Here is a 72,089-nt window from a genome sequence, read left to right as displayed (position 1 = left end):
TCTGGTATCATTGCCCACGTGGAGAATCTCTTTGTTTGGCCAGCCGGCAATAGTGCATTTTCGAATTTGTGATATACCAGGGTACCCCCCTTATACTTTTCTGACTAACTCCTACGGGTCTAGGGCATAAGAGCTATGGGCCATTTTAGGGCCAATACCGACCTCTACCTCTGGTATAATGGTCGATGTGGAGAATCTCTTAGTTTGGCCAGCCGGCAATAGTTCAGTTCGAATTCGTTGTATCCGGGATACCATATCCCCCCTTTGAACCCTCTACTGACAAACTCGTACGGATCTAGGGTATAAGTGCTATGGGCCATTTTAGAGGCAATAAGTATCTCTTCCTCTGGTATCATTGCCCACGTGGAGAATCTCTCCGTTTGGCCAGCCGGCAATAGTTCATTTTCGAATTTGTGATATACCAGGGTACCCCCCTTATCCTTTTCTGACTAACTCGTACGGGTCTAGGGCATAAGTTCTCTGGGCCATTTTAGAGGCAATACCAACCTCTACCTCTGGTATAATGGTCGATGAGTTTGGGCAGCCGGCAATAGTTCAGTTCGAATTCGTTGTATCCGGGATACCATATCCCCCCTTTGAACCCTCTACTGACAAACTCGTACGAGTCTAGGGTATAAGTACTATGGGCCATTTTAAAGGCAATAAGTATCTCTTCCTCTGGTATCATTGCCCACGTGGAGAATCTCTTCGTTTGGCCAGCCGGCAATAGTTCATTTTCGAATTTGTGATATACCAGGGTACCCCCTTTATCCTTTTCTGACTAACTCGTACGGGTCTAGGGCATAAGTGCTATGGGCCATTTTAGAGGCAATACCAACCTCTACCTCTGGTATAATGGTCGATGTGGAGAATCTCTTAGTTTGGCCAGCCGGCAATAGTTCAGTTCGAATTCGTTGTATTCGGGATACCATAACCCCCCTTTGAACCCTCTACTGACAAACTCGTACGGGTCTAGGGTATAAGTGCTATGGACCATTTTAAAGGCAATAAGTACATCTTCCTCTGGTATCATTGCCCACGTGGAGAATCTCTTCGTTTGGCCAGCCGGCAATAGTTCATTTTCGAATTTGTGATATACCAGGGTACCCCCCTTATCCTTTTCTGACTAACTCGTACGGGTCTAGGGCATAAGTGCTATGGGCCATTTTAGAGGCAATACCAACCTCTACCTCTGGTATAATGGTCGATGTCGAGAATCTCTTAGTTTGGCCAGCCGGCAATAGTTCAGTTCGAATTCGTTGTATCCGGGATACCATATCCCCCCTTTGAACCCTCTACTGACAAAATCGTACGGGTCTAGGGTATAAGTGCTATGGGCCATTTTAAAGGCAATAAGTATCTCTTCCTCTGGTATCATTGCCCACGTGGAGAATCTCTTCGTTTGGCCAGCCGGCAATAGTTCATTTTCGAATTTGTGATATACCAGGGTACCCCCCTTATCCTTTTCTGACTAACTCGTACGGGTCTAGGGCATAAGTGCTCTGGGCCATTTTAGAGGCAATACCAACCTCTACCTCTGGTATAATGGTCGATGTGGAGAATCTCTTAGTTTGGCCAGTCGGCAATAGTTCAGTTCGAATTCGTTGTATCCGGGATACCATATCCCCCCTTTGAACCCTCTACTGACAAACTCGTACGGGTCTAGGGTATAAGTGCTATGGGCCATTTTAAAGGCAATAAGTATCTCTTCCTCTGGTATCATTGCCCACGTGGAAAATCTCTTCGTTTGGCCAGCCGGCAATAGTTCATTTTCGAATTTGTGATATACCAGGGTACCCCCCCCCTTATCCTTTTCTGACAAACTCGTACGGGTCTAGGGTACAAGTGCTATGGGCCATTTTAAAGGCAATAAGTACCTCTTCCTCTGGTATAATTGCCCACGTGGAGAATCTCTTTGTTTGGCCAGCCGGCAATAGTTCATTTTCGAATTTGTGATATACCAGGGTACCCCCCTTATCCTTTCCTGACTAACTCGTACGGGTCTAGGGCATAAGTGCTATGGGCCATTTTAGAGGCAAGTCGATGTGGAGAATCTCTTAGTTTGGCCAGCCGGCAATAGTTCAGTTCGAATTCGTTGTATCCGGGATACCATATCCCCCTTTTGAACCCTCTACTGACAAACTCGTACGGGTCTAGGGTATAAGTGCTATGGGCCATTTTTAAGGCAATAAGTATCTCTTCCTCTGGTATCATTGCCCACGTGGAGAATCTCTTCGTTTGGCCAGCCGGCAATAGTTCATTTTCGAATTTGTGATATACCAGGGTACCCCCTTTATCCTTTTCTGACTAACTCGTACGGGTCTAGGGCATAAGTGCTATGGACCATTTTAGAGGCAATACCAACCTCTACCTCTGGTATAATGGTCGATCTGGAGAATCTCTTAGTTTGGCCAGCCGGCAATAGTTCAGTTCGAATTCCTTGTATCCGGGATACCATATCCCCCCTTTGAACCCTCTACTGACAAACTCGTACGGGTCTAGGGTATAAGTGCTATGGGCCATTTTAAAGGCAATAAGTATCTCTTCCTCTGGTATCATTGCCCACGTGGAGAATCTCTTCGTTTGGCCAGCCGGCAATAGTTCATTTTCGAATTTGTGATATACCAAGGTACCCCCCTTATCCTTTTCTGACTAACTCGTACGGGTCTAGGGCATAGGTGCTATGGGCCATTTTAGAGGCAATACCAATCTCTACCTCTGGTATAATGGTCGATGTCGAGAATCTCTTAGTTTGGCCAGCCGGCAATAGTTCAGTTCGAATTCGTTGTATCCGGGATACCATATCCCCCCTTTGAACCCTCTACTGACAAAATCGTACGGGTCTAGGGTATAAGTGCTATGGGCCATTTTAAAGGCAATAAGTATCTCTTCCTCTGGTATCATTGCCCACGTGGAGAATCTCTTCGTTTGGCCAGCCGGCAATAGTTCATTTTCGAATTTGTGATATACAAGGGTACCCCCCTTATCCTTTTCTGACTTACTCGTACGGGTCTAGGGCATAAGTGCTATGGACCATTTTAGAGGCAATACCAACCTCTACCTCTGGTATAATGGTCGATGTGGAGAATCTCTTAGTTTGGCCAGCCGGCAATAGTTCAGTTCGAATTCGTTGTATCCGGGATACCATATCCCCCCTTTGAACCCTCTACTGACAAACTCGTACGGGTCTAGGGTATAAGTGCTATGGGCCATTTTAAAGGCAATAAGTATCTCTTCCTCTGGTATCATTGCCCACGTGGAGAATCTCTTCGTTTGGCCAGCCGGCAATAGTTCATTTTCGAATTTGTGATATACCAAGGTACCCCCCTTATCCTTTTCTGACTAACTCGTACGGGTCTAGGGCATAGGTGCTATGGGCCATTTTAGAGGCAATACCAACCTCTACCTCTGGTATAATGGTCGATGTCGAGAATCTCTTAGTTTGGCCAGCCGGCAATAGTTCAGTTCGAATTCGTTGTATCCGGGATACCATATCCCCCCTTTGAACCCTCTACTGACAAAATCGTACGGGTCTAGGGTATAAGTGCTATGGGCCATTTTAAAGGCAATAAGTATCTCTTCCTCTGGTATCATTGCCCACGTGGAGAATCTCTTCGTTTGGCCAGCCGGCAATAGTTCATTTTCGAATTTGTGATATACCAGGGTACCCCCCTTATCCTTTTCTGACTTACTCGTACGGGTCTAGGGCATAAGTGCTATGGACCATTTTAGAGGCAATACCAACCTCTACCTCTGGTATAATGGTCGATCTGGAGAATCTCTTAGTTTGGCCAGCCGGCAATAGTTCAGTTCGAATTCGTTGTATCCGGGATACCATATCCCCCTTTGAACCCTCTACTGACAAACTCGTACGGGTCTAGGGTATAAGTGCTATGGGCCATTTTAAAGGCAATAAGTATCTCTTCCTCTGGTATCATTGCCCACGTGGAAAATCTCTTCGTTTGGCCAGCCGGCAATAGTTCATTTTCGAATTTGTGATATACCAGGGTACCCCCCCCCTCCCCTTATCCTTTTCTGACAAACTCGTACGGGTCTAGGGTACAAGTGCTATGGGCTATTTTAAAGGCAATAAGTACCTCTTCCTCTGGTATAATTGCCCACGTGGAGAATCTCTTTGTTTGGCCAGCCGCCAATAGTTCATTTTCGAATTTGTGATATACCAGGGTACCCCCCTTATCCTTTCCTGACTAACTCGTACGGGTCTAGGGCATAAGTGCTATGGGCCATTTTAGAGGCAAGTCGATGTGGAGAATCTCTTAGTTTGGCCAGCCGGCAATAGTTCAGTTCGAATTCGTTGTATCCGGGATACCATATCCCCCCTTTGAACCCTCTACTGACAAACTCGTACGGGTCTAGGGTATAAGTGCTATGGGCCATTTTAAAGGCAATAAGTATCTCTTCCTCTGGTATCATTGCCCACGTGGAGAATCTCTTCGTTTGGCCAGCCGGCAATAGTTCATTTTCGAATTTGTGATATACCAGGGTACCCCCCTTATCCTTTTCTGACTAACTCGTACGGGTCTAGGGCATAAGTGCTCTGGGCCATTTTAGAGGCAATACCAACCTCTACCTCTGGTATAATGGTCGATGTGGAGAATCTCTTAGTTTGGCCAGTCGGCAATAGTTCAGTTCGAATTCGTTGTATCCGGGATACCATATCCCCCCTTTGAACCCTCTACTGACAAACTCGTACGGGTCTAGGGTATAAGTGCTATGGGCCATTTTAAAGGCAATAAGTATTTCTTCCTCTGGTATCATTGCCCACGTGGAAAATCTCTTCGTTTGGCCAGCCGGCAATAGTTCATTTTCGAATTTGTGATATACCAGGGTACCCCCCCCCCCTTATCCTTTTCTGACAAACTCGTACGGGTCTAGTGTACAAGTGCTATGGGCCATTTTAAAGGCAATAAGTACCTCTTCCTCTGGTATAATTGCCCACGTGGAGAATCTCTTTGTTTGGCCAGCCGGCAATAGTTCATTTTCGAATTTGTGATATACCAGGGTACCCCCTTATCCTTTCCTGACTAACTCGTACGGGTCTAGGGCATAAGTGCTATGGGCCATTTTAGAGGCAAGTCGATGTGGAGAATCTCTTAGTTTGGCCAGCCGGCAATAGTTCAGTTCGAATTCGTTGTATCCGGGATACCATATCCCCCCTTTGAACCCTCTACTGACAAACTCGTACGGGTCTAGGGTATAAGTGCTATGGGCCATTTTAAAGGCAATAAGTATCTCTTCCTCTGGTATCATTGCCCACGTGGAGAATCTCTTCGTTTGGCCAGCCGGCAATAGTTCATTTTCGAATTGGTGATATACCAGGGTACCCCCTTTATCCTTTTCTGACTAACTCGTACGGGTCTAGGGCATAAGTGATATGGGCCATTTTAGAGGCAATACCAACCTCTACCTCTGGTATAATGGTCGATGTGGAGAATCTCTTAGTTTGGCCAGCCGGCAATAGTTCAGTTCGAATTCGTTGTATTCGGGATACCATATCCCCCCTTTGAACCCTCTACTGACAAACTCGTACGGGTCTAGGGTATAAGTGCTATGGACCATTTTAAAGGCAATAAGTACATCTTCCTCTGGTATCATTGCCCACGTGGAGAATCTCTTCGTTTGGCCAGCCGGCAATAGTTCATTTTCGAATTTGTGATATACCAGGGTACCCCCCTTATCCTTTTCTGACTAACTCGTACGGGTCTAGGGCATAAGTGCTATGGGCCATTTTAGAGGCAATACCAACCTCTACCTCTGGTATAATGGTCGATGTCGAGAATCTCTAAGTTTGGCCAGCCGGCAATAGTTCAGTTCGAATTCGTTGTATCCGGGATACCATATCCCCCCTTTGAACCCTCTACTGACAAAATCGTACGGGTCTAGGGTATAAGTGCTATGGGCCATTTTAAAGGCAATAAGTATCTCTTCCTCTGGTATCATTGCCCACGTGGAGAATCTCTTCGTTTGGCCAGCCGGCAATAGTGCATTTTCGAATTTGTGATATACCAGGGTAACCCCCTTATCCTTTTCTGACTAACTCGTACGGGTCTAGGGCATAAGTGCTATGGGCCATTTTAGAGGCAATACCAACCTCTACCTCTGGTATAATGGTCGATGTGGAGAATCTCTTAGTTTGGCCAGCCGGCAATAGTTCAGTTCGAATTCGTTGTATCCGGGATACCATATCCCCCTTTTAACCCTCTACTGACAAACTCGTACGGGTCTAGGGTATAAGTGCTATGGGCCATTTTAAAGGCAATAAGTATCTCTTCCTCTGGTATCATTGCCCACGTGGAGAATCTCTTCGTTTGGCCAGCCGGCAATAGTTCATTTTCGAATTTGTGATATACCAGGGTACCCCCCCTCCCCTTATCCTTTTCTGACAAACTCGTACGGGTCTAGTGTACAAGTGCTATGGGCCATTTTAAAGGCAATAAGTACCTCTTCCTCTGGTATAATTGCCCACGTGGAGAATCTCTTTGTTTGGCCAGCCGCCAATAGTTCATTTTCGAATTTGTGATATACCAGGGTACCCCCCTTATCCTTTCCTGACTAACTCGTACGGGTCTAGGGCATAAGTGCTATGGGCCATTTTAGAGGCAAGTCGATGTGGAGAATCTCTTAGTTTGGCCAGCCGGCAATAGTTCAGTTCGAATTCGTTGTATCCGGGATACCATATCCCCCCTTTGAACCCTCTACTGACAAACTCGTACGGGTCTAGGGTATAAGTGCTATGGGCCATTTTAAAGGCAATAAGTATCTCTTCCTCTGGTATCATTGCCCACGTGGAGAATCTCTTCGTTTGGCCAGCCGGCAATAGTTCATTTTCGAATTTGTGATATACCAGGGTACCCCCCCCCCCCTTATCCTTGTCTGACTAACTCGTACGGGTCTAGGGCATAAGTGCTATGGGCCATTTTAGAGGCAATTAAATGGACTGGTAATGTTGAGATTAAAGACTCTTATTGATCTCCGAAATTGTGAAGAATTATGTCATTGAAATAGTAATTGACAGTTTCTATTTTTCTGTTTATTATATTCCTTCAATAAACTATGTTTCTTGTTTTTCTGATCTTTTTAATTGTGTGATACTATCGTATGTATTGTATATTTTAGTTTTAGAATTGGACTATATTTGTAGACAACGAACAGATTATGGAATGCCCATATGACAATTAATTCCATTTAATTACCCTATATTTAATCATCTTGTTTTAATTACTATAGTTTACATTGATTCAATAATAACAACAATTTAATGTTCATAATTGTTTTGTGTTGTGTGAGTCAATGCAATTAAACTTTTCATTTACTTTCATTTTAAATGACGCGGACCTTGCAGAAGACACCTATTGGCTTACTATTTCCTAATTACTTTATATTGCTATAAATAGCATAACCATAATGGATATTAAGGGGTCATCCATAATTGTCAACCATTTTCCAAAGTGTACAAAACGTACACTTTTTCAGACCCCCCACCCTCCCTCAAAAAGTGTACATCAACGTGTATGTGTGGGACTCTAAATAACTCCAAACAAGTATCAGCAGCTATTACATCATGTATTAGGAGGATATGATCCAGAATATATACATATATATGAGGATAAGATTTACAAATCTTTAAAGTGTGAATATTGTACAAATGTACAAAATTGTCACTTACAATGAGCAGAATGTCTTACTTACTATAATATTCAAAGACGTGTACCAAAGTTTCCAGCTATAATTTTTCCAGACGTTTAAGGTCAAATTCAATTCTATTTGTATCTTTCAGTACTCATTCATAATCTTAATTGGACACATGACAAACATATTGCTGTTGTATGTGTGTACTTTTAATCAGACAGTAGCCTGAAATTAAAATTTATTTAATGTGCTTAAGGGAGTTTATTAATGTTTATCAAAATTTTATGTTTTTGTAATGAAAGGAAAGGATTTAGTGTTTACCAATCATTTGTCAATTTTTTATTCTACAAAGACTTTATCACAAAGCAACAACTCTCACCTCACTGCAAGGCCACCACAATTAATTGAATTCATTTATTATTATAATATTGCTTTTAAAGTAGATGTATTTTCTTTTCATACGATATATACATGTCTATGTTTCGTTTTACCTTGTTAACAATAATGCCCTTACCATAATTCTAATAACACTACATTGTGTTTTTGGTCAGAATTCTGATATACATTACATGTCAATATTATTCATGTCCTTCTGAATTCTGATAAGAAGCTAATATAGTAGCAATGAAACCTTAAAAGAATTCTGATAAGACTAACATCTGATAACAATAACCTTCTTAACAGAATTTTGATAAGACAGTCGCATCTCAAGCAATAACCTTCTTAACAGAATTCTGATAAGAATCATCGAATATAGTACCAATGAAACCCTTAACAGAATTCTGATAATACTTACATCTGATAACAATAACCTTCTTAACAGAATTTTGATAAGACAGTCGCATCTCAAGCAATAACCTTCTTAACAGAATTCTGATAAGACTTACATCTGATAACAATAGCCTTCTTAATAGAATTCTGATAAGAATCGAATATATAGAACCAATGAAACCCTTAACAGAATTCTGATAAGACAGTCGCATCTCATTACAATAGCCTTCTTAACAGAATTCTGATACGAATCGAATATATAGAACCAATGAAACCCTTAACACAATTCTGATAAGACAGTCGCATCTCATAACAATAGCCTTCTTAACAGAATTCTGATAAGACAGTCGCATCTCATAATAATAGCCTTCTTAACAGAATTCTGATAAGAATCATCGAATATAGTACCAATGAAACCCTTAACAGAATTCTGATAAGACTTACATCTGATAACAATAGCCTTCTTAACAGAATTCTGATAAGACAGTCGCATCTCAAGCAATAACCTTCTTATCAGAATTCTGATAAGAATCATCGAATATAGTACCAATGAAACCCTTAACAGAATTCTGATAAGACTTACATCACAAAACAATAGCCTTCTTAACAGAATTCTGATAAGACAGTCGCATCTCAAAGCAATAGCCGTCTTAACAGAATTCTGATAAGTTAGTAGTATCTTGTATCGATGGCTTTCTAAACAAAATTCTTATTTGTCTGTAGCATCTAAGCTGGTCTCTTATGGGATATTGTTCTTCTGATAAGATGATTGTTTCTGAAATACATATTTTGACTCTATCAGAGTTCTGTTAAAGCCTCTTAAAGTTTAATTTGGGTAAGATATCTAGTGATCTTAGCAAAATTTGGAAACAGTTTACAGCTTATAACAAGTGTTAAAGTATGTAAAACTGATATGCAAGTAGTGAAATAGATCCAAGGAGTACGTTACACAGTAAGATACATATCATGTGGCAATTCTTCTTTGAAAATTAACGTTCTTATAGTTGCTAGTTAGAAATTGTCTCTTTCTTAACTTGCCAGACCCAGAATTTGATCATTTGGAAATAATCAATTGCAAATGGAAGCTGTTGGAATCAATCATTCTTAATAAAAAGAAGATCCTGTTTATTATATTTTAGTTTAATATAGAAATTTGCATTGAAAACAAACTAAAACATATCTGACTGTTTTATTTGATGACATCTATCTGTGATGCTTGTGTTTTGTTAGAATAAAGAGTTCAAAGATTAGTGTTTCCCCTATCACACAGTTGGAACTCCAATGAAAAAGAGCACTTAGAGCATGCAAAAGATTAACAAAAGGGCACATAAACTATGCTAAGAATCAAAGAAAGGGAAATGCATGGTTATATTGCATTGGTAAAGTATGGATTGACAGTTGTTGATGGAATCAGAGCTTAAGACAGCATTCAATAAAAGTGTAATGTTTTAAAACATTTTAAGTTTTTAAATTTCCCACCTGTATTTCTATTCAAAAGGTCCCTGTTAATATGCCATTCATGCACTATTATCGTTTATGTATATATACTGTAACGTGTACATATGCATATATTGGATAATTTTTAAGGTTGAGGTTAAACTTCATATGGAGGTGCTCCAAATTAAAGGAGGCTTATACTAAGAAAAATAAGTTTACTTCCGGTTTACTGGTTTACTGTTTTGGAATACATTACAAGGATATTAATCGAAGGACCAGTTTAAAATCTTTTCACAAAATGGCGTCTTGTCAATATAAACATTCAAAGAATTTAGTGTTTCCATCAGTTTTGTTTATTAAACAGAGTGAAACGATAACGATCTATAATAAAGCAGGTGAAATTGACAATAGGGGGTACTGAGAAATGCTTGAAAACTTTTTGTTTAAAATATTTTACAAGTTTACATTTTTGAAAGATTTAGTTTTCATATGATTTGATCTTTTAATCGTTCAATCCGGATTGAGGAGAATTATGATATCGAAATAAATATCATCAAGGGAAAATAATGAAGAAGAAATAAGAAGAGAAACACACCCAAGCCAATTCTCGATTTTATACATCGACCTTCCCTACGGAAACGAAATAAATTCTGGAAATAAAAAAAAAGCGTACGGTAAAAATGTTGATTTTTTAACCCCCTCCCCCAAGTGTACGTTTTGTACACTTTGGAAAATGGTTGACAATTATGGATGACCCCTAACAGCAAAAGTTATTTTATTGTCACAATCTAATAACTACCCAAAACATTTCATCGAACGCGGTTTTGATCTCATGAATATTATTGACGGCTAGCCTCATGAATATTAACGCCGGCTAGATCCACACTAGTGTATGTAAGAGGTGATTTTGTTAGTCGTATTTATGTTTTGATGTGATGAATCAAGCCCTTTTCGTTGTATTTGGACAGTTTGTTCTTGTTGTGTGCGTTAAATACACTTTGTTACGTTAGAGCAAGACTAAGCCGTAGACATGTTTAAACAATCCAATTATGTATGTTCCAGTCAAAAATACAGACTGAGCCTGGATTAAAACTGCTACCGTTTGTTCGTTTATATTATATGTGTGTGTAGTTTGTGGTATTACGCATGACCCGGGCCGTAAGTTTTCTAGTTTTTTATGTTTTACATTTACATTTTTATAACACTTATAACATGTATAATAACGTTATTTTGTCAGCATAAAATGCAGAACTGAGTTTGCTAAATATTTGAAACATTGCGGTAATCGTTGTCGCTTACATCTACGTGATTTGTCCTTGGGTAGATAGGTGTCTCATTGCCAATTATATCTCTTCTCCTTATTTTGTATGCAATTGAATGCCCTCAATCAAAATTGTTGTTAATGGTCGACATTTGCCGAAAAATTAAAAGCAATGTATGGGCATCGTAATTTTTTTTTTTACATAAATGAATGACAAACCGATAGAGAGGTCAATAAAACTCCATAAATTCCATACAAACGGACACCATTGAAGCCAAATTAAAACAAATACAAACAACGCATTACACAGCAATGCATTGAGTATTACGAACCCAATCGAATCCTAGCTGATTTGAGTCGCTCAAGCAGTTATCAAATTCATTCTAAATGTTTACAATCGTGAAAACGCGTTATTTGTAACATATCAATTATCAACTGTGATACAATTATTTGATAACGGTATTCAAGTCATGTTGTGAAGTAACATTTAGCTCTTGAATTTATGTAAAATTTGTCTGTCACTCATGCTCACACTCACTATATGATATCCATAGAGTCAATACGGAAAAAAATCTCGAGATGTTTTCCAAAACTTCCAAAATTTTGACGAAACCATAGAAAAAGTTGTTTTAACAATTATAAAACTTGCAATAATAAATGCATGTTGTTAAAATGTTGAAACTAAGTCTCTTAGCTGAAACATAAATCAATCATTTATTTATTTTAGTTCAAAGTTATCATAAACTGGTTATACTTTCATTTTATTTAACCAGATCAAAGTACTGTGTCTTTATAAAACATATAGCGTGTGTAATTTACATTATAAAAGGTATTGCAAGAACCAACGTTTTACTTGCGCTTCCTGGATCGACAGTGGAAATGAAATGCATGTACACAGCAAATGCAGGATTAGCGCAAAGGCTCCTATGGCTAAAAGGTTCGACAATTTTGTCTGAAAACACACTTTTAGGAAATACAGATGTCAGAGAGAGATTAAAAATTACTGGTAATCACAGTATAGGAGAATACCACTTGAATATGTTAGACATTAGACAGAGTGATCAAGCAACATATTTGCGTTCAATTTCAAAAACTACAAAAGTGCATTCACAGCAACTTATAGTTATTGGTGAGTATCGAAAGTGTAACACTAATATAGTTATTCATGTTATAACTTCACTTTTTTGCTTTAAGGTGTAATATCACCAATGAGTTTCCCCTGTTACAAACCTGGTCGTGGATTTTTAATTGTTATTCAACGCAAAATAATTATTTAAGATACATGGGACGATCCCATTTCAAATAGGATTTCTTTTGTTTACTTATTGTACCTCGAACTTATTAACCCGGTGTAGGTCTTTAAGTTGCAGGTTCAATTTACTAAAAGTTAATTGTAAATTCAAGGGGTCCATAATAGGAAAGAAAAAAAAAAATACCTTCAAAGTGCCTTTGGTTGATTTTGAAATATCCTCGGTCAATAATCAGTCGGTATTTGAGTGGAAACACACACCTGTCCGAAACAGGAAAATGCTGGCTGCAATAGGAATTTATTTACAAAATTGGTCCATATTCATTAAATTTTAGTGGGCTTTATTGATCGTAAATTCATGTCGTTTTGTTTTTGGCGTGCGTCTTCCGTGAAGAAAAAAAAAAGGGGGGGGGGGCTAATAGCTTAACTTACGGTTTTAATCATATTTCAACTTTATTCTAGTACAGCATACGTTTTACCTCTAGCTACATATGTAACTCTTTATATTAGTTATGTGTCAATCATTTGCTTCAGGTCGATCCACTTTGCATATGCGTGATATATTTGCCACTGGACATTACGGGAGCAATTAATATATCAGCTTCATTTAGTGATGAATAATCATTAGTTCTCAGTTGATAATTGTCTAAAAAACGGTTTTCCATTTTTTGTGTATTTAATTTTTATTTCTATTTGATTTTTTAAGCGTAAATTTTAGAATTTCTTTCCGCATTTTTCTCTTTGAATTTATTTTGTTGTTAACATTTAGTAACCGGCGTAGTCCACATCAGGAGTTACATTGTATCCAGCCAAACTAGGAGGAGGGGGTCAGAACAGAAAAAATCTCCTTTGAGTACATACAATAACTCATATATTGAAACGTAAAACAACGGCAGTCTCGCGATCGTATAGGTGGCAAAATTTGCTGTGTCAATTTTTTTTATATATATATCTGGTATAGTCATAAAAGCAAAATCGGATGAAAAAAGGATGGCAACAATTTATAATAAGATTCAACTTATTTTGGCCGTTTCGTTTATTCTTTAGTTATTGTCTTATTGGTCGGTTTTGGTTTTTTTTTTATGTATAATTGACCTTGCAAAAGGCGCAAAAGATGTTTTAACATCACCCATGCCACTTTTTTGAAGATCCAGGTGACCTTTGTTGGTTTTTTTTAGAAATTTCAATCGTAGATCGTATTTCCCTCTCAACGATTTATTCAGGTGGTTCTTTAACGTATAGATAGCGTGACACTCTCACTACATCAGGCATCGAATATACGACATTTTTATTTCGACCAAACGAGGCTGCATATTTTTTACATCCGAACAGCTAAACGGCCGCACCCAATTTTAGCAAAGATATACTGTCGGAAGGGATCCAGAGATGTCAATATTTCTATACCCAATCAATCCTTTGGTTTTGAAAACGCTTATAAAGTTATACATCAATAGACAGCAACCCAACGACACGCATAAATCAAAACAGTAAGAATCAACGTACAGACTTTTGTAATAGCAAGAAGAATATACATGCTATACAGAACAAAAAAGCCCAAAACCGCAACATGACTAAATAATACGGAGTTGAGTTTTTAGACAAGTGTTTGGTTGAAAATTTTTACATGTCCCTTTTTAATTTCGATCGGTGGAAATTATAGAAGGTGTAATATAAATCCGTAGAAGAAAAACACTTCACTGTATAGTAATGGTAAAATAAATAATGATTATGGATGATGTCCAGTGGCAAATTAAATGAATTTTCAGGACAAAAACATGGAATGGAAATATAATATGAAAATTAGCCCTGCTTTGTACTAGACCGACATACTGAGACGGAATTTTTAACGTGAAAGTTCACAAACTATCAGTTTAGAGGGAAATAAGTCACCCATCGTTTGACCCGGTCGGGATTCGGACCAAAGTCCTCCCGCTCTCGATGCGAACATACTCTCACGAGACCAACCAGGAGAGCAGTCGCAAAGAATATCACACCAAAACCTCCAGCATAATAAACAATACAGTTTCAGCGAATTCTCATGGTTACTAATGCGAGCTAAAAGTATTTAACTTAAATTAGATGATATCGGAAACTACACGTAAATAATGATGGCCCACATCAGAGGAGATTTAGAGGATCATCGCTCTCTGCAAATTAAAATCTCTTGCTTTAATTTTTTAAGGGGTACCACTGTGGCGAGCTGTTGCGAGGCTAAATGTCGATCCTTTTAAATCTACCCTCATTTTCCAGTGGTATTACAAGTTTACGTCCAACCTTGCTGTCGACCGACTATTGCAAGTCCTACCTATTGTATTTAAAATTAATGTGTTCTCGTCATGAACATGAATTAAATATTTGCCACTGGACGTGATGCAAACAACAATGAATCAACTTCAAAAATGATTCCATGTGAATAGTACACGAAGACACGATCTTGTTAAATGCTGTAATATCCATTTAAATCACTGAATAATAGTTGAAACATTTTTATGTTATTTTGTGCAATTTACCACAAGACTGAACAATTATGTTTCTTTTAAATACTGTAACGCCGCCTCCCTGGTGCTAGAGTCGGCCACCAGAGAACACAGGGTCACAAAGAAAATGAGAGTAAAAGGATCTATAAAGTATAAGGTTCGACGTCCACTGTTTACCGTCGGACCAAACACGTTACAGAAAGGGAAATCGTATACTTGTGTTTATATAATTCTCCGTTATGAAATAAAATATCTGAATAAAATAAAGTTTCATATTTTTATTAATATCAAAAATAATCCACGCCGGAGATAATGGGTCTTGCAGGTTCCGTCACTGGTCTGGTCAGGTCCCCGGTAAAGGTTGATCTTACGTAGACACACAAAACTAGTACATGTATATAATTCAACAGTCAAGTAACAAGATTGTTACTTATTTTGTATCTTTCTATAATCTCAATTAAAGGATGATAACACCCTTCTACATTATAGAACTATGAAGACAACAACTTAGTATAACACATTAAATGACATATTAATCATGTCAAAACCGCCAACATATCTATTAATGTGCACCTTCAATAGCACCGTCACCGGCACCGTATTTGTCAACGTCACCCGTATTCAGCACCGTCACCCGCAACCGTATTAATTTAGCACCGTCACCGTCTTCCGTATTTAGCACCGTCACCGTGACCGGTGACTGTATTTGTCACACTGTATTTGTCACCGTCACCGGCACCGACAATGTTAAATTAAAACAAAGTTAACTTTCAACGCTTGTCTGTATTTCTCAGACATATTCCAGCTTCTATTTAAGTTTGTCACTACCCATTCATTGTCAACCCAACACTCCATCGTTTCTGTTGTTGCTTTTGTATACTTTCGACTGACCAATGGCAGAGCTTGTTACATATTGTTTACCAATCGGAAACCATGGATCACACAAGGGAAATTCCCGTAATGTTGATATTGTTTGTAAACATGAATTGATCTTCATCAATAAAGATGGGTTTTGACTTTATATTTATTAAAAGATCATTAGAACAGTTTTATTTAAGTTTAGAGTATAATTAACTACCGCGAAAATACGGAATCAGTACGTGAAATAAAACTTCTTAACAAACTAACATACACAAATCTGTCGTATCATGGAAAAAACAGCCAAAATAGCAAATTACAAGTCTTACATTGCTTGCAACATTAAACATCTCAAAAACAAATATTGTTTATTCTCAATAATTTCAAGAAACTATACAGACATAGGTTTACATATAAAAAGGGGGGAATGCCGGCATTACATTGCCCCCACCTTTAAAGATTTGGTCCCCAAATACATTCGTCCGTAGCATTTAATTCAACAGGAAACAATTTATTATTATTAATTTTCTTAAGCAGACGAACATACTAACAGAATTTCACGAGTAAATTCATTAATGTTAACCACCTACACTTACAGAACTTTTGTACTTTGATTTCTGTAAACTCTGGTTTCAGGTTTTTTCATTCATTCTGATATTTGAGCTTGTAAACATTGAAAAATGCTTCTCCAGCAAACTCGTTTGATCATTCTTTGCTCCATAAACACTGACCAGTAATTAGGTCACTCATGTGTCTATCTCTATTGAACAAATCTGTCGTTTCTATCTATTCCTAAATAATTATTACTTTTTTTTTCTTAGTTTCCTTTACAGCCCTGTTTTGTATTACATATACTTATTTCATTTATTATACATTCTGGCTTGCAAATATTGTAAAGATATTTAAGCAAACCCGCTTTTTACAGGCTAAGCTTTACTCCATAAACGTCGACCAATAATCTGGTCAGTCGTGTTTACTCTATTGAGCAAATTTCTCTTTCTATCAATTTATTATTCTTTACTACTTATTCTTCCAGTTTTGACAACATTATTTGACATTGCCTGGAATTTTCTCTCTTTTATACATGTACTAATAATCGGGCTTGCAAACATTGTAAAATGCTTCTGCAGCAATCCCGTTCTTGTCAAGCTTTTCTCCATAGACACTGACCATAAATTAGGTCAAACCTGTGTCTATCTCTTTTGAGCAATCAGTCACAACTTTTATTTACTATCCGATCTGAGAAATATTTGAAGTACACGCAGCCTTTCTTACGGAAGGTGCCTCGTTGTGTACCTCTCGTTATCTTCGGATCAAATAACTTCTACATTCTTACTGCTCAAGTCTCAAGAATCATACCTTCAAGGTATATATTTGACTGGCCAAGCCAAAATATTTACATTTCAGTATTAAACTGAGACAGTCTTGTCATGGATTGAGCTTTAATCATCTAGCTCAACTCTACATACTCTGCTATTAATATTTTTATATTTTACTCTATTTAGGAGTTTAGAGAACAATTCTCATGATAGGGCTACCGACTAAGACAGTAATAATATATTTGCATCCTACTAGTGTGCTTAACAATTGTATATAGCACCACCTATAATCAGAGTTTCTAACCATATTATCAGTTGACCTTCTATATATATATATATATATATTTATAAACAAAAAGTTACCATTACAGATCAGTATATCCAACTAAAGTGTTCATAAGTTATAAACAAATTGCAACAAAATAGTATTTAGCGCCACTGTAGGCCTTGCCTTTATTAATCATTTATATCTAGAGCGAAACTTCTACAATCTCTGCTACGGAGATTCTACAGCAAGAGGCAGACCTCTGATTTTGAGACAAAGGACAAAATCAACTTTAATTATTAAACAATCCTTAGTGAAAGGAAATCAACAAGACATTTATACATATAAGATCTAATAATTGTCCAAAACAAATCTGTCTTCAAAATCAAACACTAGCCCCAACTAGATCGAGTATAGGAACTTTTTATTACATATATAAAACTATAGTTGCCGAAACAGAACAACCGTTTTGCTGACACGACAAAGTATTAAAAAAATAGTTTTTATAGTTTTGAGAATTCATTCTCGCTCCCGACATCATGAACATTTGTCCGTTTTCCTAACGACGAAATGCTCCTCTATTGTTAAAATTTCTATTGAAATTATTTTTGTTTCCTCTATAATTATTATCTCCTCGGAATTGCTGATCATTTTGATTTTTGATAATAAGTACTTCACTCGTCAAAGATTCAATACTTTGTTTGATTTCATTTATTTCCCGTTTCAGATCAGGCTCTTGAACGGTTTCAATATCGACAATGCGAACATTTCGACCTTTCCGTATATCGGCAACTCGTAATGCTTCGAGTCTAACAGCAATATTTTCTGCCACATTTATTGATTTTGGATCCACCTCCCTTAATCTGAGACGTACTTCTGTCTCAGGTATTGCATCAATAAAAGAATCTAAAGACATAGGTTTACATATAAAAAGGGGAGAATGCCGGCATTACAATACTTCTTTACTATGGTTCTTTAATATCTACTGTTTTATTATTATTTATAATATATGATTATGTTAGGCGATTATAAAACTAAGAATGATAAAAGGGTTTTTTCAACGTGTTTATGCTTCATCTATAGCCGTGAAAAGGGAATGACGGACGACTAAATAAAAGTGTTCTTTGTTCTCATATAATACTTTGTAATTTAATTGAAGAATTATGAAAATTTCTCATCTATACACGTTTTGATCGAGCCACTCAAACCTACATATCTTGCTGCTAAAGTTGTTACATTTAGGGTATTCAATACAATTGTATGCATTGAAGTTTACAGGCGTAGTTTTTTATTTTAGAATATTAAAATGATATTTATAAATTAATTGGACTGAACAGACAACACTTATTATTTCGCATTTGCATGTAACGTAGTTTAGGAAAATTACAGAATCAACTTAGGCGGAACCAGGGGGCCTGGGGGCCAGGTCCCCTCTTTCGCGGGAAAAATTTGGTTGATTATATAGGGAATCACTGAAGCATGAATGGATCGGGCCCCCTAAGGTCAGTCAGCGGCTAACCCCCCCCCCCCCCCCCCCCTTTATGAAAAGTTCTGGATCCGCCACTGATCAAAATACCTGAATATTGTGCAGGACCTTATGCATCTAGGTCTGTTCGATTAGAAGATGAAAACTATCTGTTTAATAACTTATTGTTGGAAGACTTTACTTACTGTTTTCATTTGGTCTGGTCATTACGAATCTGTTTCATGATTACTGACAAATTAAAAACATTAAATATATATAACAAGACATTTTTGTACAGATCATTCATTTGTGAGTTGTTCCTGGTTCGATTCCCGTCAGGAACTGAATTTTCGGCTCTCCCTTGACACCATTTACGAGTATGGTCTCGAGGAAACGATGATAGTCCGTCGGAAGGGGACGATAAATGACTGACCCGTGTTAAGAGAGAGCCATATCTCTTGCACGTTAAAGACATCCTTGTAGATTTCGAAAAAGAGCAGGCTAATGCCGCTACAAGGCAGCACTCGCATCTGCAAATTGGAAAGGGATTAATATAAGTTGCAAAACTTGTTTCACAATCCACTATAAATAAATATGTTTAAACTAATGAGGTCTGTATAGGGTTTTGATTTGTTCATTTATTAAAATGAAAAATAGTAATTTAGAAAAGTTGGAATTCAAAAATATAAATTTACCCCTTAATTTTTTATAAAACTATCCTATGGTGTTATTTAAATGCTAAACTTTGATAATAAATAGACAATAAAATGATGTTCAGCCATTTAATCGATCCGTTTCAAATGCAATTCGGTAACAGTTATTTGTATAGACCAGTATGAGTACTATTTAATTTTGATATATTTAGACTGGTCCAATTCAGGGGATTAAGGTGTTTTATTGCGTACTTTTCTTATGTTTTTGACGGTTTGTAAGTCAGTAAAAGTTTAATGATTAAGTTGATATTGACATTAAAAGACCTCCTCACAAAAAGGGCTGTTCAAATCCCTTTTTGTTCGGAGGTCTTTTAATATCAATATTAACTTATCATTGAGCTTTTACTATTACTTAGTATCAGAGAGGGGCATAAAATGCTTCTCTCTTAGTGAATAATTTGTTGTTACAGCATAAATTTTTTTTTTCTCACTTATAACTATATATTTATTAAAGTATTTCTTAGGAACATGTTCTATCATAGCAGAATAGAAGAAATAAGGAGAAAAAACTCTCCAAAACACTAAGTATGGCTTATTCTGTCAACTGAATATTCTTGGTAGAGTCCTATTTCAAGGACATTTTCTAATAAAATTAGTTTTGGAGACTCAATTCACTCAGAGTATTTAATTTTTTGTAATATTTCACTTGAATATAGCATGAAATTTTAACACATGAGAGTACTCACAGGGTCAAAGGTGCATGTACAGCTTCCCATATAAGGTGTAATACCACCAATGATTTTTCCCTATAAGTCTTTGTTAAATTAGCACTAGTCAAAAAATTGTGTTGTTTCAAATAAAGAAATAATTGGCATGAGTAACGTTTTATCCTGTCCAGTACTATAGAAAAAAATCACATAACATTTCATTGCATATAAGACAATAACCATCACTGGAAGTTAACCAATCAAAATTCTCCCTTATTTAACCTGTGTTCAAGCTTTAGTAATCATGTTAGCTCTAGTTTCCAAAATATTCTATAGAAAGCCCAGATAAAAAAAAAATGGTGCTCTGAAATACTCAACACATATGTTTATGACACAGAAAACCAACGGTCTAATCCATATAAAAACAAGAAACGAGAAACACGTATGAACTACATAAATTACTGTACATCAGATTCCTGACTTAGGACAGGTTCAATCATTTGCAGCGGGATTAAACGTTTTTAAACATGCTTAAGGTAGCACGATACAAAGATTTTTTCACTCCCAATCAGATAACTTTAAACTGATGTAGTTCATTTCTTCTTTCTTTATATTTTTATAAATGAGGTACCAAAAGAAAGAAGAAAGATTAAACTTTCAAATTGTGATAATTTCATTATGACATAATTATTACATAATTAATTGTTATGTAATTAGTTGCTATATTGTGATGTCCACACTTGAATGAATTTAGCGTCTTTATTTTTCTTAGCATTCCAAAATATTTTATAGATTCTTGTAGAACACAGCTTGACCTCCAAAACTGTGTCTCAGATTTCCAAAAACATCAATAGAACAAATTTTATACCCAATTGAATTTAGTGATCTCTTATGAATTGATGTTGCAAACTTCATTGAAGATTTATGAAAGAATTAAATACAATAGGAAAAATCTGAGACACAGTTTTGGAGGTCAAACTGTGTTCTGCAAGAATCTATAAAATATTTTGGGATGCTATGAATAACAAAGAAGCTAAATTCATTCAAATATGGACATCACAATATAGCAACTAATTACATAACAATTAATTATGTAATAATTATTTCATAATGAAATTATCACAATTTGAAAGATTAATCATTCTTCTTTCTTTTGGTACCTCATTTATAAAATTTAAAGAGGATGAATGGAATAACATCACTTTAAAGATGTCTGATTGGGGATGAAAAATCTTTGTATTGTGCTACCTTAATACACATTGTTTGAGACATACTAGTATATTGTTCTAACATCGACTGTCAGATTTTGTTAAAAAAGTTAAAACTTCTTATGTCGTCGATCCTGTGACATTATCTTTGATAATAATGCAATACAGAACTAATCAAAGTCAGTTCTAATTAAAGAACATATTCCAGCTAACCTTTTAAGCTTTGAAATATATATGACATTTGATGCAGCTAGAATATTGCCATTTGAAAGGGGTGTCATGGATTGCAAAGATAAATTTACTCTTTTTTGTGTAATACGCATATGTGATCACATAATAAAAAATTCTATCTCGAAAAATAGACTAAAATGATAAAAAGAAATTAACAAGAACAACAGCTTTATGTTTAAGTTACTCATTGGTGTCCGTTTATTATTAGTTTGGTTATCACTTAGTAACAGACCAGGGTTTTTGGTATCTTAAAACACAAAAATGAACACTTGCTTAGATACATGTATACAAAAGAATAAATAAGTTGAAGATGAACGCAATATGTGAGTTGAAAGAAATAGATGTGCCTTAAAGTTTGTACTTGTTTGGCTTTATAACTATTTTGATATGAGCCTCACTGATGAGTCTAATGTAGACGAAACGCGCGTCTGGCGTACTAAATTATAATCCTGGTACTTTTGATAACTATTGTATATGTAAAATAGTAGTCCCCTTCAATATCGTTAGCAGGCAGAGACTATATTAGTTACATAGTGTGCTAGTGACCTAATACGGTATATATGGGGTCAGTAAATTCCATATGGGGTGAGAGCGAAGCTCGAATCCCCATATGGAATTTACTGACCCCATATATACCGTATTACGTCACTAGCACACTATGTAACGAATTTATCTTACCGACTATCTGAACGTGTGAAATTAAGACTAGTGTTTCTCAAAATAAGCACGTCTTCAATACTGTTAGCATTAAGAAAATACTTCCATTGATCCTACAAAAAAAGATGCCAACAATAACGACTTGTAAGGTTTAAATGTGTTTTATGAATTTATTTCAATCTTAATCATCAATTTCTTCGTCTGTTGGAAGATTTTTTCTCAGTACCGTTTTGTTTTTATAAAGGGACATAACACCATTACTAACCGTGTATGAAATAAGCCCCGCCTCCTTCTTACCTAATATGGAATATAAAGGGACGTAACTCCACTACTAACCGTGTATGAGATAAGCCCCGCCTCCCTACTAACCTAATATCAAATATACACGGTTTGCACGCGGACGCTTTTAACCAATCATATTCCTGGAAATGTATAGGAGGTAAGATAAATTCAATTACACCCTTTTACGACAAATATCGTACAGGGTTGCCTCAATCCAGAATTAATCTTTAGTACTTAGATGTGTAACCTTTGATTTTCCTCTAACAAAATGTGCTTTGTATAATTTTATTTTAAAATAAGGCATGAAATACCGAATTGTAAAAAGACTAATTTGTCCAAAAAAATGGGATCTAGGTAAATATGGTTTTGTCAAAGTCACATCGGGTAATTTTACGGAGGAACCAATATGAAGCCCAGGTGGTCGTGTGGTCTAGTCGGACGGCTACATTGCAGGCGATTTGGTGTCACAATATCTCAGTAGCATGGGTTCGAATCCCGGCGAGGGAAGAACAAAAAATTTGCGAAAGCAAATTTACAGATCTAACATTGTTGGTTTGATGTTTAGACTAGTTGTAAATATATATGTATATATACCGGGTTGAAGTACGTTCACTATTCACTATTCAAAATTCTTGAAAAGTGAACTGTGTTTTTTTGCACTATTCACTATTCAAGTTTATGAAATTGAATAAATTTAGTATCAACTTGTATATGTAAAAATGTGAGATAAAACCCAGATATGCTATGCTTGCCAATGAGACAACTTTCTACAAGAGACCAAATGACATTTCAAACAGCTACTCACCGTACGGCCTTCAACAATGCACAAAGTCCCTACCGCACAGTCAGTTTTGAAGGCCCCGAAATGACAATGTAAAACAATTCAAACGAGAAAACTAACGGCATTATTATTTTATCAGGGTTGAAATCGTAACCTTTTAGAATAAGTTTATTTAAAAGATCGATCGTTAAGTTGATTTGTTAAGTGTAATGTCTGTAATGAATTGCTATAGGAATTCGATTAGAATACGAGGTCTGTGTAATATATAGTATTAAGGTATAAACAGATAGGATATTTGTTATGCCTATCCCTTTTATCTAGAATTATTTATTTTTTACGTAAAATTGAACTTGATCATGCATCAAAAATCCACTTATGCATATCTAGGAGCTTATGGTACAATTGTCGCACATATTGTCACAATTATTACATATATTTCAATGGGTGTGCGGGGTCCACTTTTATTAATCAAGCATTAAAATACGCATTCGTTTCCGGCTTGGGATGTCCACATAATCTCATTTTCCAATATTAAAATTTCTCACATACTTATACATTTAAATATAAAGACTTTAAGTAAAATATGAAAAGTCTATTAGGACTATAGGAGGTAATATACCCAAGGACTGAAAGTTTCGTATGAAAAAACTAGGGGTGTTTCCTCGATAAAATCTAATAATATCACTAACTAATAGGATATCTGTATTATGGAGCACCCGAATACCGAAAACGGACAACGCAATATGATCGAAATTTTGAACCCTTGAATCCCCTAATTACAGGTATATCCTATATATCCTGAGAAAGGTAATAGAAGGGGGAACAAAACCTATATAGTGAATATAGAGCACAGATGCGGTTTAAGGGAGTAAGGAGCGCCCGAATGTCAAAAACGGCTGATTTGAAGAAAAAATGCTTCCCCTAGGACGTTATGAAGCATTTTTTCTTCAAATCAGCCGTTTTTGACATTCGGGCGCTCCTTACTCCCTTAAACCGCATCTGTGCACTATATTCACTATAAAGGTTTTGTTCCCCCTTCTATTACCTTTCCTAGGATATATAGGATATACCTGTAATTAGGGGATTCAAGGGTTCAAAATTCGATCATATTGCGTTGTCCGTTTTCGGTATTCTGGTGCTCCATAATACAGATATCCTATTAGTTAGTGCTATTATTGTTTCAAAATGGGGGAAATTCTCTATACATCTGAAAATTAAACAGATCTGGCATTTTTCCTCTGCTTGTAACAAAGTTTGAGAATCACCAGCTCGCTCAATATCAAGTATCTAAATAAGACCATGAATGAAAATATGTATATGTTTTATTGTAATTTCCTATTTCTCAAATAATTAAAAAACAACACGAATGAGGAAAGTATTACCTTTATGCCCCAGTCGATTCATTGTACAGGTTCACCTATTCAACTAGTTCTCCTTCAATTTATTCTGAACACAAAAAATTGTCATATTTTATTTTTTTCCAATGTCTTATATTTGAGCAATCCTAAATAGACTTGTATTTTTGAAATGCGCATCTAGTGCAGTTAAGTTGTTACCGTTTAGGTTATTTTCATTACTTATATATATTATGACTAAACAAATTAAATAAATAACCATCTTAGTACACATCAGGAATTGAAGTCATTAATCTTATAACATCTATATTTAAAATAATATACATTTACCTGTTTAAAACAAAAGCGAATATCTTTTAAAACAACTGTAGAACACATACACCACTAATGAGGATTTTTAACGACATGTCTGGTTTATTTCTCTCTGTTTTGTTATAAGTAAAACCAGTCATTACTCCTTTCTCTCACGATACTTGAAGTACAGAAGAAACAACATATTTTGATGTATCATGTCGGTCTACTGGAAGTCGTCCTGCTGCCTCCATGTACTGGTTCCTTGGACAACAAAATATTACATCAAACTCTACATACCAATCTTACCAAGAATCATCAACAAATAAGTATACAGTGACATCTAATTTGAGATACAATGTGAACAGACGTTATAATGGACAGAATATATTATGTAGAGCTGTTAACATTGCTGGATTTATGGAAGGATCTCTAACATTAAATGTAAAGTGTAAGTAAAATTACATGTACACTGACTATACAGTAAATCATAGGTTAATACATAGGTCTATTCATTTGAAGACATACAATTGAATTACATGGCAAGGAGAGATTGAAAAAGAAAATCAAAAATATAACTACAAATTTATAATTTTTCAATGCAATGTATGAAATGAATACATTTAACCTTCAGTTTTGCGATATTTGTTAAACTTTGTTAGTCTTTTGTTAAACGAATATGTAAATTGTTCATATAAATGTAAGCATGTCAGCAAGGTACAAGAAAGAACTTGAAACAATTCTTCCATTATTGCACTTTGCTTACATGTGAAGATTTAAAACATCATACTTTTAATATTGCAATTTGTTTGGATACGATCTAAGCATTTTACGCTTTACCAACCATGTAATCAGCTCTGGGCATGGATATCATTAAAACAAAAAATGTAAAAACTTATTTTCATGAAAAACTATTATGAACAAAATGATCTAGCCTGATTTTGACCTACCATGATATTGTTGAAGTGGACAGGCGCGTAGCTACGTTAACGTCAAAACGCCCGGGCGTACACTTAAATTTTGGTTAAAAAATATTTTAATCTCAACATACAGTATTAAAAAACATCTGGTTTAAAGCACATCATGATCAGTCTTTTTAATCTTTCTTCAATAGCATATATTTCCAGAAAAAATGGGAAAAAAATCTTTCGATCAAATGGTACCGTATTATATATCCGTTCATTTTTTGTCAATCAAAGTCTGAATCTGCTGGGATTTCCTCTTACTTTCATTTTCAGCTGAGATTCGATATGTGTTTTGAATTTTAGCCGATCCTACATTTATGACACGAAAACAAGAAAAAGCTATATATATAGAGACTCTAGATTTCATCGGAGGCGTCAACATTTACATGTAGGTTAAATATGTGGTTAAAGAATTTTCTAATATCATTATTATTTTGTCAAACCTTCATGAAATTTTACGAAAGTTGGACAGAAGCTTGTTATTTTCAAAAGAGTATCCAGACCATAATGATGAATTTACATTTTTAATTTCCCCGTATTTTACTGCTAATAGGAATTTCTGTTTGCAGTTAACAAGTAGATACAGTCTGTGGTTGAAGTTTGTTACACTTTAATTACTTTGTCAACCCTCTATCGAATTTTATGAAACTTTTTTGTGATTCATGTCATAAGTAAAATTTTGAAAATATAATTTTTTCATTTTTCAATTGACATACGGACTTATTTTTAGCAATTAACAGACGCTCTGTGATTATTATTTTCTTACATGATAATTTTGAAAACCGTCAGATATTGTCATGAGACTTGGGTAGAAGTTAATATTCCCAATCAAGAAAAAAAATATAAAGAAAATGTTTGATTATTTAAAATCCTGTAATGGACTGATAAAAATAATCCATTTTCGAGGAAAGCGGTAATCTAGCGAGAACCACGGTTCCATGGAACCCTTTACGAATTTTCATAATGCACCTAAACATCTATGCAACATCAATTCATATCCATTAACGACTTTTGCACAAAAACGGGTTTTAGTCGAGTAATTGCTATACATTACCCCACGGTTCCTTTTAAACATATTTTAAAGTAACGGGTTTGGATATTTATCATCCATTCACCATTAGATTTCAAATCAACACAATGCATACATTAAACATAAAAGATAAAAAAGAAAAAAGTAATCTATAAGGTATATTCAACTTACTATTGATTAGTTTTAATGACACCTCCCCCTCGAACCCACTACTAGAAGATGCTGTAACCTGGGTCCGATTTGGGCTCCCAAACCCCTCGCCGAGGTTGGGGCATACACTTAAAAATAGCCTAGCTACGCCACTGGTGGAATGGGTATATATTCGACCTCATATATCCTCTGCTTATGTTTATACATTTGTGACATTTTGTTTACGTACTATTATCAATATTATGGAAATTGATGCGACTGCCATACAAGTGAGTGGTTAATCGCTATCAAACGAGGTTGAATCCACCATTTTCTACATTTGAAAGTTCCTGTACCAAGTCAGGAATATAACAGTTGTCCATTCATTTGATGTGTTTTATCATTGTTTTGACAACTGATTATGGACTTTCCGTTTTAAATTTTCTTTGGCGTTAAGTATTTTTGTGATTTTACTTTTTGTTAACGTTTCACTTTTAAACAAAGTACAGAAAAATAATGATTCAATTTGTAAAATTGACATTACATATTCGAGTTGATGTGTTTAAAAGCAATTCATGATGTCCTGAAAATTGCATACTCAAAAAGTAAATGAAAGTTCTATTTCTTGAAATAGTAAATACAAGATAAATTCAATCATTATATTAGAAAAGAACACTATGATAAGTAATAGCAATTGCTTCCTTTTCAAAGCTGGAAATGCATCTCTGCGAACTTCTGACCATACAACTACATGTAGTAATATTATCTAGTGGACGATGTTTAGATGTGACTGATCACTTTTATCATTTCTAACAGATGCACCTGGTGTTACAGTAGAAAATTACACTTTTCCACAGACTCAGTCGTCCAAGCAGATCCATAGTACTGTAGATAGTAATCCTCCAGTAAACATGTGTACCTGGAGACAAAAATCTACGTATGGTGAAAATATCAGAGATTTTAGTGACAATAACCTGATATTGACATTACCTACAGTACTTGAAGATCAAAAGTATCAGGACACTGGTGAATATATTTGTACAGCTGAAAATGGTATAATAGGAATCAATGGTCAACTGAAACAGACAGGATCTGGATATGTTATTAGTAATGGTAGTATATTAACGTCATATTACTGCAAAAATCTGCTCGTTAAACTCTTTTCCCCCTTTATCGTACTTGGCTTTAACATCTTTCCTAGATCATATAGATACAACCACGTGTAAACCAGTTTCTCTACATTCCAACATGTTGTCATCTAGATATCATATATTTATCATTATAAGGGTATTATACATAAATTATTATTTGAATTTTTTTTCTATGAAAAACACTCATATTAGTAGATTGCAGTTATAACTTTATGATTTATGTAGCCTATACTCTGTTGTTTGGTCCTAGTTGATGTTATTTTTCTTTTTCTTTTTCTTTTGGTCTTTGATGAAAAGTTGTCTCAATCTCCTTTATTTTGGTGGATTTTAATTCCTCAAAGTTGTTGCTGTCGGATATGCTAATATGATAATCGATCGATGTATCCAAGTTTTGATTACTTCATTTTTAATGTTAGAAATTTTTGTCCATATTCACTAAAGTAGAATTAGTGCGTCTTCTTTATCAACGAACCGTCTTTCTCAATTGACCAGCTTACATTTATTTATCTATACTAATAATCGTTCACCTACACAATCCTCCTTTCTTTATATTGTTCTGTTTCATTGTTCCACATAAAACTAAAAATCAACTTTTTAAAATTTTGCCAGGTATTCTCTATCAATATGTTTTCAGAATGCAACATAAATTATAATGGTAGAATACATGATTTGACAAGTAGTGTCTAGCCTTTCATTATTAAGATTGTTTTTTTCCAACGGTTAATTATTTTTTTTTCTGATCTTTCGTTTTGTTTTGCCGTTACAGATTTGAGTTTTTACATTCATTTTTATATAGTCCAAAATATATGTCAAAAACCTTTAAATTTTGTTCTGTCCGAGGAATATTTTCAACTTTTTGTCCCAATGATTTCAAACTTTCAAGCCATATTTAATCATAACCAATCGAATGCCAGAGAGTGATAAAGAAAAAAATGGTTATATCTAATCTAGCTAAAAAATATAAGGATTAAATCATTTAACTAAATTTGAAAAAAAAACTTTGCAGTTGTTTCATTTGTTATCTTTATCTACAGGCTTAAATTTCAACACACTATGACAAAATATAGCCCAAACTATGTTATGTCGAAGGGTCTTCTTGAAATTCAACCATTATTTGATAGACAGTCCTTTATATCTGTATGTAGAGTATTTATATCTATTGGAAATACTCCTGTATTTTTTTTTAAACAGAACAGTATATAAATTCCCGCTTCATTGAAAAATCTGGAAGATTAAATGATCAAACTTTATAAGATTTTTCTGAATACATATCTTGAAATTGTCTAATATTTAACCTATAATATATGTTTTGAACGTACCCATTTTTTACAGTGATTAGTTTTAATCAATACTTGTTTTTGACATCTATGAATGTGAATATCCAATGGTATCTATAATTAAAATAGTATTTTTTCTGTAATTATCTAAGTTTTACTTCAATAGATATCTACATAATTGAGTAAGAATATGGCTCGGAAATGTGAAATCATGGGGACAAAAAGTTAAAAAAATATATAAGATGGATAGACCGAAACATCAAGATTACGAATAAAACAGGGAGAATATGACTGGGAAATTTGAAATCATGGGGACAAAAAGATGAAATTATTAGATGGACATACCGAAACATAAAGGCGTTGGACACTTTTTTGGAAATAAGGGGAAATCAACATAGGTATTTAAAATTGATCTATCATTGTATATCAATACAATTATTAAAAGGATCCACAGCCAGATATTGAAAAATGCAACTGGTAAACCATCCATTATATAGGTGTTACATTAAGTTCCAATTTTAAAGTTTTAGTACACTCTTCTATTGTTAAGCTTCTTTTGTGCTAAATCTACAATTTCTTTTAGATGACGCTTAGATCTTTTTGAAATCATATTGACTATTTATTGCGGTTATGAAACTCACCCTTTTCAGCCTGAGCCTTTAAAATTATAAGAGTTATCTCCCCATATACTTTTTTTGGTATCATTATACCACGTCCGTAACCTAAAATTAGATAACAACAAAATTATGTTTCTTAATAGCGTGTTATATCTTCAGAACTTTTACCTGATTTGAACTGTAGTGGGTTAGTAACATCTGAAAGGAGTAATAAATACCTTTCAAATTTTTGTTACATATAAACCGTAAACCGTATAGACATATGGTATTTTATATTTCAGATTTAGCTTGCAAAAAACAAAAATCAAGGTCATGTTTTAATTTTTTTTTCTTTCTTGGCCTTAAACTTTTAAAGACAGAAGTAAAAGAAAAAGTGCAAAATGTTTGTTTTATTGTGATGAAGATATGATACATTTGATCGAAAACAATACGATGACCTTTTATAGGTGTTATTGCCCATGACATGTTTTAATTTCAGATTCATTGGCTATTACTTGGTACATGATAAAGTCATTAGGTCTTTTACAAAATCACCTATGACATAGAAAAATGTCAAGTGTGATAAACTTTGGTTAAAACGTATTTTTTGCACTTTTTGGCCGAAAGGGATCAGAATACCATTTATTTATTTTAATAGGCATACATAAACCTTTCATTTGATGACGAAATTAATCTTGAATAAGTGGCTTATTATCCCCTTTATGACAGCAAAAGTCCTCAGACATCCTATGTATTTGGAATCACTTTATAAACAGCTATTCAAATTGAAGTTTGACATTATCCCCCTATTCATGTAATTCAAGGTACGTCACATCCGGTTGAAAACGAAAATAGGTCGAAAAAAATATTCCCTTGAATTTGACAGTTGTAGGTAATTAATCCTACATTGTATTGCAGTAAAACATTTCCGTGTTATAAACATCTGTCTTGGGTATTTCAAAGACCATATTTTTTTTATTTGGGATTTCTATAGTGCCTGAGGTTTCATGATTACTAAACCTTCTACACAGATTAAATAAGGGGAGAATTTTGATTGGTAAACTTCCAGTGATGGTTATTTTCTTAAATTCAATGAAATAGTATGTGAATTTTTTTCTATAGTACTGGACAGGATTAAAATTTACTCATGCCAAGTATTTCTTTATTTAAAACAAAGATTAATTCTGCACATATTCTTGAAAAGTGGAAATTTAACAAAGACTAATAGTGGAAAATCAATGGTGGTATTACACCTAATATGGGAAGCTGTACAGGCACCTTTGACATTGTGAGTAATCTCATGTGTTAAAATTTCTTGCTATTTAAGTGAAATATTACATAAAAAGAAATATTCTGAGTGGATGGAGTCTCAAAAACACATTTTATGAGAAAATTTTCCTGAAATAGGACTCTATCATGAATATTCAGTTGACAGAACAAGCCATATTAGGTCCGAGTACACAGTTATCGTCCTTTGATTTTCGTTGTCCACGAATATAGTCCTTAGTGTGGACAGTGTGTTACTTGCCAATTTTTGTTATATCCCTTCCAAATTTATTTCTCCATGTTTTATGCCTCATATAGCAAGTTGGGGGGTGAAATGACACTGTAAAAAAAATTGGGTCATAAATATTCATGTAAAGTAGTGATTAGGTCCAGCTGAAAAAGGTAAAAAATTAGCACTTCGGAAGCTGTCAAAAGATTTCAAGACCCCCTTAACATAAAATTGTCCATATTTTTAGAGCTGATGAAGCTTTCTATAATTTTGATATAATTTGTCCCAAAAGTAGTACAACACACTGTAAAAATATTATTGAGAAAGCGGAGGTGGGATTTTTGTAATTTTCATTTATTGTCTAAAAGAAATGCACTACGAAATAACTGTGTACTCGGACCATACTAAGTATTGTTGGTTTTTTGTTGTTTCTATTTTGGGGGGGGGGGGCTTTTTCTCCTTATTTCTTATATTCTTCTAAGAAAGAACATTTTTCTAGATTAATAAATATATAGTTATAAGTAAATGAAATTATATTTAATGCTATAACAACAAATTATTTACTAAAATAGAAGCCTTTTATGTCCCTCTATTGAACGCGGCGTATATGTATAAACTAACCAAAAATGACCTTATAATGACGACAAAGAGGTCCATTAGTGATATTTATCTTCCTAAAAATAATCTGGTGTATCATATTCAACTGTTTGTAGGCAGATGAGATAAATATTTGATCATTTATTGTTCCACACTATATTCTATCTTGATGCGGCTTGGTCTGGATTGGTCGAAGAAATTTTGCTCGAATCGCTGTAGATGTCGTGACAAAACTTGACAGAAATGCTTGTAATAACCAGTATTACAAAAGGAAAAAAGCCACATTCAGTTGATTAAACAAGAATGTTTTCGTAAAAGTAAACACATAATCAATAGAAAATACAATGATATACCCTATTTATAAAAGATTGAAAACAGGGGGGGAATATTGATTGACACGTGTAAACTTCACTGCATTCTTATTCATTAACATACACATATATACAATATTTTTGTTTTTATGTTAAATAAAACTACAAAATAGTGTTAACCTGCTTCCATCTTTAGAATCAGGTACACGATATTTACTTTCACGTGAATAACAATCGATTTCCACTACGTGCTATGCCTTTTTAAACATACTGTATAGGAATATATGTGGAATAGACATTTTTGATCGATATTAATATAATGTTTAATGAACTCACTTAAAGACCCATTGGTGGCCTTCGGTTGTTGTCTGCTCTATGGTCGGGTTGTCTCTTTGACACATTCCTCATTTTCATTTACAATTTTATCACTTTCAATGTTTAGCTCCACCGGTGATAACAGCTGACAACAAAGACCATTCTACACAGTATGGAAAGTTTGGTAAAAGTGCTAAAGTATATGTCAATGTGTACAGTATTCCAAAATATTCTAGTGTTAGTTGGTATATAGGTTATAACCAGTTAGTATAAAACAAATATGTTACCGAGGTAGAACCTGCAATAGTTAAAGATGTGTTTTATGGTGAAGACGTACAACTGGATGGTTACAGGATTACTCTGACTATAAGTAATCTACAGGAGGTTGACTTTACCAATTATTCCTTACGTCTTTATTATAGTAGTCAATATGTACAGCATGAAGTGACATTACAATCTTCAAGTGAGTAAATATGATTTTACTTTTGGTACTTATGATGAGTTTATTTAAGGTGAATATATTTACGTAGGTGTATCAGACCTATCTAAAGGTAAAAAACAAAATTATCCGACTCCGAGGTTAAATCAAAACGGAAATTCCGTGATAAAATTCCAGTATCAAAAGCCTTAACACTACAATCGAATGGACAACAACAGTCATATTCCTGACATGTTACATGCATGTTTTTATGTACAAAATTGTGGTAAAATCTGGTTTTATAGGTAGCTTAATCTCTCATTTGTTTGATAGTCGTATACAATTCCTTTATATAGACAACGATGTGTGAACAAAACAAACAGACACAACAGGAAATATTGTTAAAATTAGGTGTACAGACTAAACATTTAACGTTATATTCATGAGGACATATAGAAGGAATACCACAACACGTTATTAAGATGATAACAACGTTTACCTTAGCTGTATTTGGTTAAACTTTTAGGAATTTTGGTCCTCCATGCTCTTCAACTTCGTACTTTATTTGGCCTTTTTAACTATTTTGGATTCGGGCGTCACTGATGAGTCATTTGTAGACGAAACGCGCGTCTGCCGTATATACAAAATGTAGTCCTGGTATCTATGATGAGTTTATTTACTTAGTAGCCAGTATTTATAATTCAAGACCTTCGTGAATAATTTGTGAAGTTGATACATTATATTTATCCAACAAGGTATTGGTCCAATTAACTTTTCGTATTCTTTCACATACTCCTCGGTCATTAACTTCATACTCAGACACTTGGGACGTTTTACAAAGCCTGAGTAGCAGCAGAAAAGGCTTGAATACCGAATAAGTTGTGAAATGTATCTCATACGCAGGTGAAGTTTGCTACTGAGGTATACAATTTAAAGTATCGTCATATATTTATTTTTAAATATGCATTTTCTATATTATTTTCAATCCATTATACCTATTGGAATCGTGCCATTTTGTTAGGTAAACCGTTCTTGAATTACATAATTAAAATGTAGTTAATACTTTGAAAAATAATATATATATTTGCATAAAAAAATGATATTTTAGGTGCACCAGAAACTCCATCAAATTTTACTTTATCTAGTACCAGTGAATCCAGTATTACAGTTCAGTGGATACCTGGATATGATTTTGGACAGACACAGACATTTTACATAGAATATCGTATAACTGGAAGCAGTAAATGGATGTTCAACGAAATCAAAAACAGTAACCAATTCGACTCACATATGGTTAACACCTTGACAGGATTTCAAGATGACACATCATATGATTTAAGAATGTACGCTAAAAACAAATTCAATCAGAGCCAACATACAGATATTGAGACAATACGAACTCTCAAGTCAGGTATACATTGAAATATAACATGTTTTGTTTTTACGATTTTCATAATCAATATACATAATATACGTTTTTTCGAAAAAAAATTATAAGATAATCCGTTATCTGCTTCCTGTTTTTTAGAAATCTTTATGTACACTTAATGTTAAATCTTTAAAAAAAAAACTGTTATGTGTTTGTCTTTCAATATTGCAACTTCCATAAAGAATATCCGAGTTTTTTTTTTATTTTGACCTGTGAATAAAACAAATATAGGAATAACTTACCATTGTGTTTTTTTTTTTATATAAATGTGATTATACAACATGACTTTCCAATTTCGGCATTATATTTTTTTTGTTTTTTTTTAAATTTCATTTCCATGTAAATATAAATTATGTTTAAAAATAAGTTTTTTTACAGACGCTCAAACGTCCTCAAATGCAATAATTGGAACTGTAGCAAGTGTGCTGGTAGTATTACTGATTGTATGTGCCGTCATCGTTAGTATTCTGATCTTCAAAAAGAGAAAAGGTAACATTGTAAATTAAGTTAAAAAAAAAAACCGAATAGACACAAATGTGCTACACTGATCAACTTTTCAAATAATGTTGGTTCAATTATCTTTCAAAACATTTTGTCTCCATCGTATTTGATAATTTTATTCCAGGGTTATATATCCGATATAAAGAATTGTTTAATAATATTATGATATTTCAGTAGCATATCTGAATAACCCCATTCTTTCGTTTGGGTCACCGAAGATGAACCTGGATAGTATGAAATAGATTAACTCTAAGACATGAAAGTCGAATAGTCGAATAAAATAATCTTGAAAAGAATGCTTTCACTTCAATCAACGGTGCATACATAAAAATGACAAAACAAAATCATCAAGACATGTTTATGGATAAATTAGATATAAACGAATACCAACATTGAACATTTGTAATACACTATGTTGCATGCATCGCAAAGTGTCACCACAAGAGAGAGTGATATCAGGAATGATGTAACCGTTAGCATTACGGATTCGCATGTCATTTGTGGTACATATCACATTATAAAACGTACTAGACGATTACAACAAGAATGTCGTACACAATGTGTTTAGTTAATGTATTTTAACTGCATCTGCATGTACCTCATGAATTTGAAATTCATGATTCAGTAAAGGCTGCTTGATATCGTAAGTAGCATTATTTACAATCATGAGAAGCATTACACCATATAGAAGATATCTGACATCTGATACGATATTGCAGGACTTGAATTTCCTGTTATGATTTATTTGAAAGAGGTTGCATATAACAGCCTGCAAGGAAGCCGTGGAATAGAGGGTTCAAAAGGGTCAAGTTGAAATCACATCTTCGATACATTTAAGGACGAGACCATGCTTTTTGGTTTAGACTTCTGATTTGTGATTGTCTTTTAGAATATTCTCTCTCTTTTCCGATTAATCTACTGCCTCTCCCTTCGTCATCATTCACGAAGAGTATACATATATGTTACATGTTGTACTGGATTATTAGAATAAAATGACATCTAAAAGTTTCTTGGAATAAAATACAGCCAGTTGTCAAAACTTCGTTAACGAATCCAAAATATGTCTTTTTTATTGTCTTTATGATTGATTCCTAATGAGGTATTTATTAATTGACAGGCAAGAAAAAAACTAAAAAGTAAGTGCAAAATTATGTTACAGTCACAGAATGACAACAAAGCAGTAAAAAAATAAGGTTTCGTTTTTAGTTAATCATTTTTTTGGTAACTTAAAACTGGTCAGCACAAAGACATACAAAATGATGACTACTAACAAATCAGGAGATACATAATGTAGTAGTGGTAATTTTAAAAACAGAAACGCGGTAAAAGAGAGGCAAAGTTACCAAAGAAATCTTCAAACTTTCAAGTCGAAAATAACATGACAAGACAAAAAACGAAGAACGACGAAAAAACAAACAGTACACAATACACAATATGGACAACTAAAGACTGACCAACACGATACCCCCTAAAACGGTGTGATCTCATGTGCTTTGAAAGGGTTAGAAAATCCTGCTGTACATATGGTACCCGTAGTTGCACAAGTATCAAATCGAGAAACCACAAATGTCATGCCAGTTGTTTATACACATGCATCAATGCTGATTGGTTATTTGTTCGATTGTTGAATCACAGTAATCTCCAGAGTTATTAATACGTTGACTGCTGTATTCTAATTGTGTACGTCTTTTTCGTCAGTTTGTTTTTTCTTACACATTAATGTCATTATAATAGTATTTACCGCAACCGACATATAAGTGGGAAGTTTAGCTTTTTATATAACCAGGTTTAATCCACCATTTTCTACATGAGGAAATGTATCAACCAAGTGAGATGACAGTTGTTTGCATTTCGTTTGAAGTGTTTGAGCTTTCAATAGAGACTGTGTTAAATTACCTTGGAGTTTTGTATCATTGTTTTTGTATTTTACATCATTTTAGATTTGAACAACAATTATCATCTAAAGACGTCACTCTATTATAAGAAAAAAAGATGTAGTATGATTGCCTATGAGACAACACTAAAACAAATGACTTCGAAATTACTATGGGTCATCATATGGTCTTCAACAATGAACAAAACCCATACCACATAATTAGCTATGAAAGGCCTCGCAATAAGAAATATAAAGCAATCCAAACAAATTTATGTACAAAAAAACGAACAAAAATCAAATATATAACACATCAACAAACGTCAATCATAACGGGATTACAACCTTTTCCCAGTGGTGTAACAGTACAACATAAAAACAACGTATAAAAATCAGTTGAAAAAAGGCTTAACCTATCAAATGGATACAAATATGAGTACATCTAATAAATGTTGACGTCGCCGGATATTTGTATATCCCTCAAACAAAAAAACTTACAATAAATATGAGATACTAGCAGTTACTGAGAACTAGTTCAAAGACACTAACAACTAATTAAAAATGCATCTAAGACTAAATTCGCAATCTGTTCACATCCAACATCCACTGAATGTAGTGTAAAGACGCCAAAAGCAGTCCGAAAACAACATGACCTTGTGCAATGCCAAAATACAGGAACCAACAGATTGTAGATACATGAATGTGTATATGAATATTACAATCAAATTTAATTTGCCAATATTTTTTTTATAAAAAAAAACACTTTTAAAAAAAATATTTAATGATATAATTACAGTGTTGAATGGGTAATCTTTCAGGATACGTTTATTCAAAGTATCGATAAGTTTACCAGGATCGTTTCTAAATTTCCGGGATCAGTAAGCAACATCTCCGTTAAAGTGATGATGTGCCATCCCGTTTGAAATAAATTTTCTTGAGGTACAGAAGGTAAACTTCAAAACCAAATCTTTATATATACAGTCGAATTAAGTAAAGATTTTAAATAATTAGTGCATGTAACGAAATTCCTGGCTTAATAATTTACCACTAATACAGATATTACCTTCGTCAAAATCAAAAACGTCAACACAGACGTTGGCATAGCGAACGAGTTGTGACATTTAAACACTGTAAAAGGAACATCACCATCCAAAAAGGGAAAATTAACATTGGAAAAGGAAAAATCTAACCTTTTGTCATAAATGTTAGTTTGGTGTTTTCTGTTTATAACCGAAATATCTTAATCTAGGAAAGGACAGTTATTACTTTTTAAATTTTATTGATTTATAGTAAATTCCTTTTGGTAAATTTCGGCAATATATCTAGAAAATTCTTGATTATTTAAAGGGGCACTAGCTACGAGATATATAAAAAATCGAAAGTATGATTTTGTTTTGTTCAATCAATGTAAAAAAATGTGAAAGTGAAAAAGTGAAATAACAAGTTGCTTTTATCAACTAAAATGGTTCAATTTTGTAAAAATTAAGCTAATAAACATTGATAATGACTTATTCACTTGCAAGTGAATAACTCGACCTCATTAAATCCATATTCATGTGAACTCCAATTTAATCCCGTAGAAAGTGATTGAATAACGTATGCATTGTCCGTGTACGGGTATTTAAAGGAAAAGAATGTCAATATTGAAAGTAAACAAAGGTAAATAATTTGAATAACTGATTCGATCCACACAAAATCATTCTTATAAAGGTAAAAACGACGATAAACAAACATTTTTGATCTATAATACAAAATTTAACAGACCTATAAAAATCAAATTGCACGAGTTGCTTAATCTATCTATATCTGTGTTTCTGTTTACATCGCTTATATGGTCATATAAGGTCAACTCGATAGTTAATCAGATGGCGTCTTGGCACGAAACGAAGCAACATTGTATTGAGATCATGTCCTGTAAATTGTTTGTTTGATATATTTGATAGTTTGGAAAAATGTTTTACATTGTTATAAATCAAATATGAGAATTTGAGTCAAATCGGTGAACATGAATTTGGCAGCTAGTGGCCCTTTAACGAAAAATATAATCAACATAACAATAAGTATTAATCAATTTATCAATCAAATGCAAGTTATAAGTTTAATCTTTTTTTTTTACCATGCATAAGAAAGGGAAATATGTTTTTTTATGAATTGTAAATACGCACTCATTAGTTCTCGCCGAACGATTGAATTTACTTGTAATCAACTCATTAGAAGTTGCAAGAATTGTCTACATCGTTATGATGCCAGACGATACTACATAAAACGTTATGTATTCATACCAAATAACTGATTGTCCTGTGTGAATGCATAGTTTGTCGTAATACTTAGTTGGAATGGATGGATATTGTTTTTGAATTAAAACAAGGAGCGATATTTTTAGGCAAAATTACAGAACGTCAGAGTGAAAATAATTATAATTCTAATTGTAATAAAATGATTTATAACAAAGAAATATACTGTTTATTTTTTAAGAAATACTGGATTTTATGAAAACGGCGGCTTTCAAAATGTGCAAACTGGAGATGAATACGAAGAGGTTGTTAGTAAATCGGGTTAGTCAGATATATGCATTTTATAAATTCTTCTTAAACCACGTGTCCTGAATTAAAAATTATTATTTTTCGTCAAAATATTTTACTTAATGTTGTTAATAATATTAAATGCATTTTTCAACCACAATAACTCATTTACCAGATTTCGTTGAATATAGATAAAGGAAGATGTGTTGTGAATACCAATATAGTGTTCTTTTGAAAATAGAGTATATTTTTATTTCAGATACACAAGAGAAACAGTAAGTATAAGAAGCTTATGCATTTGTTTTGTTTTTATCAGCATTATTAAGAGTTGTTTTTCACTTAATTGCATTTCTACTGAAGATACATAATTGACAATATTTACACATTTTCGCATAGCGGTTTCACTTTAGTAACAATATATATAAGAGAGAGTTATCATAATTATCATTCACATATTACAGAACTAGTAAAACCTACGAAGCACTTCGAACAAAGGAGACTGTTGACGTTTATGATGATTTGGAGAATAGCAAAGGTATGTGTAATATAACGTTATCGTTTTAAATCACATGTATCAAATCTGCAAATCATAGTAGAAATAAAATGTAATACTAGTAAGAAATCTTTTAAATATTGTGCTTAGTATTCAGTGTGACAAACTAGCGTTCCCTTTATTGGCGATTTGTCAGTGGCTATAGAATTAAATCATATTGATAATGAAATTTCATACAAAGTTGATGAGATTATAAATGAAAAAAGTTCTTTAAAGACGCCTTACACAGCACATTCCTGTTGGTAAAGAAAAAACAAAGTAATTTAAATAATTCAACATTATTTACACAGTTATTCTATGAATAAAATTGCAGTTTATAAAGGAACACACACATTAAAATACAAAAAAATACATTCAAAAAGAACAAAAATATTGTTGAACATCATCGATGGGATGTATTAAAATTGTATGAGAGGGAAGCCTTTAAATGGAACAACCACAATTGTCATTTGTATTTATTGTAGGCCTCCCATCGTCTAAATCGTAAGTGTTTATATTGATTACTTTTTCATATACTTTTATCATTCAATCGTTTATCTTCTGCATAAAAAAAACATCAAAGTTACCACTGTCTTATATTTGCACGTAAGAGACGACTTTCGTCAATATGCTGTAAACTTATCAGTGTCACTCGAATCAAAACATCTTTACAGGTTTACAAATGTATTAAGGAGATGTTATTGTACCAATCAAAGGAATTATCTCTTATTAATTCTGTCCGCTGTTATTAAATAACGTTATGATAATAATAAGGAAAATTCCACAGTGAATAGTATTGCATATGGTTTGTTTTAAGGAGACCTATAAAATAGAATTATGTCTTACTAAATACGGAGTATACTTATAAAAAAGAAGATGTGGTATGATTGCAATGAGAAAACTATCCACAAAAGACCAAAATGACACAGACATTAACAACTATAGGTCATATATATATTTTGGGCAACAGGTTATGATGATATTTAATTGATTGATTGTTGATGTTAAACGCGCCCGCAGAGAACCATTTTTTAACTCACTCTGTTGCAAAGGACCCTACAAATATGGAAACGAAAGATATAAAACCTACAAGGCTGAAATTGTAAGGGCACCATGCGAATAAATAATAAATATGAGGAGATGTGATATGAGTGCCAATGAGACAAATCTGCATCCGAGTCACAATTGATAAAAATAAACCATTATATGTCAAATAACGGTCTTCAACACGGAGCCTTGGCTCAGAGCGAACAGCAAGCTGTAAAGGTCCCTAAATAATACAAGTCGATAACTATGCAAACAGGAAAATCAACGGTCTAATCGATTTAAAAAAAAAACAAAAATAGATAATTGCGTTCAGTTTACAGAGAAATAATAATTATAATATAGTTAAGACAGTCATCATTTCATTATTTAATTTTATTCACACGTTTATGACCAATGGCACAAATGTTAGTTTCTCGCACTTAGCTGGAAATTAGATTAAAACCAAATTTTGTTTTACGAAATCTGATGTACTTTCCGAACGATAACCATTCCACATTGTATATAACAAAAATAAAAGAAAACTAGCATAGAATAGGAGAATATGAGTTAAACTATATTATATCGAGTGCTTGAACATATATTTCATCGCTGTCCATTTAAAATCGCAAGCATTGAAAATGATGTTTAAATTATTACATAATGCTAGTAATTATAGGTTAATAAATATGATATTCAGACTCAATTATTTTTTCATACTACTTTGATTACAATATGTATGTACAGAATGTAGTTCCCACGTCCCATTGGCGAGATCATATTGTTCAGTGTATTTGATTTCCTTTTTTAAGATGACAGTGATCATCTTCACTTCTTTTACTAGCTTTAATGGATTTCTAACGATTATACATAAATCGTCAAGATAAAATCACTGGACGTTAAGCAACCAACAATCAATCAATCAAGATAAAATAATCTATTAAACTCTTAGTTTCCTTTTTATTAAATTTTATATAGAAAAAGTTGAATAACTTGTCTGTATATGTTTCAGCACCAGTAAAACCTATGAATCACTTGGAACAAAAGACGCTGTTGAGATGTATGATGATTTAGATAATCACAAAGGTGTGTAATATTTATATGTAAAATACATTAAATGGGCATCTATGAGAAAACCATGCAGATGGTGCTCCATGCAAAGTTGTTTGATTTTGATGAAACTTTGCTGACATGTTCAGGTTGACCTCATATGAAAGTCATGCAAGTTTGAAGCCCTTACACTGCTGGTAACCATGGCAACGATATGGATTTAGGGTATTTTCGAGTTTATTTATAGATGCATTTACTGAAATGCATAGATTTCATAAATTTCTCAAATAGAAATAAATACTATAATACTTCTGAGTGTTTATATACTTTAATAGCACAGATAGGATGTGTGTGAAGTATAAATCACATAATTTTATTATACATAATGATATATATAGAAAATAAGGGTGTGGCAAAACACATAAAATGATAAAAAATATGGCCTTTTCATCTAATCATACTAAAACAGACACTACAGCCCAAAAGTCGCTTTAATTTACCCTAAATTTCAGAAATGCTTTGCAATTATTTTGGTTCAAAATATTTTGAAGGGATTTCGGTTGCAAATTAATTTTATAGATTTTATTGATCATTTAGATAGCCTCCCCCCCTTTTTTTGTATTTTCGCAATAAATTGAGGAAAGTCTCATATTTTAATGAAACCAAGCATTCAAAAATAAATACTTGAATTATACAGATTGTAACATGCAGTATAGGTAAATCAAATAGAAAATTCAAAGTGAAATGGATTTTTGTGTCACAACATATAGCTTAAAAAAGGGGGGGAGCTGCCAAAGACAATTTTTTGGGGTATTTTTTTTTATTTCAAATTCCTTTAGTACACTTGTCCCTATTACTTTAAAGAGTAAAATCCATTCATTTCTTCCTAGTAATCTCATTCTTTGGTTATTGCAGCTTGCTAATTACTAAAGTGGTATTCTGGTTACTGAAAAATGATATGAAATTCAATGTCAAGTTCATCATATTGAAAAATCTTAAGTATTGACATTCAGAAGTTGTGTCTGACAGGTAAACAAAATTAAGACACGTTGCAACCTTTTACTTGCATGCTGGTTACCATATAAGTCATTTTGATCATGAGTACCTGAGACAGTGTGGATAAAATCTGAATTTCTATTGTACAAAGGGAGATAATCCAATAAAAATGCTGATTTTTAAAACCTTAAAATTGCATGTACATATTAATTTAAACTAACATACACTTCATCAATTTAATAAAATATAAACATATCTCTATTTGGTTATCTGGAGAGAGAGTTAATAGTGCATTTGAGCAAATGCTCTTGGTTTGCTTTTGTTGTAGTACTTAAAATTTCTAAAATTCTCCTAAAAAAAGGTCTAAATTTAAAAATTCTCTTTAAGCATTGATACATTTTTAAATATCTCAATCTGTATAAATGATCATAAATGTTATTATTTTTTATAGCATTAGTATTATATTTAACAATCAATGAAGATGATACAATAACACTAAATAATGCTTACATGCAAGAATAAGATTATTATAAACATACATAAAAATTAATTCGAATTGACTTAGCAGCACAAGACAATTGTTGCATTAGGTATGGAATTTAGGGAAGTACTAAATTGTTTCCATACTATCTTATAAGAATTTACATACATGTAACTACATGAACTATGAAAGGTAATTTACTAATAATTCAATGAATAAAACTAGTTAGTCAATCTAAGAAACAATTTCTGACAAATGAAAATATTATTATGTTTATCAAATGGCCAAGTACATTCGTAATCTTCTTGATTGTCTTCAATACTGATGACCTTTTAATACAGAAGTAATTTTAGACTTCTTATTCCCTGATGAGAAAGCCTTGCTGATGGTGAGACAGTGAGAACATTCTATTTCCTAGAAAATATCTCTCTCTTCTCGTTTGTGTTGCAACTGTGTGTTGACTTGGTGGTTTTCAAGACTTCAGCGAGATTCACATTGTCGTTTTTTTCCTTTTTTTCAAAGCATATGAGTTCCATTTCAAGTTATTTTTATTTGAGCTTGCAATTTTTTAACATCAACAGGAAAAATCAAAGACAGATCAGAGCCTTATTCAAGTATCAGTAATATTATCTAAGTTTTTCTTCATCATAAACATGTTTATCAACAAAAATGTGTCTCAGCAATCAGTCTTCTTTCATGAACTCCAGTTATTTTTGGATCACCAAATGTCTGTAAAAAATAATAAGAAAACAATTGTTATACATTAAATGATTGAAATTTCCTAAAAAGAAATTATTTATTAACTTTTTCCTAGTGTAAAATGTGTTTCGATTATCACAACTCTGACATTCCAGTACATAGAATAAGAAATAAAGTATACTAGCTAAAAATTGACCTAAATTTGATTTTTTTCTTATTCCAAGCTGCAGCAAGCTTAATTTTAATGAAGTTAATTTTGCAGATTTCATCTTGTATTAATGACGTTATGACAATACAAAAATAGGGAGATGAGTATTGATTGCAAATGAGACAAATATCCACAAAAGTTCAAATGAAATGAATGTAATGCCTCTGTACAACCTTCAACAATGAGAATAAAACAGCTCAAGGGTACATTCTATTACAAATACAGAGATTGCACCTTCATCAGGTTGGGGGGGGGGGGGGGGGGGGGGCACTATATAGACACTACATTCAAACTTGATTCACATGATACAGTTCAGAATTTGGATTGTGATGAATTATTAGACACATCATACATGTAGGTTTCTGACACAGAATAAAAGAACTGATGATTTTGAAATTGGACTTGTGCCAATATCCAAAATCTAAAGTTTAAAAGACATGATTAGATTTATCATATCAAAGAACCCCATATATGCAATTTTTAATGAATTTTAACAAAGTTAAAGTTTGGACCCCAATTTGAATCAACTGGAAAACTGAGCCCAAATCATAAATCTTAACATGCTAAATGCATGATAACATTTAGCATAGAAAAAAAACTTCAATAATATTTTAATAAACTAACAAAGGTTATTTTGCCCCCATGATCTTTTTTGCAATTTGAAAACGAATATTAAAAATCTAAACATATAAGAAGTATTTAACCCAAAAAAGTACAATACACTGTTTAATTTTGCATAATATCAAAGCACACCAATTATTCAATTGTTTTATGAAATCAAGTTTAACTTTGGACCCTTTTGACCCTATAGCTGATATACAAAAAATGTAGACCAATTTAAAAACAAGCTAAAACATTTGAAATTGGTAAAACAATAAGCATTGGAAACATATATATAATTAATTTTACAGCTAATTTCTTAAGGCATGTAAATCTAAAACTTCGGTTACATGTAGCTTGCATGGTTTGTTTGTATATTGTACAATTGCAATTGACATAACGTCTAATCAAATTTAAAAGTACTCCATTAAGGTTCAAATATGCCTATATTTATTGTTTGAAGATATCAACCTTAATTACAAAGCTTGAATCAATATTTATACAAACAGAGCAAGCAAACCTACCAAAGTTTTACTCTACACGCATTAGGAAAATAGCTGTAATAATGGTAAAAGTGTTTTTTCAAAAATGAAAAATACAAATGTAGTCTTCAGGTTTACCATAAATGCATGTATACTTTATATATAAATGAGGATCTCAGTGTCAAGCTGACAAGAAAACATATTTTTTTCTAGGTTTAATTCTTATAAAGAGAACAATTCCAATGATGAGTAATGAAAATTTTGTTGTGTAAATTGTACTGATATGGCCCTTAATTGATCATAAAAAAATTAATATGAGTGTTCTGTGTGTAATGTTTACTTTTTGTTTACCAGATTGTTAAAATTGAAGGGTTAATCTAATTTATTGATTATTTATCATGTTTTTACAATAATAAATGTAACTGGTCAATTTCCAATTTCTATATATGATTATATTTCACAAATAATGCCACAACACAGGTCTTATTTGCTGTCTATTTAGTAGTCTCTTGTTATGACTTGTTTGATTCATTTTTTTATCAATTATATCATATATTTACCTATGTGATCTCCTATCATATCTGCTTTCATTTTAACATTATTTTTGTGCTTTTCCATCTTCAACATTAACCTGTTGATAAGAAATAAAATATTGTATATTTGTACATTTGCATGATCAGTACAGTGAGTTACATCTACATGTACATTGTACATTAAGTTGGCTTAACATAATGCATTGGTTCATTGAAAAAAAAAAGTTTTGTAGATATGATAATTAATTTGTGTAAATGTCATAAATGCTATGATATCAATCACATCATCAAGTAATTCATTTCTTCAGTATTGTTATTTTGAATTTGTTTTATCTTAGTGAGTAATCTGTAATGTTATAATCTCATGTTGCCCCTTCTGGGCCCTTTAATTTGGAATACATTTGTAAGCATATTCTATTCAGATTCTATTTTATTAACCAGTGGTCTCGCTAGCCCAAAATAGAAGGGCGCCGCGCCCTGGATGCCCTCAGCTGCGCCCTGTGTGCCCTCAGATGCGCCCTGGGTGCCTTCATCCGCGCCCTTCTGCCCTGACGTCTTTTTCCAAAATGATCTTGTGCCGTTTTGGTAAAATTTTGTTTCATCGATTTCTGATCTCCAAGTTAATTACATATATGACACCTGTGTGATTGCCCCCAGGTTAATCATGTCAGCACAATCAATTACAATGATAATGACTTCAAAGGTGTTAATAACTAGGTAATTTAATTAGGACAATGTATCTTTTTGTCATACTTTTGATGAATGTGTCAGCGAGTGTGTTTAGCTTGGGTCGGCATTTTCGATCTCCAAGTCACAATGGAAGAGCGTACAACTATAAATGAAGACTTTCATGACTTTAGAATTGAATTTAAGTCATCAAAATAAAACTATGCCTTTACAGAAATGCCTTCCATCTCAACTTGTTAGCGACAAGCACAGATTTTAATTAACCCAAACGTGGTGGAAATTGATTTTGGAGTTACTTCCCCTGTTTTAGCTTATTACAAATTTGTGCTCTAAAAATATTATCTAGTACCAAAAAAAGGAATAAATTACCAATTGAATATATAATAACATAATAATGTTACCTTAAAGATATTAACTGTCTTTGAACATATTAAAAAATATATATTGCAATTTCTACTTGATAATTATACTTTTAGCAATCCATGTTCTAAACATTGTTAAATTAGTAATGCTCTCTGTTTCAGATCAAATGAAGTATTCAAATCTATAATTCCTATATAGATTAAAAAAAAAAAAAAAAAAAAAAAAAACACATATTCTTTGGTAATTGGTAGAGTGAAGTTGAACTGTAAAAACATAATATGTTGATGAAGATGTACTATATCAATCATAACTACACAAACAATGAAATAAAGACTATAGTTGAAAAGCATCTTTATTTAAGAAAAACAACATATACAGTAATAAAAAAAGAGATTCGTTAACTCGTGATACACACAGAAACGTAGACAAAAAAATGAGCAGTGCCTTTTCTTATCATAAAAAGTGCCCTGCCCTCCACTGGCACCCTGCCCCTTTTGATTTCTAGCTAGAGCACTGTTAACGATAGAAGTAAAGACATGTACAAGTTCTCTTTCCATGTTTATAACTGTGATACATGACCTGCACTAAGGAAATGTAAAGAAAAAGTCTCACAGTAACCAATTTTTAGAGAGAAAAAAAAAACAGCTCATAATTTGTAAAACAATTTTTTGAGATTGAGAACCATATATTGTATCAATCTAGCTGCATTGTACAATGTACATGTAGTACTGGTAAAGGAATGAATAAAGACAGGAAATTCACAACTCTTTGGGAGCTATATTGTGACGTTAACAGTGCTTAATCAAAACCTGTCACAAAAATCTTTAGGATAGGGATAAAAATAAAGGTAGGTAAGGGTAGTGCGGTTATATAACACATACTTTTTAGTTGGCATAAATGTACAGTAGTTTTCGTATGTTTATGTAATTTATACGTGTTTCTCGTTTCTCCTTTTTTTTAATATAAATTAGACCATTGATTTTCCTGTTCGAAGGTTTTTACACTAGTAATTTAGGGGTCCTTTATCATGTTTATAGCTTGTTGTTCCGTGTGAGCCAAGGCTCTGTGTTGAAGGCCGTACATTGACCTATAATGGTTTACTTTAATACATTGTTATTTGGATGGATAGTTGTCTCATTGGCACTCATACCACATCTTCCTATATCTATCTACTGAATGTTTTCTATTTCAATGGGTTGTATTTGAAAAAAAAGGATTTGAAGCAAACATTATTTTTAAATTAGGAGAAAAAAAAACAAGAGTCAATGGACTCTATTACCAATTTGTCAAACAAACTCAGGGCGAACAGACCTGATACCGGAGGGCTTTGTAATAGAATATATATTTTATCATGATTCTTGAGAGACTGAGAGAGAAAAAAGTTTTTCTATTAAAATTTAGAAGGCAAAAACATAAATCTTTTAGTTTCAGAAGAATTTTAAATCATTATAAATGTATGTCAATGAAAATTAAATCAGTGTTTGCTTCATGAAAATTATGTAAATACCCCCCCCCTTTTTTCCCCCAAAGAGAAATGGTCTATGCTCTTCTTCCGATATTTATGTTTTGAATCAGATGTGATGTTTCTACAGTAGGGTTTTTTATGGTGTGAAATTGCTTTTTATGATCTTTTATAACCACAAAAAAAAATAACAAACTTACCAGAACCAACTGAAACTGAAAGTTTTGCTTTGAAATTTCCGTTGCTTGATTTGGAAGGGTCATGCAAGGATGGCAGCAACTCATTTTGTCTTCTTGTCTACTGCAATCAAACTCCTGTCCATGTTTGCAGCATATGCATTTTAAAATGTGAGTCTGAAACCTAGACATGATAGTGATAGTCTAGCCTCATGAGTCATGTCTAGACTATCTGATCAGGATCAGACTTATCCCAGTGGCAGTGGGAATGTCTTTGCCACATGGTTTGCTATGTCTTTGTTACACTCTTTCAATAAAAATAAGTTTTTGGCTACACCATACTCATCAAAAATATCATTATTTCCTATCTTTCTGCACATTTGTTGACTTCCCTCCTTCTGTTATTGACACTAAATCTACCTTTTATTGTGAAGAGTTTTACAAAGGAAGATAATTTTAGCTATATTTTTCAGTTTTTCATCTTTTATTCAAATAAGCTTATATCAATTTGCAACCAAAATCCCGTTAAGGAATACTAGTTTGTAGTGAACCAAAACGTTTAACAAAATATTTTTTCAATTTGAGTGACTTTTGAGGTTTTATGGACATTTTCAGTACAGGCTGATTTCAAATTTAAGAAAAACACAATTATGTCAATAAAAATAAAAACAAAAATAAAGGTTGAAATAAGATCCAAATAACAGTTTATTTTAGTAGAAAGTCTGAATTTTAAGGCCAAACAAATTTTTTTGTCATATAATACTTTAAACTATTCAATAAAAAAAACCCAAAAATGTCCATTTTCAACAACATTTTCCAGCAAATTTGGTACTAAACAGGAATTGCCCTGTATTCACATAATTTGAGATAATTTGTAATTTTTTAACCATAGAACTATTAGATGTACTTAATACTTTACTAGGAACCCCAAATCAGCTGAAAATTCCACAAACCCTTTCATAATTTTTTTTTGATTTTGCATGGTTTTCTCGTAGACATCCATTTAAGTGTCTAACTGCTTCGCAAATCATTATAGAAGAATGTAAGTTTCGTATACTTTCAGTGAGTTGTAGAAAACGAAACATTGCGGTAAAACAAACAATAACGCCAACAAATATCAAACGATAAATATTTAAAGAAAAAATGAATATTGGCTTCGAAGTGAATAAATTATTGTTGTTTTCTTCAACGATGTGTAAAAACCGTACACATATATTATCCAGTGAATCTTTCAAATTCTTCAGAATAATATATATATAGATATAGGAAGATGTAGTGTGAGTGCCAATGAGACAACTCTCTATCCAAATAGCAATTTATAAAAGTAAACCTTTATAGGTTAATGTACGGCCTTCAACACGGATAGATAGATACCAAATAGATATGAAATATCTTGATATATCAGAGTAATATGTATGCATAATTTTTGCTGTTATTCATCTAACTAATTCTTCAAACTTGAACGTAATTTAAGACACTTTACATTCAACATCAAGCTGTCCTATGGTTATTGTATCTCTATATTAACTGCATTATAAACCAGTTTACCACAAATCATAATTATATTTGCATCACATATTGCATGCTAGAAAAGTTTTAAATATAAAAATTTGCTATTTGTAAATCTTGTAGGCCTGCCATCGTCTAAACCGTAAGTATTTATATGGATGACTAATGCGTACATGTAATTGTGTATCCTTAAAGTGGTCATTTTCTGTTTAAATACAATCGCACAAATAAAACTAGGATATATTTGGGTACAATTTAATCATGTTTCCCTATATGCTTTTTTTTTAATTAGTGAACAATAGCATTAAACTATTGTTAATGTTGAGGTTCTTATTGTTGATCTCATCTCGTGTGAAACTGAACATCGACAGAGATTAAAAGATGACTTACAACAAACAAATTCGACATATACATACCTTGCCCTAAAAAGTTAGTTTGATCATTAGTGTAAGATAAACTCCTACAAGTACAGCGTCACTGAAAATTTGATATTCAAAGGTTATACTACAACAAAAAAAGCGATGCAGATCTAGTAGTTGTACCGTGATTGATACCGTACAACTTGCACATGATGGTGTTTTTTTTTACATAAACTATGTGTTAAGTCACAACAACGGATGCAAGTTTTTAAAAGCTTTAAAGCTCTCACGTTAAGAGGATATGAATAGACAAAAAACTCTTTTATTGTATGATATTAAAGGAAGTTTTCTGTTGATATAAAATTGAAAATGGAAATGGGGAATATGTCAAAAAGACAACAACACGACCAAAGAGCGGACAACAGACGAAGGCCAACAATGGGTCTTCAACACAGCAAGAAACTTACGCAACCGGAGGCGTGCTTAAACTGGCCCCTCAACAAAAATGTATATTAGTTCAGGGATAATGAGCGTCAAACTTAACTCTGAAATATACACAAGAAACTGTAATTAAAACCATACAAGACTTTCACAGACCAGAGGATCCTGACTTGGAACAGGCTCAAAAATGCGGCAGGTTTGAACATGATTTCCGAGATCTCAACCCTAACTTTTACCTCTAGTCAATGTAGAAAAATCAAACCAACAACACTACGCGTAACAGTAAAACTCTAAACAAAATGACCATGATACATAAATTAACAAATGACTTCTAGCAGTTTCTGCAATGCCAGCTCCAGACCTCAGTTAAACTGAGTGAAAGATAATGAATTCATGATATGAATATCAAGTACAAACAATCCCGTTATGGGTCTAGTATTATACCATCATAAAATAAATGAGAAGGACATAACCCGTATCATGTCAATAACTGGTTTTAGAATGAATGTGTTTATGTCCGATGCAAAAACCATATACGCGAATGAATATTTAAGCCAAAATATGCCATCTTTAATGACCTGACAATAGTATCGTAACTATATCCCTTCTCAATAATAGTTATCAAAGGTACCAGGATTATAATTTAGTACGCCAATAAGTCTGATTAAAGGTTTGTTAGCTTTTGAGGTGAATGCCTTCAAAAATATAAATGTATTATGAAGCACTTTAATCTTCTGAGATCAATTTCTGTGCACAAAACCAATGAAACCAACTATATACACCCATTTCAAATCATTCAATACGAACTATGTCTAATTGAACATAAAAGCAACAAGACCTTTTACATACTATATTGCAGTTATATTATGTGTTTTAGTTCCGTGGATCATTATGAAGCATTGGGTACCCAAGATAAACCAAATGTGCATGAGGAATTAGAAAAACAGAAAGGTAGTCTTATGAATCAAAAACAGATAATGTTTTCTTAGATGTTAAAATTTCAAAGTATTTTCCTTTTAACTATCAAGATTATACAGTCATGTATCTTGTTACTTACTGAACTTCTGATATTTATATTGATAACTTAAACACATGTATAATGTTAATACAACGCAAGATCGTACAAGGATAGTCTTGTGGTTGAATTATATATAAATAGAATGCAAGCATTTACTGAAATACGTTTTATTTCTGTAATGAAAAGCTTGTAATGGTAACTTAAACTTAAAGAAAGGTATATTGTAATCAAATTTTGAATTATTAAAACTATCTTAGCATGCATATATTTTATGAAGAAATCCTAAAACATTCAATAACAAATTTGGTACAGTAAGTAATAATTTTCTGTCACATATTCTTAAATTCCAAACATTATTACCTTCAATGAACCACAGTCAATTTCCGTTTTTCTGTTTATGATATATACATGTAGTCAAAGCCACATAATATGTACAGTTAAATTTAAAGTTCGATTATATTCAAAGTGCCATAGTTCCTGTTATTAAAGGTACTCTTGTTGCAACTTTTAATGTGGCCAACATGAGCATATTTTACTATATTTAGCACCTAGCTATGCTCATATACTCTGATATGCACTCGTCTTGCAATCTAAATTGAAGTACATCACAGAACTTACCTGCATTGATTTTTGACTTTATTCGTCCTGAATTCCTGAAAACACATGATTGTTTTCCATCTTCAATCAATTGGGAGCTGCTGAATTGATTTGAAATTCTTCATCAAATGAGAACAGATCGGTAAAATGTGCCTTATCTTAAATATACAACAACAATATAACACAACAAATATAAACTTACTGTGACTTAATTAATTAGGAATAAACATTTAAGTATATGAGGCAAAATGATGATTTTTTTTATTGCAATTATTATGTTGTTATTTTAGTGTTATATTTAACATTGCCATTAAAGTGCGAGGTTTGGCATGCCACAAACCCAGGTTCAACCCACCATTTTTTTTCTTTACAAATGTCCTGTACCAAGTCAGGAAAATGGCCATTGTTATATCATAGTTCGTTTCTGTCTGTGTAACATTTTAGCCTTGTGTTTACGTTGTGTCGTTTGTTTTCTCTTATATTTGAGTGTGAATTCATATTACTATAAGACGTACGCGTGTGACGGTACTTTAAATAAAGGCAACAGTAGTATACCGCTGTTCAAAACTCATAAATCCATGGACAAAAAACAAAATCGGGGTAAAAACTAAAACTGAGGGAAACTTTTCTATCCAAATAAATGTATTTGGTTTTGATGTTATATTTGTTTTTCTCATCGGATTTTGTCTGATGCTTAGTCCGTTTCTGTGTGTGTTACATTTTAATGTTGTGTCGTTGTTCTCCTCTTATATGTAACGCGTTTCCCTCAGTTTTAGTTTGTTACCCCGATTTTGTTTTTTGTCCATAGATTTACGAGTTTTGAACAGCGGTATACTACTGCTGTCTTTCTTTAATTTTTACAACATATTAGCAATTCCAAATTGAACATCTCCACTCAGCGAAATGGTACAGTGTAGCAATATTTATTTTTTGACTTTCAAGCCTTCAGTAATAATGGAAAAAAAACATTAAAGAAATTAATGTTTGCATTACATGTACATTGAGTTATTTGATATATTTCAGGACAAGCAGAAAAATTGTATGTCATTGAAGCATTCTGAGCTATATTCCAGTACAAGATTTTGTGATAGAAACTGTGCAATTCAATGAGAAAAAGAAATATGTGTTTGGTGCTTATTGTTCGATGATGTGGACTGCAGAACTGTGCGATTTCTGTGTCCTGCATACTTATGAACTTATGCTTTATCCTATCAATGCTTGATATTATTTAAAATTGTTATTAGCGTGTTAAGGTGGTACCTTACACTACAGGGAGATAACTCTGTAAAATCGACTAAACGTTTTAATTGCGTTGCGTTGTTAAGGAGATATTGAGCTTCTCAATGATCAAAATTAGTGTTTGTGTAAATTAAACGAGCCAAATTAATTTTAGTGAAGGTGTTGGGTGCCACCTTAATCAGAAAGGAAAACTCGAAATGGAAACAGTGAAATATTAACTCTTTACACTGTCATGCAATTACCACTTGATTTTTTGAAAGACATTTATCTAGTCAAATTCATATACATAAATGTAGCATTTGTAAATATATCAATAAAACATAACATTCACCTTTTCTTAGCATATTCAATACATATTCACAAAATTTAATGACGATAATTCTTGCAATGAAAAAGAACCAAATAATCACATTTCAGGTGGGAAAATTGTATATAATTATAAAAGTTAACTAGAAAAAAGTCCATGAACATAACCTTGATGTACAGTCAACAAATTAGTCGGGCCCAAACAATTCTCATGAATGAATAAAACACAGCCGACCAAATACCAAATAAAACACTAACAATTTATTAGACAACACCTTTTGAATCATTCGTGATACCACTATTTAGCTCACCTGACCCAAAAGGGCCTGATGAGTTTTTCTTATCACTTGGCGTCCATCGTCCGTAGTCGTTGTCGTCCGTTGACGTCGTTGTCCGTCTTCGTTCATAAATTTTTAGAAAAATCTTTTCCTCTGAAACTAACAAAATCAAATAAAACTAAACTTTGCCCGAATCATCCTTAGGGTATCTCGTTTAACAAACATATCCGATGACTCAGCCAATATCCCGAAGTGGCCGTCATGGTTAGAAATAGAACATGAGAAAATTTAGCAGTATGTAAAAAATGTTTATGATGTGAAGATATATCTGCCTTTAAATTCACAGACGCCTCAGCTGCAGAAAATTCGTTGTTTGGTTGCTGCCTCTGAATTGGTAATTTTAATAAAATTTTGCAGTTTCTGGTTATTATCTTGAATGTTTTTATACATAGAGATAAACTGTAAACATCAAAATTGATTTGCAAACTAAATTCAACAAATAAGTCAACATGATCAAGCTGTCAATTGTTCCCATAAAGAGTATTGCCCTTTAAAGTCAGTTTTCACAACTTTTCGTAATGTTTTGTTATCCTTTAACAAAAATATCTCTTCTGAAACTACTGGGCCAAATTAAATAAAACTTGGACACACTAATCTTTTTGGTATCTACTTTTAAAAATGTGTCTAATGATCCTGCCAGGCGCCTAGCAATTAACATGTCCAAAATGGTCAAACAAAAAATGTAGGGAAAAATATGCAATTGTGTCTATTTATCTTTGAACCGTTTTAAAAAAAAATCTTAAAGTAGCAAAAATGATAAGATTAATGATCTCTACAAATTGTCTATAAACGTCAAAACTGATAGACAAATTCTTTTAGGAGTTGATCATGTTGATGTCCATGAATGACACATTTTATTCTTTATTTTTCATTTTTTCATATTACATATGTATCATGACAACTATATTTAGAGAGACACATTATTATCCCGTTATGCCTTATATGAATTTAATAATAGTAGATATATAAATGCTTTATATTTTAAAAAGATCAGCAAGGCAAGATCTATTTCAAAGTCAAATTTTGCCGATATAGGTAGCATGGTTAGTAGACTATAACTCTTCATAGACGTTATTGCCTTAAATTATAGAATTTTTTTACCCTCTTTTGTGTTTTAAGCAAAGACTACAGTAAATAGAGGGAAGCCATACAGACAAAAAGATCAGTAATACAACTTCAACAAATTAGAGATTTTTGTAATGAAGTCTATTCTCGTCTACATTGTTGGAGAGTGTCCTTCGTATGAAATGTACCAAATGTTTTGATTGATTGATTGTTGTTTGCTTTTCCACTCTTTTACATCGTGGATTGATGACACAGCTCAGTAAAAAAATAGATTTTTACTTGATGATTCATCAGAAAATCAGCATTGCGAAAGTGTTTTCATTGATATAAAGTAAAATCACAAAAAATACTGAACGCCGAGAAAAACTCAATCTGAAAGTCCCTAATCAAATGGAAAAATTAAATGAAAAAACACAATAAACGGTAGATTGAATCTGGTTTTATAGCGCTGAAACGCTCACTTGTACGACAGCAGCATCAATTTTCATCATATTGACAATGAACCGTGAACATAATGTCAGAAAAAGGGGTACAAAACAACATGGACCCCACCAAAACTTAAAGGTGATTCTTAAAGGTGCTCCGTAAGGGACAGCGGTTGCTGCCTCTGAATTGGTAATTTTAATAAAATTTTGCAGTTTCTGGTTATTATCTTGAATGTTTTTATACATAGAGATAAACTGTAAACATCAAAATTGATTTGCAAACTAAATTCAACAAATAAGTCAACATGATCAAGCTGTCAATTGTTCCCATAAAGAGTATTGCCCTTTAAAGTCAGTTTTCACAACTTTTCGTAATGTTTTGTTATCCTTTAACAAAAATATCTCTTCTGAAACTACTGGGCCAAATTAAATAAAACTTGGACACACTAATCTTTTTGGTATCTACTTTTAAAAATGTGTCTAATGATCCTGCCAGGCGCCTAGCAATTAACATGTCCAAAATGGCCAAACAAAAAATGTAGGGAAAAATATGCAATTGTGTCTATTTATCTTTGAACCGTTTTAAAAAAAAATCTTAAAGTAGCAAAAATGATAAGATTAATGATCTCTACAAATTGTCTATAAACGTCAAAACTGATAGACAAATTCTTTTAGGAGTTGATCATGTTGATGTCCATGAATGACACATTTTATTCTTTATTTTTCATTTTTTCATATTACATATGTATCATGACAACTATATTTAGAGAGACACATTATTATCCCGTTATGCCTTATATGAATTTAATAATAGTAGATATATAAATGCTTTATATTTTAAAAAGATCAGCAAGGCAAGATCTATTTCAAAGTCAAATTTTGCCGATATAGATAGCATGGTTAGTAGACTATAACTCTTCATAGACGTTATTGCCTTAAATTATAGAATTTTTTTACCCTCTTTTGTGTTTTAAGCAAAGACTACAGTAAATAGAGGGAAACCATACAGACAAAAAGATCAGTAATACAACTTCAACAAATTAGAGATTTTTGTAATGAAGTCTATTCTCGTCTACATTGTTGGAGAGTGTCCTTCGTATGAAATGTACCAAATGTTTTGATTGATTGATTGTTGGTTGCTTTTCCACTCTTTTACATTGTGGATTGATGACACAGCTCAGTAAACAAATAGATTTTTACTTGATGATTCATCAGAAAATCAGCATTGCGAAAGTGTTTTCATTGATATAAAGTAAAATCACAAAAAAATACTGAACGCCGAGAAAAACTCAATCTGAAAGTCCCTAATCAAATGGAAAAATTAAATGAAAAAACACAATAAACGGTAGATTGAATCTGGTTTTATAGCGCTGAAACGCTCACTTGTACGACAGCAGCATCAATTTTCATCATATTGACAATGAACCGTGAACATAATGTCAGAAAAAGGGGTACAAAACAACATGGACCCCACCAAAACTTAAAGGTGATTCTTAAAGGTGCTCCGTAAGGGACAGCGGTTGCTGCCTCTGAATTGGTAATTTTAATAAAATTTTGCAGTTTCTGGTTATTATCTTGAATGTTTTTATACATAGAGATAAACTGTAAACATCAAAATTGATTTGCAAACTAAATTCAACAAATAAGTCAACATGATCAAGCTGTCAATTGTTCCCATAAAGAGTATTGCCCTTTAAAGTCAGTTTTCACAACTTTTCGTAATGTTTTGTTATCCTTTAACAAAAATATCTCTTCTGAAACTACTGGGCCAAATTAAATAAAACTTGGACACACTAATCTTTTTGGTATCTACTTTTAAAAATGTGTCTAATGATCCTGCCAGGCGCCTAGCAATTAACATGTCCAAAATGGTCAAACAAAAAATGTAGGGAAAAATATGCAATTGTGTCTATTTATCTTTGAACCGTTTTAAAAAAAAATCTTAAAGTAGCAAAAATGATAAGATTAATGATCTCTACAAATTATCTATAAACGTCAAAACTGATAGACAAATTCTTTTAGGAGTTGATCATGTTGATGTCCATGAATGACACATTTTATTCTTTATTTTTCATTTTTTCATATTACATATGTATCATGACAACTATATTTAGAGAGACACATTATTATCCCGTTATGCCTTATATGAATTTAATAATAGTAGATATATAAATGCTTTATATTTTAAAAAGATCAGCAAGGCAAGATCTATTTCAAAGTCAAATTTTGCCGATATAGATAGCATGGTTAGTAGACTATAACTCTTCATAGACGTTATTGCCTTAAATTATAGAATTTTTTTACCCTCTTTTGTGTTTTAAGCAAAGACTACAGTAAATAGAGGGAAACCATACAGACAAAAAGATCAGTAATACAACTTCAACAAATTAGAGATTTTTGTAATGAAGTCTATTCTCGTCTACATTGTTGGAGAGTGTCCTTCGTATGAAATGTACCAAATGTTTTGATTGATTGATTGTTGGTTGCTTTTCCACTCTTTTACATTGTGGATTGATGACACAGCTCAGTAAACAAATAGATTTTTACTTGATGATTCATCAGAAAATCAGCATTGCGAAAGTGTTTTCATTGATATAAAGTAAAATCACAAAAAAATACTGAACGCCGAGAAAAACTCAATCTGAAAGTCCCTAATCAAATGGAAAAATTAAATGAAAAAACACAATAAACGGTAGATTGAATCTGGTTTTATAGCGCTGAAACGCTCACTTGTACGACAGCAGCATCAATTTTCATCATATTGACAATGAACCGTGAACATAATGTCAGAAAAAGGGGTACAAAACAACATGGACCCCACCAAAACTTAAAGGTGATTCTTAAAGGTGCTCCGTAAGGGACAGCGGTTGCTGCCTCTGAATTGGTAATTTTAATAAAATTTTGCAGTTTCTGGTTATTATCTTGAATGTTTTTATACATAGAGATAAACTGTAAACATCAAAACTGATTTGCAAACTAAATTCAACAAATAAGTCAACATGATCAAGCTGTCAATTGTTCCCATAAAGAGTATTGCCCTTTAAAGTCAGTTTTCACAACTTTTCGTAATGTTTTGTTATCCTTTAACAAAAATATCTCTTCTGAAACTACTGGGCCAAATTAAATAAAACTTGGACACACTAATCTTTTTGGTATCTACTTTTAAAAATGTGTCTAATGATCCTGCCAGGCGCCTAGCAATTAACATGTCCAAAATGGTCAAACAAAAAATGTAGGGAAAAATATGCAATTGTGTCTATTTATCTTTGAACCGTTTTAAAAAAAAATCTTAAAGTAGCAAAAATGATAAGATTAATGATCTCTACAAATTATCTATAAACGTCAAAACTGATAGACAAATTCTTTTAGGAGTTGATCATGTTGATGTCCATGAATGACACATTTTATTCTTTATTTTTCATTTTTTCATATTACATATGTATCATGACAACTATATTTAGAGAGACACATTATTATCCCGTTATGCCTTATATGAATTTAATAATAGTAGATATATAAATGCTTTATATTTTAAAAAGATCAGCAAGGCAAGATCTATTTCAAAGTCAAATTTTGCCGATATAGGTAGCATGGTTAGTAGACTATAACTCTTCATAGACGTTATTGCCTTAAATTATAGAATTTTTTACCCTCTTTTGTGTTTTAAGCAAAGACTACAAATGTACAGTAAATAGAGGGAAACCATACAGACAAAAAGATCAGTAACACAACTTCAACAAAATAGAGATTTTTGTAATGAAGTCTATTCTCGTCTACATTGTTGGAGAGTGTCCTTCGTATGAAATGTACCAAATGTTTTGATTGATTGATTGTTGGTTGCTTTTCCACTCTTTTACATTGTGGATTGATGACACAGCTCAGTAAAAAAATAGATTTTTACTTGATGATTCATCAGAAAATCAGCATTGCGAAAGTGTTTTCATTGATATAAAGTAAAATCACAAAAAAAATACTGAACGCCGAGAAAAACTCAATTTGAAAGTCCCTAATCAAATGGAAAAATTAAATGAAAAAACACAATAAACGGTAGATTGAATCTGGTTTTATAGCGCTGAAACGCTCACTTGTACGACAGCAGCATCAATTTTCATCATATTGACAATAAACCGTGATCATAATGTCAGAAAAAGGGGTACAAAAACAACATGGACCCCACCAAAACTTAAAGGTGATTTTTAAAGGTGCCCCGTAAGGGGGCGCAGATCCTGCTCCACATGTGGCACCTGTCGTGTTTCTAATGTTGTTATAAAGCCGGTAAATAGTCTTATATGGTAGGTCACATTCGTGAAAAGGGAAAGATCGTAGTTACGACATATGGAATATATCCGATATAATCTGCATAACGAATATTCCATCACGTCAACCAACTCGTGATGGCGTATGTAATATTTACAAAGTGATGATTACTTCACCATTTGGATCTTTAGTCACAATTGGTAGTCTGAAATAATCTCTTTTGTCATTCTGTTTTCTTTTCAACCGACCCTGAAAGTCAATTTCTAGATACAAGTCCTAATTAAATGGCAAAATCAAAAGCTCAAACACATCAAACGAATGCATACGGATAGCAACTGTCATATTCCTGACTTTGTACAGGCATTTTCGCATGTAGAAAATGGTAGGTTGAACCTGGTTTTATATAGCGCTAAACATCTCACTAGTATGAAAGTCGCATCAAATTCCGTTGTATTTGCAACATGCTAATTTATTGACTGATTGATTGTGTAACAGTTAATAACATACATTTCATACATATTGGGTTTGACGGACAGGAATTTCTAGTGCATCTCAAACAGAAATGTATGTCAGACTACCACTAAAAGCTTTCCTTTCCTCAGATCAGTTTTTGGGCGTTTACCCACCTTCTAGATTATGTGGCAATGTGCTTGCCAGTAGTGATTATTCCTTGAAAATCTTCCATTCTTGAGTCTAGATCTGTCATGTAGGTCTGAAGCATATCTGAAAAATAATAATGTTTGAAATTAAGAGTTTATTTTGAATTGAGTTAAACACAGATAAAAACGGGGAAAAAACGTTTGTGTAATTTAATCCGTCTTTTTCGTTTGTCTAGTTTTATGCCCGTCAGAAAGAATTCTAATTTTAGCGGACACACATTATGTTGTCATATAAGTGAAAACTCATCCAAAAACACATTTTATTTTAATCGAAAATTCACTAGTGATTTTTTTTTATTGACCCGGTTCTTTCGTAGTTTCTTTCGTGAAACTTTAAAAAAAAAAATCAATCGGCTTTCCCGCAAAAAACTTTCCCGCTGGTTCTGAAACTAGACTTGAAAGCCCGAAAAACAGAGAATGAATTTTCTTTTCATCCACACAGTAAAGAAAAAAAACTCTTTGAAAATAAATTCTGTCAAAATCTGTATCTGCATGTTTGTTTGCTTCACACATTCTTTCATTAGATCCAGTGAAAATAACAGATGAAAATACAGAACAGGAGGTTAATCTCTAGCTGGCCCATTGATTGGTCCAAATGCACCTCCGTGAAATGGCGTGTCCCGCTCTATCTCCGGTGGAAACACACAGAACCGAATTGGCTGATCTGCCGTTGCGGTCATTTTTGACAGCGTCGCTTGGTGTAGATTTGGATGTTACGTCACATTCTTTATAACATTACAACAAATTCAAAAATTGAGCAGAGCAAATCATTGGCACTCATAGGAAGCATAACAAGATCGGCCAAATCGGCCTTATGGCACATAGGAGATAAATGCCGATACTTCTATCTAAAAATGAAGTAGAAATGGGGGTATTTGTAGTCTTTATAGTTTTTACGTATCTGAGTGTTTTATGTCCTGTGCACATGTCTAATTATAAAATCGACTTTGGAGTTTGTATGTCCCTTTAGTCTCTTCCATTAGAACTGATGCAGTCACTGTTTGACGTTATTGATATGTATATAATCCAACCTGTAAAGCACGAAAATGTTTTGTCAAGACCCATTAACGAATTAAGATAAATTTTGCACGACATTGAATGCATATATTTTCAAATATGATTTGTAATCAACATGTTCATGATTATAATTTGAACGATCAGCTGTTTAAATTGGAAGATTTATTAACATTGCAAGTTGAAAATAACAAATTAAACAATTATATAAAAACTCATTAGAAATATCTAACCAAAATAATTATATGAAAATATCTTTGCCAATGTGAGATCAGTTAAAATGGGGAGAATTTTGGGATTCATTTGAAGCAGCAGTGAACTTGAATCAAAGCTTGCCACAAACTGAGAAATTAGATTACTGGAAAAGCAAACTTTTTTATCAATTTATTCTGCTATATCTGGCTTAACGCTATCCCATGAAAATTACGATGTAGCAATTTCAATACTGATTGAAAGATTTGGAAATGTTCAATCTGTTATAAACAACATTATTCAGATTTAATAAACCTCCAGTAAATTCTAAATCAAACTGCATATCTACGTAGACTCTATGGTGACTTGGAACGACACTTTAGTAGTTTGGACGCACTACAACAAGATGTGACCAAAGATTATATTCATCTCTATGATAACATATAAGCCACCAAAAAGGAAGTCCTTATTTAACTTGAAATACAGAAAGGAAACAATGAAAAATGGACAGTAGGGAAGTTAAGACAGTTTTTAAATACTTACATTACTGCTAGAAAGAAGTTTTACATCTAGCTGATGAAATATGTGAAGTAGCTTCAAGTGAAGACAAAGTACCAGAAAATAGCTTGCTGTCATCCAGATATAACGTTTTGATCCACACCGCTCAAGCAACTGTGTCAAATACAGAACTTAATTAAAAGGAAGTAGAATATTAATGGACTCCGGATCTCAGCGCACAAACATAACAGAAAAGTTTGCCAAGAAATTAAACTTAGGAAGAAAGCTGCAGAGGAGACAACCCTTGTTACGTTTGGAGCAGATAAGCCAAACACATGAAGAACACCAAAAGTGTCATTAAAGATCAGACTTAAAGATAGAGTTGGTTTGCTTATTAATGCTAAGATAACAGGATCTATACCAAAAAGACCTTTACAAATGGATGTATGTTAAAATGTGAAATACTTAATTAGATACTTAAAAAAAATATAAAACAAAGATAAATTGTATGATTGTGAATGAGACAACTATCCATATAGAAACATTAAAACATCTATTAATAATTACAGGATCAAATACCTCAATCAGTATTGACCAACACCGATGCTATTCAACTTCATCCATTGATTGGGACAATTTAGTGAACGTTTGTATGTAACAACTACTGCTCACTATGTACTTTTTAAAGACACCTAAACTATGGGGTCACCAAAGGTTCTCGACACCTTTACAAAATAATTCGAAAAACTAATCAGAAATAACACGATGTTTTGATTTATATCAATTATATAAATCAAAACATAAAGGTTATTCCTGATTAAATTTTTGAATTATTTTATAATTAAAGGCGTTAAGAAACCTTTGGTGACCCCGCAGTTTAAATGTCTATCGTAGGTACGTCGTAAACAGTGGTCGTTACAGACAAACGTTCACGTAAATTGTCCCAGTCAATGGATGAATTTAATGTGTCAATCAATGGCCACAACTGAAAAATGAGGTTACCCGCATATCACTGATTATGGCAACCGAACTGTCATATATATATATATATATATATATATATATATATATATATATATATATATATATATATATATATATATATATATATATATATATATATATATATAAGTACGTCTGAGTCAGTGACAACCCTACAACAGATGTATCCATCGGATCGCCATCAATGATGGTGATACATGGCTGTGTACATAATGTATATACAACTCGTCTAAACATCAACCCAACAATGTTAGATCTGTAAATTTGCTTTCGCAAATGGGTTGATGTTTAGACGAGTTGTATATACATTATGTACACAGCCATGTATCACCATCATTGATGGCGATCCGATGGATACATCTGTTGTAGGGTTGTCACTGACTCAGACGTACTTATAAATATAATTATTTTCTGTGACTGTATCTTACATTAATTTGTAGGATCCTTTACTATAGATAATTTAGCTGATCTGTAACAATAACATCTTCATGCCTTATATATCATGTACTGCAGTACGCCGCTGGATTAAAACTGACGTGGAAAGGTAACACACGGCCAGCGAAAGCTCTTTTTTTGAGAGCCCAGGTGGTCGTGTGGTCTAGCGGGACGGCTGCAGTGCAGGCGATTTGGTGTCACGATATCACAGTAGCATGGGTTCGAATCCCGGCGAGGGAAGAACCAAAAATTTGCGAAAGCAAATTTACAGATCTAACATTGTTGGGTTGATGTTTAGACGAGTTGTATATATATATATATATATATATATATATATATATAAATTACTACCACAGATAATGGTAACTGAAGATAGGATTAAAACAATTTGGAAATCACCGTGGGAACACAGGTGATGGATCGAAACCCTTACATTGTTCATCTAGATCTGTAGTAAATGGTCCTATTCATAAAACAAAATGTTTTTTTTTTGATGCAGCGAATTATGCAAATCACAGGCCTAATAAATTCAAAGTCTTTGTTGGAAGGTTCGATAACTTCGATCAGACTTCTTCACAGGTCCTGTCTGTCCAAATGGCCAAATACATATAGGTGTTCAAACAATTGACAACTGAAACATCACCTGAAATTATAAATTACAACACAGCAGTATCTTATTCTAATACATTGTATTTACAATAAATATACTTTCTGGGAGGAGGGAGGGATTTTGAATAAAATATTCCTCTGATTTATTTAAGTTATTTAAGTTATTTATGCAGCCTCTCCTATTGGTCCCGAATTAAAAAAGGATCGTGACGTCAAATTGTATGGTTCACTAACCACCAATGAAATTTGAGTTTTCTTAAACTCACTAAAAGCCAACCAACGAAATAGTACAGCGCACCGTGATAACTGAATTTAAGTACAGGACTTAAATTCTATTATCCCAGATGCTAATTAAGACCAAACAACAAATTAGCAGTATTTGGCCACAGCCTTTAATATATTTATTCTCATAATTTATACATGTTGTATATAACAGAAAATGAGGTTACCCGCATATAGCTGATTATGGCAACCGTACTGTCATATACTATAGTATATATATGTATATATATACTAATTATACTGTAATATATAATATATTATATATATGTATATATATATACTAATTATACTGTCATATACTATAGTATATATATGTATATATATACTCATTATACTGTCATATACTATAGTATATATATGTATATAAATACCACAGTAAATGATCCTATTCATCAAACAAAATGTTTTTGATGCAGCGAATTATGCCAGATTGACAGCGAAGCAGAATAATGATTCATTATCAACCGCCATATAATGGAGGTTCGCTGCCAAGCTGTGAGCCAAATACATTCACTAATAATCAAAGCAAACTTAAAGTTAACTACAAGTAAAGTTGCTCAATAAAAATCGTAAAAAAATGTATATATCTACATTAAAATTTACACAAGATCAATCATACAAAGTTTGTCTTAGGTTACAATATTGTATTTATATCACTGAGACAAAAACATAAAACAAAACAACATATTTCATACTTATATATCAGTAGAGGGGAAAACTTGACCATTGGTTTTAAGCATGAAAAACTCAATACCACCTTGTATTGTATTTACAAAAATGTTATTTCCTACAACAGACAAATGCACCCCATCAGATTTATACATGTTTTAAGTCCTGGAAATGTCTGGATAACGTATATAATAACCACCCGATTCCAATATATAATTAGCTACTGCATTATTAACCCTGTATCTACATTTTCCCATTGCCTTACTATCGTTAGAGTATCTCCATTTTAAACGAGGCAACATTTTGGACCACACAATTTTAGTGTCAGGCAAGTCCTTTGAAATAAAGGTCATAGCTTGTATCAACTTTTCTCTTAAGTCTTTAGTTTTTATATTCCCTAAATCATTAGCACCTACATGTATGACTAGAAATTTAGGAGGATCCTCATATTTTAACATTATTCTTATTTGTCTTCTAAGCTGACTTGTAACCATGCCCGATTTCCCTTGCCACCAAATTTCTGTATTTAATCTGTCAAGACAGAGGTTAGTCCCACTAGGACGTTGCCTAGATTCAATAAAGGCAATCTTCACTAATGAAGACCTCGTAATCCAAATCTTTGCAGGTTTACTTATACAAATTTTTGTTTTTCTTTGTAAATTTAACAAACAATAATACAATTTAATTCAATACAAAAAGTTTATGATCTGATGTAAGTTTTGTAAGCATTAGATTTCCAACGCCCTAGTTGCATGATTATGGCATCAGGCACATCCCCAAGTGACAAACTAGTAGCACAACCAATGCGAAATGAATGAGAACTATAGTTTTTATAATTAACCCCGACTCTCTCCAGTGATTTTTTTCAATACTGTTATGAACTGATAACGAGTAAATGCTGCGCCATTGTAGTGACAAAAAAGTGCTCCTGGTAAAGGAGTTCTATCCATAAAAAAAGACTTTATTAACTTGCATGGGCAGGTCTCTGAATTAGGTTGTGATTGAAATGTAATTAAGGCATCTGTACCCAACTGGTAAGTTTTTGATGAAGGTACACGTATATTCAAGACCCCAAAAGAAGACCATGATAGGCTAACGAGAAGGCAGCCTTAAACAATTTAACTTCATAACTGGAGGAACAAATAAACGGCAGAATTTTAACTATTAATAGTAGTAATTCTTTGGTAATAGGCAATCTTGAATCCCTAATTTTTGGCCTTGACCGGTTAACTCCTTCCATCATTTTTTTTATAATAAATTTTTGAGTAAAATCTTCAAAGTCGTTCATTCTACTGAAAAAACTTATTCCTGCTAAATAACACTTAATAGAGGAATGGGAGTAACTTGCTTGAAACAAATATGCTATAAAATTGCACAATTCATACAATGTTATTCACCATACATTTGATAAACCAAACAATTTTCTGAACTCATTAAAGGCCAATACACCTCTTTGATATGTTGTTCAGGTACTTGGCGTAACTGAACTATCTATAAGAAACCCAATTATATGTTTAAAATTAATGTCAAGAAATCTTCTGGTATCCCTGCTGGCTGTTGGAACCAGAGCTCTGAAACGTGACATCTGAAATCGAGAGATGGCATCAGCTACCTTGTTTTTCGATCCTTCAATATGCACAGCTTTAAATTGTATATTATTCATCATTGTCAGTAACACTAATGGACGAATCAGTTTCATTATTTCCTTATCTTTTGATGACCTTTTGTTTACAATACTAACCAATGCAAGATTGTCAATATTAAAAAGGATCTTTTTGTTTTTTAGGTTTTCCGCCCATAAATACATGGCAAGCACCACTGGAACCAACTCTAAAAATGACATGTTCCTCATAATTTGCAAATCTTTCCATGTTTCAAACCACCTAAATTGAACCCATGACCCTTGGAAAAATGCCCCACAGCCCAAATTTGGGTTCCCAGAGCTATCAGTGAAAAGTTGCAACATTTCATTAGATGTCCAAATTTTGTCTGGAAAGAAACACTGGCCATTACAATTCTCAAGGAACTTTAATAACATGGCTATATCTGACGTCACCTCTTTATTCAATCTTATTTTATGAAACGGCTTCCTTGCATACCCCATCAAATCATAAAATCTACGAATGAATGCACGCAAGGATGGAATGGCTTTTGAACAAAATCAGAGTAACCCTGTCACAGATTCCAACTCTTTAAGTGTAATTTTTTTTTGAAACAATAATGGTTCAAGTAGCACTTTATTATAAGCTTTTCTAGCTTTTCTGGTGGAATCAAAATCATCATGAGTTTGGTGTCAATAAGGAAGTCCAAAAAAGGTAAAACTGTGGTTGGTCCCATTGTTTTATTTTCTGCAATGGGAACACCCATCTTATTACAAACATTAGTAAATGTATCCATCAACACTAAACAATCATTTGTGTTTTCGGCCCCCATAAAAATAAAATCATCTAAATAATGATCAATAGAATTTAGGCCGGACTGCCTTTCAACAACCCACTGAAGAAAATTAGCAAAGGTATTGAAGAGTTTACATGACAGCGAGCATCCCATAGCTTACGCTTTATCCACGAAGTAATAACCATCAAATTTTATGCCCATTAAATCAAAATCAGCAGGATTCTTAATTAACAAACGGAAGGCCGATTTTACGTCCATTTTGGCCAAGAAAACATTACTTCCCATTGCATAAATCTTGTCAAGTATACTGTATAAAGTGGAATAACTAACTTTACAAAGTGTGGGCTCAATAAAATAATTTACACTATTATTATCAGGATGTGATAAATGAGTTATTAACCGCCATCCCCCATCTTATTTCGGAACTAGACCAATTGGTGAAATGCGTAAATTTGAAATTGGCAATTTTGAAAAAGGGCCTAAAATCCTACCCAACTCTATTTCTGTTTTTAATTTGTTCAAAGTTTCCCATTTAAAGTGCTCTACGGAAAGCAAATTTTTTGACATAACATGTTCCCTAGGTCCTGTATATTGTAAGCGAAAGCCAAGAGAAAATCCTAAATACAATTCCTCAGCTGCCTCCCTGTTCGGATAATTTTTAAGTAACTCTTGCAATCTTTCAATTCGTATGCCCTAGTTGCCATAGATGTGACAGGAGCTCTCCGTCTTGTTTGTTGTTGTTGCCTGAATACAAAATTTTGAGAAGACATTACTCCAGGTCTTGAAAATCTTGAGTTGACATACAGTGGAGATCACTTCTAACCTCTCATTAGAACTGTCAGAATATTCTGTCATAGATCTGTTCTAACCTGTCCTAGAACAGTTCTACCTAGAACAGTTCTACCCTAGAACTGTTTTAAGTAGAACTGTCAGAATCAGTTCTAGGTAGAACTGTCAGAATCAGTTCTAGGTAGAACTGACTAAATCAGTTCTAGGTAGAACTGTCAGGATCAGTTCTAGGGTAGAACTGTCTAAATCAGTTCTAGGTAGAACTGTCCAAATCACTTCTAACCGTAGAACTGTCAACAGAACTGACTAAATCAGTTAGGACTGTAGAACAGTTCTAAATGACATCACTGCAGTAAGGGCACTTTAGAATTTAGAAGATATAAATGACTTCCAATTACTTTGCTATATATTAAATAGCAGATTTTTTATATTTTTACTAATCAAACGACTTTTATTACGTTACATGTACAAATATCGAAGTGAATAGAAGGTTATCCAACTCATCGGAGACATATTTTTATAAGATTGCATACGGAAACATCATTGTTTACGTTTCTTCGTTCCCCGTTTTTAACAGTCTCTTCCTAAATAAAACTCTGCATTTAATTCATGGAATTTTAATCGTAATTTACCTTGTTTGCCTTGGATTTACACTCATTTAAGATTCTGTTTTGACAAATGTTCAAACGAAAATTGTACAGTGGATGAATTATGGGATATTTATGAAAAAAGTGTTGTACAACGTAAAAAAAACTATATATACATTTGCACCATCTCGTCAATTTAGCCAGACTTATCCATAACGATTATAAGTGATATCTGGGAGTCTGCAACTCAGAAAAATATACTGGATCTGAACATGAATGAAACATTTGCCCCTGGACGTTCGGCAACAAACAAAATCATGCATTTGTCTTTGCCTTCTTCAAATTATATTAACAGTATACTATTTCAAGAAGAGAACTTCCCATACATGTACTTTTTATTTTATTTTTAATTATTTCATTTATATTAAACAATCCATCCTGATATAAAAATATAGGTGATTTACTTTGCGGTTATTAAGATTGACATCATGTACATAATAAAGTGCAAATATGGTCAGTTTTTGGTTGATGCGGACAAATTGTTTTGTTATACCAGTCAGTCTGAGGTATGAAAACTACTGATATTTGTTTATGATGCAATATTTTGAATAAAAAGAGGACATGCTGGCATTCTAAATTGATGCAAATGAAATTAGGTAGCATTATGTTCCAATATTTCTATCATTTGTATTTTCATGATTTTACAATCCATCCTTACATAAAAATATTACAGATTTACTATGCGACTATAAGAGTTACATAAAAAAAGAGCAAATATGGTCAGTTTTGGTTGATGCGGTCAAATATGGTCAGTTTTGGTTGATGCGGTCAAATATGGTCAGTTTTGGTTGATGCTGTCAAATATGGTCAGTTTTGATTGATGCAGACAAAAAATGTTGTTACATGATTACATGTTACTGTCAGTCTGAGGTATGAAAACTACTGATATTTGTTTCTGATGCGATATTTTGAATAAAAATAGGAAATGCTGGCACTCTCAATTGATGCGAGAAAAAAAATTGTGGTCATTGATTTCCAATATTGTAGTTATTTATATACCACAGTCCCTCTTGACCTAAAATTATAACTGAATTACTGTGCAGCCATTTAGATTTACATAAAAAAAAGCAAATATGGTAAGTTTTGGTTGATGCGGTCAAAAGATTTTATATGCTACTCAGTCTGAAGTATGAAAACTACTGATATTTGTTTATGATTCAATATTTTGAATAAAAAGAGGACATGCTCATTGGAAGATCAAGGGGAAGGGGTGGGGGGGGGGGGGGGTTCAGGAGTTGGAACCCCCTTTTTTTTGACGATCAATGCATTTGAATGGGAACATATAGTTGGACCCCCCCTTTTAAAATGGCTGGATCTGCCCCTGCATGCTGGCCCTATAAATTGATGCGAACAAAATTGTTTTCCAATATTGCTGAAACTTGTATAGTACAGTCCCTCTTGACCAAAAATTAAAACTGAAGTACCGTGTGCAGCTGTATAGATTTGCAGAAAAAAAGAGCAAATAATGTCAGTTTAGATTGATGTGGTCAAAAGATTGTTGTTAAACAGGTCCGTCCGAGGTATGAAAACTACTCGTAAACAGATATTACATTTGATTAATGAGGTCAGATAATTTTGTGATAACGAGCCATCCTGACTCCCAGAATAACAAATGTAAAACAATTCAAATAATAATATAACCCTCCCCCCATGATACTAATTAACGGCCTAATTTATGTACAAAAAATGAAAGAAAAACGGGAAATATTTTATGTTACACATCAACCAAAGAAAATCACTGAATTACGGGCACATACATGCAGACTATGGAGGGGTTAAACATAAAACCGGCAAAATAGCAAAACTCTATATAATATTAATCGCTATTTTGCCGAAGCCTTTATATTAAGACAAACATTTCTTAAAACTTATAAATCAATTCTAGCCGTAGAATTTATAAATCAATTTTAGCCGTAGAATTTATAAATTAAATCTGGCCGTAGAATTTATAAATCAATTCTAGCCGTAGAATTTGAAATCAATTCTAACCGTAGAACTGCTCTAGAAGTAGAACTGTCTAAAACTGTTCTAGGGTAGAACTGTCAGAATCAGTTCTAGCTAGAACTGTCCAAATCAGTTCTAGGTAGAACTGACCAAATCAGTTCTAGCTAGAACAGTTCTAACCTAGAACTGACTAAAAGGTGTCAGGCTGACAGTTCTACATACTGTTCTAGAACAGTTCTCCTGACATATTCTGACAGAATTTATGAGAGGTTAGAACTGATCTCCACTATATGGTTGTCTGACCCTTGAATTTGGTCTTATTTGTGAAGGCAAATTATATTGCTTGAATTGACAGTTTATAACTGAGTGAACACCAGTGGTGAACACCATGACATTGTATACATTCATGACTATATTGACAAAATGAATTGAAACATTTGCCATTATAATTAAAGGAATAGCACTTCGACCTTTTATTTCCATTTCTATTAGCGGAAAATGTATCAGTGTGTATTGTAACCAGAAGAAACTACTTCCAAATTTTGTGTGCCACTACTATCAGCCATATATAATAACCAAA

The 72,089-nt window shown here is 33.1% G+C and overlaps 1 protein-coding gene and 1 long non-coding RNA gene across 2 annotated transcripts; one reads left to right on the top strand and one right to left on the bottom strand.

Moving 5' to 3' along the window:
- Positions 1–27,857: 27,857 nt before the first annotated feature.
- On the top strand, positions 27,858–54,311 carry LOC143079321 (uncharacterized). The gene is made up of 13 exons (XM_076254581.1): positions 27,858–28,154; positions 32,911–33,246; positions 34,310–34,612; positions 35,009–35,119; positions 36,249–36,267; positions 39,480–39,559; positions 39,786–39,801; positions 39,988–40,061; positions 40,544–40,562; positions 42,094–42,167; positions 50,451–50,469; positions 52,005–52,078; positions 53,766–54,311. Exons 3-13 carry the CDS (start codon positions 34,450–34,452, stop codon positions 53,801–53,803), a joined length of 687 nt encoding a protein of 228 aa, XP_076110696.1. The 5' UTR covers positions 27,858–28,154; positions 32,911–33,246; positions 34,310–34,449; the 3' UTR covers positions 53,804–54,311.
- LOC143079316 (uncharacterized) lies at positions 44,181–49,200 on the bottom strand. The gene is made up of 3 exons (XR_012979381.1): positions 48,843–49,200; positions 46,158–46,228; positions 44,181–44,337 (listed from the first exon to the last, which is right to left on the bottom strand). It is a non-coding gene; the product is annotated as an uncharacterized LOC143079316 (long non-coding RNA).
- Positions 54,312–72,089: the final 17,778 nt, after the last annotated feature.

This window comes from Mytilus galloprovincialis, chromosome 6 (genome assembly GCF_965363235.1).
Source record: "Mytilus galloprovincialis chromosome 6, xbMytGall1.hap1.1, whole genome shotgun sequence".
Classification (NCBI taxonomy): Eukaryota; Metazoa; Mollusca; class Bivalvia; order Mytilida; family Mytilidae; genus Mytilus; species Mytilus galloprovincialis.
Note: the sequence above shows the minus strand (reverse complement) of the source record. Positions and strands in the feature narration are given on the sequence as shown.

Bases quoted from the DNA above. Each gene is read 5' to 3' on its own strand.
- LOC143079321 (XM_076254581.1), top strand. From the start codon at position 34,450: ATGTTCAACGAAATCAAAAACAGTAACCAATTCGACTCACATATGGTT. The intron at 34,613-35,008 runs GTATACATTGAA...GTTTTTTTACAG, and splicing joins AATACGAACTCTCAAGTCAG to ACGCTCAAACGTCCTCAAAT. The intron at 52,079-53,765 runs GTAGTCTTATGA...GATATATTTCAG, and splicing joins GGAATTAGAAAAACAGAAAG to GACAAGCAGAAAAATTGTAT.